This window comes from Juglans regia, unplaced genomic scaffold (genome assembly GCF_001411555.2).
Source record: "Juglans regia cultivar Chandler unplaced genomic scaffold, Walnut 2.0 Scaffold_650, whole genome shotgun sequence".
NCBI lineage: Eukaryota > Viridiplantae > Streptophyta > Magnoliopsida > Fagales > Juglandaceae > Juglans > Juglans regia.
This window is the reverse complement of record NW_023361359.1, coordinates 280,575-333,000: the sequence shown is the minus strand read 5'-3', so window position 1 is coordinate 333,000 and position 52,426 is coordinate 280,575. Positions and strand designations below refer to the sequence as shown.

Genomic DNA, 52,426 nt, shown 5'->3' with positions numbered 1-52,426 from the left:
ATCATGCCACCTAAGCAAAGCTGTGTTTCATCTGTTCAACCAAATTGTGCCAAACCAAAGAGGGTTTCAATCCTAGCAAAACCCTAAATGGTTGGAATCCAATTGAAACCCCAAAAGCTTGGTTGAAACCAAAACCCTAAATGGTTTTCCCAAACCCTAAAGTTGGCCTCCAAACTCTTTTTAATCCGATTTCTAGCATTGTGTTTAATCACTTGATTAAATCACCTCCACATGCTATTAATTAATCAAATCCTTGTTATGACATCATTATTCAACCTTTTAAACCTTGGGAGTTTGATTGGGCCAAGAAAAATTGATTTTTGCGCTTGATAGCATCTCAAACCCTAACCAAACCTCATTTAAACCCTAAATTGAAGCCCACTTGGTGGGGCCCACCAAAGCCCACGAAATTGGCCACCTTGGCAAAGCTTCTTGGAGAAGTTTCCTCCCTCACATGACAGACCATCCACTTCCATTGGCTGCACCCAATAGTGCCTTTATGTGAATGAGAAATCCACTCCATCAACCTCCATCTTTCACAACTGCTGCAGGCAGTCTCTGCCCCTCACTATTCTCCACTTTATGTCACATAGCCACCTCCAATCAAGGGTCATTACAGCCCAAAACTTCCCCCTCCAGGAGTATATAGTCGTGCAAGGCACTTTTCATTCCATTTTATCACTTCTTTTCCCCCATTCTTAGAGAGAAATCCAAAAGAGCTCTCTAGGGCAGATTTCTGGGTCTTTTTGCGTGGCTATTTGTGATCCTTTGTAGGTATTATCTCACGATGACTCCTTCATATAAGTTGTTCATATTTGAGTCTAGTTTCCGTGGATATCTTATTAGTCTCATTCCATGCTCATTTGATTGGTCAAAAGTATTTTTAACCATGGAAAGGTCATTCGGGGCGTGAAACTGGAGAGTATGTTATGTTTTGGAAGTTTTGACCAAGCTAATGGACATATCTTGGTCCGAAACTTTTATGGAGTGTTGTTAACATGTGTTTATTAATGTTCATTGAGGTTGTGTTACTTGAATAAAGCTGTTGATGATAGATTTTCTTAGAGTTAGAAACTTGAAAACTGGAAGTGGAAAAACAGTTTCTGTTTTGTGAAAGTTTGAATTCGTGGTTTAATCTTATTCCAAAGGCTTTGATATTTTTATATGATGATCCTAAGCCTCTTATATACATGTTAGGATGTTATTTCAAAGATATTTAGTATTAGTTTTAAAGATATGATTTTCTATGCAAGAGGATTTCGGTTAGGCCTAAACTTTGATGTTTTTGAGTTAGATCCATGTTTTATTAAATTTTAGCCATGTGATTTTAAGTTTGATGGTTGAATCTTCTTTAGGACACATTTTTAAACCATGTGATGTGTTAGTTTGAAGATCACATATTTTTAAGCCATGGATCAAGACATTGATCATAGTTAGTTGGGAAAAACAGTTTCTGTTTTGGACTAAGTTTAAAACCAAAAACTCCAAGTGTTGTTTTGTGATTTTTGGTGAGTTTTGTTTGATGATTTAAAGCATGTTTGATCTTAGGATAATGTTATGAATATGTTAGAAGTAAGATCTGATTTTTTTTGGAATTCTTGGAATGTTTTTATTAAGGTCAAAACTTGTGATTTAAGGTTTACTTTTTGTTAAAAAGTTTGGGTCTTTTTACAAAAAGTTTGGTGTTGATAATTAGATTTTCTTAATGGATATTTTTAAGGGTGTTTTTAAACTTAGGATATGAAGATCTTTGTTACAAGATTTTGGTTTATTCATGAGTTTTGGAACTTGAAAGAATTGCAACCAAAATAAGACAAATGGCCTATGTAGGTTTCGACCATAGTGAGTTTTTCATAGTTGTGATTGGTCTTAAATTTTTCTGAGTTGATATTTGAGTTTGGGACAAAATTTGCATGAGGAATGTAAATTTTGGTAAATTTTGGAATTAGGATATCAAATCCTTAAGTTAGGGGTAAAATGATCATTTGCCCACATGTAGAGGGTAAAATGGTAATTTACTCTAAGTTGTCTCTTTTCACATTTCTAATTGTTAGTAATTAATTTCTAACTTTTAGAATACCATCTTACAGTTTATCTTGTTTCGCGCTTTATTCTAGTAGCACGCGACGATCGAGGTAAGTTAGCTTTTAACTTACTATCAGTTTAATGTGTATGAGTGATAAGTAAGGGAACTAAAGTGTATGTATGCATGTTATCATATGTGCCATGCCAGGTCATTAAATATTTATCTGTTACATAATTTATTCTGTCATGAATTATTTATCTATTACACAAGATATTCTGTCACGTATTTCTATACATTGCTATGCATTGCAAGTATATCATGTTAAGTTAAGTATGCTATCTGTTACATGTATTTCACGTCACGTAGTATTCACTGTCACATGTTATGCCATGTTACGGAATGTTGTCTGTTATATATATGTCATGTTATGAAATGTTGTCTGTTACATTTATGTCTCAACTATGTCATGTCTGTCATCTTACGTTCACGTCACGTTACGCTACGTCAGGACTTCTGTCTTTTCGTATCCATGTCATCCCGTCTCGAATACATTTTGTGTATCTCGAGAACAATCTTGTTAAGTTATTCATGTCAATCACGACCCTAAACGCTAGGATGGGGTAATATTCTAGTGAAACTCCTTTGTTCACGCTGGAGTGTCTAAATAGGTGTGAAATTTCCTGGGTTGACGAAGTACAGTCAACAAGTTGCGAATGGGGCCTAACTAGCTGGTCACCGGAGTTCGCCAGACACTAACGCCAATGGAGCCAAACTTTATTTTACGTGTGTCTACAGCAAGTGTGGCACAAACAATTCATGGGGCCACAACAACTGTGGAGCATACACTACGTGAGACACAGCAATTGTGACACGTAGGATACATGGGGCCACAACAACTGTGGAGTACGTATTAACGCACTCACAGCTGGTATAGTCACCTGTGTTGTGATGCGGTAATCGGCAGGGACACACGGCTCAAGGGGACCTGTGTAGCACCCATATGGTCACTTTTAATTAAGTATACTGAGAAAGATTCCAAGTTCATGTATTTCACGTTCAAGTCATGTTTCACGTTATGTTATGTTCAAGTTTACGTTTATGTCAAGTTTCAAGTTTATGTCACGTCAAGCTAAGTTTCAGTTCCAGTTCAAGTTATGTCAGCTCATGCCATGTTATGTCAAGTCACGTTATGCTTATTATTCCATGCCATGTTATGTCAAGGCATGTTATGCTTATTATTTCATGCCATGTTATGTCAGGTTATGTATTGTTTACTATTGACTTTGATTGTGCATTCATGCATTTATTGTCATGCATGCATCATTAACCTGTGTGAAGTTTTTTGTTAACTTGCTGAGATTTGTAATCAAATCTCACTGTGGTAGTCCCAACTACCATTCCCTCCAAATGGTAGATCTTGTTTCAAGATCTGAAGGAGAATCGGGAAATGACCAACTGGAAATGGTCGACTAAGCGAGGGTGTGACTTAGATGTAGTTGCCTTAGGTCACTACTTGTATTTTGTGGAGTTCAATCTCCAGCACTCTTTTGTTCACAACCATTTTGGACTAGTGTTGTGATCTCAGTTGATTAGTATGTCTTTATGTATGAAGTATGTTGTAAGTATTTGGGATATTATAAGTTTGGTGCATAGTATTGCTTTAAAAAAAAACAATTATCCGCTACGAATATTGCATAATGCTAGATGCATGTTAGGAACATTGCATCTTATATGTCATGAACGGGGGCAGGTAACCATGTGTTGCATGTCCCGACACTTTAGATGTCCGTTCGATCCCAAGCGGAATCTAGGGGCGTCACAGTCAAAACCCTACAAATCCTTAGAGTCTCATGCGTCTAACTTGTAGTGTCCCTATGCCTCGTAGAAACTCTAAACATGACATGTGGCAAAAGATTGGATGTGGTGGTCGAAACCCTAGGGTTACAATGGTAAATTTTGTGTGATACTTCTTCTAAAACCTTTCCTTCTACAATGCATGAATGACAATTGGCACAAAATCTAAAAATTCCCTAGAGTGGGCGTGTGGCGTAGGGATCCAAAAGCCTCTTAGTGTACCCCATGAAATACTTAGGAAAGAAATCATCCCTTTAGTCTTCCCATGCGCCACTTCCCTATGCAAGATCTCTTGAAACTATCTAAAATTGACAAGTGGCAAGTGCTGGGGTTCTTGGTGAGTGCGGGGCGTGTTGGCTGAGTGGCTCTTGGTCTCTCCTAGGTGAAGCTCATGATTTTCCTTCTAGAAGCCTTCATGCATGAGTGACATTGGACAAGTCCAATGGCTTGTAACTAGGGTAGGCATGCAAGCCCTTTGGTTCTCAAAACCCTAAGCTTCTCTCCCCCTTAGTTCACTATCACGTCTAGATTCATAGACTACACATGCATGACAAGTGGCACAAGCCACAAGGTGTGGGGCGTGACCTATGGTCCTTTGGGGCTTTTCACCTAATTGGCTTAAATCCAAGGGCTTAAATGGCCCTTCTCTTGGGCTTTGGTTGCCTAGTCGTGAGGCCCAATGTCTTAATCATTCTCTGCCTAATTCATGACCCATAATAAATTAAAAATTTAGGCAACAAAAATATAGATAAAAGTCTAGCTGAGTCTGGGTTATCACATCCTCCCACCCTTAGAAAAAGACTTTGTCCTTGAAATCGACACCGTAAAATGTTAACCAAAGTATTTGCAATAGGTAATATCGGGGTATTACCTCTCTTACTTGCAGACGTAGATTCTCTAGATGATGATGGTGAGGACAGTACTTCATCTGCTTCTTCCGTTACCAAATCTTGCGAAAGATAAAATATCTCATCCAAATCATAGTCGTAGTACATATTTACTCTCATCTCATTCAGCTTATGTTGTATCTCCAACTAAGTGTCCTCAATGGGTTGCCCTTCCTCGCAGAATCGAATACAAGGTGTCTGATGTCTCAAACGGGGAATACCTACTCGCACGGGCTTCCGTAGTGCGGCTCGTTTTAGCTTCTTGATTTAGTCCAAGCAGATGCATCCTTTCAACATCCTTCCATACTATCGGGTCTCGTGGGGGTTGTATTTTTTCATGCGGTAATGCTCTCAGCAACAAAATATTCTCCTAAGAATCCGCATCCATTATGTGGGTGCGATGGTGCTCAAACTTCTTTAGTTGCTGCCAGTGTGCAGCCATCATTCGGTTTCTTCTCTCGCGTCGATTTCTGTGACTACGTTCCCGTCTTTCTCTAATTGGGGTCTTCCTAGGTTGGACCATTCCCTGTTCCAAGGGTATGGTAGGTGCATACAATGCTACTACACTTAGGCTAACAACAGTGAACAGACAAGAATTCATACCAACAAATCAAACATATATTCAAACAAACACATGTATTTTTCAAATGTTTTGATCTAAGATACAAACAAGTAAGGGTATTTATTCCTCATTGAATCCTCTCGTTTCCAAGTTGCTTCTTGAAAATTTGGGTTATTCCAAAGTACTTTCACTAAAGGTGTCTTCCGATTCCTTAGCTTTTTTGCTCCTTACGATCTACGATCTGCACTGGCCATTCTTCATATGAAAATTTTGGTTGAAGTCGGATATTGCCGGGTTCCATTACCACTGGTCGTCTTTCTCCAAAGCTCTTCTTCAAAATTGACACATGAATACATCATGTATTCCCTGTATCTCTACTGGTAAGTCCAACCGATAGGCCACAAAACCAGATCTTTCAACTACCTCATAGGGTCCAACATATCAAGGACTCAATTTTTTCCCTTTTAACCAAATCACATGACGCATTTCATGGCTGGTACCTTGATGTATACCTAATCTCTTATTGCAAACTCCAGTCTCATTCGTCGGTTGTCGACATAACTCTTCTATCAATTAGTTTCATGGGCCGCTTTCATCCTCTCTTGGATCAAGGCTACTTGTTTTCGGACCTCTTGTAAGTATTTGGATCTTAGCATCTTTTTTTCTCCAACTTTAACCTAATACAACGGGGATCTACACTTCCTCCCATTCAATGCCTCATAAGATGCCATCTGTATCATGGTCTGAAAGCTATTATTGTAAGCAAATTTCACTTAGTTCCAGCATGCATATGCGTAGCATGTGCTCCAAAGTTTGGATCGTATGCTTAATATGTCCATCAGTTTGGTCCGAAACTATGGTTTTTGGTACTCCATGCAATCGTACTATCTCTTTAACATAAATTCAAGAGAGCTTATCCATAGAGTCTGTATTAGCTATGGACAGAAAATGTGCACTCTTTGTCAGTCTGTCGACTGTGACCCATATAGAAAGATGTTTTTCCTGATGACATCCTTGGCAGACCTATCATGAAATCCATTGACACATCCACCCATTTCCATTCTGGAATTGGCAATGGTTGTAATTCTTTCGTTGGCCTATGGTGTTAAGCCTTCACCGTTATGCTGAAAATATCTGCTAGTGCACATAATCGTAACAAGTAGTAAAGTGTTTTTAAAGAAAACAGATGTCAAACCCACATGGAATAATTATGCTATTGAGTATTGAAACTTACTAAATTAATTACTATTTGGAAAACTGAAATTTGAAGAATAGATTTTCTAAATAAGAATAGATCTAGAGCGTTTGATTTCATCTAGCAAATTTCACACAATTTATTTTTTCTTGTTATAGAATTCCAATTCTCCCAAGTTGATAATAAAAATGCCTTAACTATTCAATATTTTCTCTCGAACAATACCAAAAATATCGCCAATTAATTACTCCATATCTCTATGTGAATTTAACTAATTGGAGACTCATTAAGCTATTTGAATTTTTCTTGAAAATCACACTAATCGCAGTAAAGTATCTCTACTTTCGCTCAACTAATGGTGCTTAATCCTAGAGCTCTAATCACAAATCACCTCTCGGTTTCATTGCAATTCAATAGATCGAACAATAATTAACTAGAAAATTGTAAGAATTAAGAACAAGGAATAAACACTCAATCATGGAAATATTGAAATATTGAAATACGGTAACTTAGCATATAAATTGTGTTCAATGCTAGACTACATCAAAACTCTAGAAAATAAAATTAGTTCATAATGAAATTGAAAAGAACAAGAATAAAACTAGTGTTCTTCGTTGGAGTCAGTTGATGAAGCATGCAGCTCTCGCCTCTGCCCTTTAGATCCGCCTCCTTGAAAGAAACTTAAATGATAAACTCTAGAATATTGAATCTAAAACTCAGACTCTTCTCCTCTCTATTCTTCCCATAAGATGAGATTAAATAGATGTCAAAATTCAAATAAAGAAAAAAGATAAATGTGGCTACAATTTAGCCTAAAGATTTAGAAAATAGTTTCTAAAGATAAATGTTAACATAAAAAAAATTATCCCAAGAATAACAGAATTATCTAAAATGGAAGATTCAGTAATAAGCGGTTTGATTTACGGAGTTCAGGAGGGTTTGGTGGTCATCAGATTGATTGCGGAACTTGGAAGGGTCCCACCGGGTAGATGCCATGTGCGTTGAATATAACTGGTCTCCTTGCCCAATGGCCAAGATGTAAGGTTCCTAACCAAGATGAAAGACTCGTCTCGCCAACCTACTGAGCAGTAAAGCTGCTCGTCTTTACTAGTTGTTGTCCACGATATAGTTTAGGTTAGTCTTTTAAGTTAGTTGTTTAGACTGGTTGCCCAATGTAGTCGCCTGGAGCCTTGCACCAAGTCTTCTCGCCCAGAAGGTAAAATATCTCGCTTATCGCCTAACTCTTGTCGCCAATTCTGGTCACAAATTCTGGTCACTAGTTTCCTAGCCTAAATCTTCTCGGCTCTCTTAAGATCTCGCTGCCTCTCATTAGTCTGGATCCATAGTCTATTCTTTTGTATCAAAATGCTTTCTTTTCGCACTGAATCTTCTCATTCCTTCAAATCTAAGAAAATAATGAAAAATATATAAAAATAAAATAAAATCAATAGTATTGAAGGAAAAATGACACTTTTCATAAATAAAAGAGTAATAAAAATCACATAAAAATCACACTTATCAAATACCCTCAAACTTAAGCTTTGCTCGCCCTCGAGCAAAGAAGAAAGAAAGACAATTAAAACAAGTATTGGTTTGATTCATAAAATTTATTGCCTCAAAGTTTGTCTAAAGTTTACAATTCAAATGAATCATTCAAGATCAATCGAGTCCAAAAGTTAATTCAAAACTCAATTACACCGCATTATCCATCCCCACATTCATACATACCCATCATTCTCACTTCATCATTAGCTCTCCGGATAGTTTTATGCAAACAAGTAAATAAATAATGAATCTCTAAACACTTCATAGGCTTACTTTTCAAATCACTCTCCACTAATGTAAAATAGAAACTATCACCAGGGATCAATAGGTCTTTATTAAGCTTGTAATGTAAGGCTAGGGTGAGGGCTACAAAGAAAATGTAGGATTCAAACAAAGCATGAGAACTTAAGTTTGAACACCAACAGAGAAAATAGGGCATTCTCACTTCTAACACAAACATATCTTCTCAATCCTTGTGAATCTCTTAACATACCTCTTTATTGTACTTTCAAGTATATCTCTCTTTAACTATCCATTCGGCAGGTCAGACATTTTCTTTTCTTTTCTCTTTTCTTTTTTTCTCATCATGGAAATATTCCATACCTTTTCGACTACCTTTGTGGATGACTTCGTCAGCCACACAGTAGACAAGTTGACTTTTCACACCCCCAAACTTAGGATTTTGATAATATGACTATAATTAACTTTACTCTTAGACCTTCTACTTCTCTTGCCTTTCATGCTCTTGTGAGTTTGTAACTTTTTGTAAACTTAGTTCTCTTGAAAGGTAAGGAAATAAGTGTTTAAACTCAAATAGGGTAGGGAATATGAGGTTTACAAGAAAGAAAAATATAAGACCAAAATCTAATTCAATAAAGCTCAAAGGGGTGGCTAGGGATAAATATAATAAATGGGTAAGCTTGAAAGGCTCAATCGGTCCAAAACAATGCCTTAATCATTTCTCCAGTAATATTATGTCTAGGATTTCTCCTCGAGTGTAATCAAACAAGTTCTAGAGTAAGTTGAGACCATAAAAATTAACAAAATTCACATAAAATTTCTCTAGGTACGCAAAATGATTAGTGATCATAAGAAGCATTCATTGAACATAGAAAATATCAAATTAAGTAAGATCAAGTAAAATTAACAACTAGACTTAAGCAATGAGAATTTTTCCTAAACATTATAATCAATTTCAATCATATTCTTATCATAGGCTTTTGATTCATCAAACCATACTATTATTATTATTATTATTATTTAAAAATAAATAAAATAATATCCTTTCCCCCCAAAGTTAAATATCACATTGTCCCCAATGGGAGAAAGGAAGAAAAACTAAAGCACAAAATGAGAGAAGGTAAGAGATGCTCCCCTTGAAGGTGCAGCCGTGTACCCTTGAAGATCTCCCCAGCCACTTCATTCCTGCAAGATGAAAACAAAAGACTAATATTATGCAAAAACAAAACTAAAAAATTAATAAAAAAACTTGGGTTGCCTCCCAAAACCGCTTTATTTAAAGTCTATAACTAGACGGTATCCTTTCATAATTTATCACTGGCGAGATCGATGGAACACTTTTTTGAGTTAAAGTCTCCATCCAAATAGGATTTTAATCTCTGTCCATTTACTTTAAAAGTCCCTTTTGTCTCGTGATGGACTTCAACTACCCCATAGGGAAAGACACGGGTCACCACAAACGACCCCGACCACCGAGAGCACATCTTTCCTAGGAAGAGTCAAAGTCTTGAGTTAAATAATAGAACTTTCTTCCTGACTTCAAGTTCCCTTCTCAGAATATGCTTATCGTGCCTTCTTTTAGTCTTATATTTGTAAATTCGAGCATTCTCATAAGCATCATTGTGAAACTCATCCATCTCGTTGATTTGCAGTATTCTCTTCTCACCAACCGCTTGTAAATGAAAGTTAAGTGTTCTCGTCACCCAATAGGCTCTGTGTTCTAGCTCCATGGGTAGATGATAGGCTTTTCCATAAACGAGCTGATAAGGCGACATCCCGATTGGTGTTTTGAATGCTGTCCGATAGGCCCATAGTGCGTCATCTAACCTTCACTCCTAGTCTGTCTGTGAGATACTGTGATATCCTGCACCTTCCTTCTTACGTACGCTTCTTCTTTCTGACATACATTCCTTCTTTATGACGTAAGCAAATCCCGAGGGAAGAGATTATGTGATCATCTGCCCTTCTCACTAGCGATTGCGAGCCACATTATGCGTGTCGAATCATGATGGCGTGTTTCGAAAGATATCGTGTGACTTCTAGGGCATGCCCAGTGTTTTAAATATGCTGGAAATATTTAATTAAGTTAATATTTATGCATTTTAAATCAGTGTTTGAGATCCATCATTAGAACGTTACATGGATCCCTAGACGAAGGGACTGGGTTAAATACCCAGACCCTCCCTTTCTCCCTCACTTTTCCTCAACTCTCTCTCTCCTCCCTTTCCCTCAAGCGTATGTAGTATGCGGCCTCTTCCCCTTCTCGACGAACTACTCCATGCCTCAGCCCGGCGCCACAGTACATCGGCAGACCTCACCGCCGGCACCACCAGCTCCACCTCACGCCGGTGAGTCTTCCCATGCCAGTCTCTCTCTCCCACGCTCCCTCTCTCTCTCTCCGCTGGACGTGCACAGCCCAAATGGGCCTAGTGCTTACTGCGCCGCTGTGTGCCGTCCTCCGGTGCCACCACCTCCACAACAGCTTCTCCTTCCGCCATCCATCATCCTCTAGCAAGCTCAGCCTCCCTCTCCCCCTCCATCACACACACACACCATAACCATGAAAATGGGTTCACACGGCTTCAAGGCCACCGATGCTCCTAGCGCAGCCGTGCGCGGCCACCTTGGCCATCGGACACCACCATAGGCACCTCCTAGTCTCCCCCTTCCTCCTCCCTTGAACCCATGGCCAGTAGCACCCTCCTCCATCTCACGGTTTCTCCCTCCCTCACGCACGGGTTTTGCTCCCTCCACCGCCATACTGCCACCGACGGTAATTGACCGTCACCTTCAGCCTCCTCAAGCCACCACCAAGCCATCCCAGCCATCCACGACCCCGATCTGCCACCCATGCATGCACACTCTCTCTCACTCTCCCACGGCTTCCCCCCCTCCTGCACGACCATTCCCTCCTTCCTCCACCATGAGCCACCTTGGCGTCACCCCAGTGCCACCAGGAGCTCCACCAACAACCCCTCAGTCCAACCCTAGGTCCAAACCACCACTTTGAGTGGTGGGTAGTCACTACACGTGATGGACAGCCACTATGCGTGGCTGATCGCCACTATACACAGCTAGATCCGCCATGTTACGCTCGTTGCCACCATCACAAGGCCTTCACAAGCCCTTCCAAGACCACACCTAGCTATCCAAACGCCTAAACAGTTAACGTATGTGGGTTAGCCACCACGTACGACACTTCCGACATCATCGGCTGTGACGATCAACGAGCAACACACGGGTTATCTCGTCGATGGTATAACCCTCTATCCCTCGTTAATTATGTTAGATATTGATTAGTTGACTAGGTTGTGGACTGTGTTGTTGGTATTTGTGGAGTTGTGGTATTGTGATGTGGTGCTGTGTGATGAAGTGTTGGGCATATCTATGTAGTGTGGTGAAGTGATGTGATATGATGCGTATGTGAGGTTTGGGCATATATGTGTAGGGTGGAGATGTACTGTGCCGTGTAGTGTGTGGTGAAGTGTTGGGCGTAATTGGGAAGTGCGCGGTGTAGTGTTGTGGTAGGTAGAATGGGAACAGTACACGTTGAGTGTACTCTGTGTGTGGCGTAGTGTGAGACAATGAGAGTATATGTAAAATATACCCTGATGGCATATTGTGGAACGGGATGAGTACAAGTGGAGTGTACTTTGTGGCGTAGTGCGTGTAAAGGGAGTACACGTGGAGTGTACTCCATGTGGTGGATTGATGCACCATATGGCGGGTATGCCATACTGGTAATGTGGCGTAGTGTGAGACAATGAGAGTATATGTAAAATATACCCTCTTGGTGTATTGTGAAATGGGATGAGTACACGTGGACTGTACTCCATGTGGTATAGTGATGCACCATATGGCGGGTATGCCATATTGGTGATGTGGCATATGTGAAGAGAATATATGTGGAGTGTACTCCACATGACAGCGACACTCCGTGTGGCGTGTCATAGAGATAAGGATGATTATGTGATTGATGGGTGTGGAACGTGATAGGTAGTGTCGGGAACTGTGGAACAATGTCCTGAAATAGTTATGGCGTAGCCTGTAGTCTGAGGTGGCAAGTGTCACCGTGATGGACTTATGGCTAGAAGTATGCGTGAAGTAGTAGAGCAAGTGTAAGAGTGCATAGCGGAAGGATGACTGGGGAATGTCACGAAGTGACATGACTATTGACAGTCGTGCTTGTGATGGGCGAAGTAGCGGAACAAGTGTAAGAGTACGCAGCGAAAGCATGACTGGGCAACGTCACGAAGTGACGTGGTTATTGGCAGTCATGCTTATGATGGGTGAAGTGTTAGAGTGTAGGAATGGCGTAATGGGAACGTGATGAAATGTCACGATGTGATAGGAGTACGTGAGGAACTGTACTCGTGATGAGTTAAGGGCTGATATAAGAATGACGTAGTGGGATGTTGGGTAACGCGACATGGTCATGGTGTAGCTTGGGTGTCGTCTCGAGCTATATGACGTGACCTAAGGTGTAGTTGTGAATGGGTCTTGTCGTGTTAAGTGTTGGGATGAACTGTCAAAAGGGACGGGTAGCGTAAAGAGTCATGCTAGCCGGGTTAAGAGAAGGTTGATATCAGAGTATGGTGCTTGTTTACACAAGCAGGTGATCAACGTGTCATATGTTGATCTTAGGTGATAAAGGGGTAAGGTACATGTGTAATCTAGTTAGACAAATGTGCCAGACAGATTCACCATATGTAATGGGTAATCTGTCCTTAGCACAGTTACATGGTGCTTAAGCCTCAGAGTTGGCTTAGAGCCGTGTGACTTGTATGGATGGGAATGAGGATTTAGTGTGGGCTAAGATGCATGAAGGTAGTGACGGGCGTATTGTTAGGATTGGGATGCGTGAGTACATCGGTTGGAATCATGCGTCGGAATGTGGTCAATAAAAAGAGTAAGACGAATATCTTAGTATCTTAATCCTAAGGTGAATCATGGGTTCACTTTAGTGGATGAGCACTCGATGCAAGACTTTGAGTTGGAAGATGTGGTGACCGTAAGTGGTCCCCGAAGGGTTTAGCATAGTAAAAGGCATGTAAGTGCATGGGATAGCAGGAGAGTGTTCCAAGTGAAGCATAGTTCTATTTCTAGTTTAAGTTGCTTATGCATTAGATAGAAAATGATGCTAAGGTATGTGTATGCATGTAGGTTGCCATCTGACAAGCACATAAATGGACTGCATGATATGCAAGTAGCATAGAGTCCAGGTAAGTGTTACGTTCATACTCTTCTAGAGTTTTCCAAGATACAAGAAACACTTTTCCTTTAAGATGCTTACGAAAATAAACAAAAGACGTTTTACGAAAGAAATTGCTAAGTGTTCAAAGGTATAAGTATGTACGGCCCCTCCTTGGCAACCCCTTTTTATGCACCCTAAGTATTAATTGTACACATGTGAATGGATGACTATACGCTGTATCTATTGTATGTATTTTCTAAGAAAATCCATAAACTGATGAAAATGCATGAAAGGCATGAAAACAGATGCTTTTATGGATCCTACGAACCGACGCTTTCATGTGCACCACGAGGTGATGCTTGTGGACGCCATGGGAGACGACGTTCAAGGTGATGCTTATGGATGCCACGAAAGTTGATGTTTAAGCCCATGTATGTTCTTAAATGACGTTTTTCACGAACGAACTGTTAAATGAAGGATAGGACTGAAATGAACTGAAAAAGGAAAGACAATTTTCGGGCTTACGCCCCAAATGATGCTTTCTCATGAAAATGAATGTTTTCTCATGAAAGGACTGTTAAATGAAAGAATGAACTGAATGAAAGCTACAGTTCTTTCGAGCTAACATGAACGAATGAATGAAAAGCAAGAAAGACGTGAAAGCATGAAATGTATGAAGATACGTAACGACCACATGAATGAATGAAAAGGGTACCAATGAATGGGCATATTGCAATGTCGGGTAAGTAGTACTGGTAGTGCACCCATTGCTGCCCCTGACTGAAAAGGGATTCCCAACCCGTGGCCACGGGCAGAGTCCGGATCCAAAGGAAGACCGCTTGTAACAACCCGCTAGAAATTCATTGGTGGAATTTCTATTGACTTTAGGAATCTCGTAAAAACCCCATAAGTTTTTATGAATCGACCAATCGCATAGGTTTTAGTCTATCAACATAGTCAGTGTTATCACTCACTATGGTGCTAGAAATATGAGTTTTATTTATTTGAGGTGGTTAGAAGTGTCAGAATGCATTATGGTCCACGCCATTAGACTCAGTGGATTATTTAGAATTTTATGGCACAATATCCTATTTTCAAAATTCCGGACGAAACGTCTGTTGAAAATTGTGAAATTATTTTTAGGGGTACTTCGAGGTTGAATTTCGGTAAACGATTTTCACTGTAGGTTAATATGAATATTTAGGAATTTTTTAGTGTTAAGTTTATGATTCACTTTTTTGGAGTGAATAGTAACCTCGATAAGCGCACCAATTGCAGTGTTTCAAAATCACAGTGTGGAATGTCCAAATTAGATTAGAGAAATTTTATTTGGATACTTGACAAGATTTTAGCCACACTTAGTGAATAAAATTAGACACTTGGCACCTTGAGGAACGTTTGTTGGATTTGAAGGAGTCAAGGTGTGAGATCATGCCACCTAAGCAAACTTTGTTTCGTCTGATCAATCAAATTGTGCCAGACCAAAGAGGATTTCCATCCTAGTAAAATCCTAAATAGTGGAAATCCAATTGAAAGCCCAAAAGCTTTGTTGAAATTGAAACCCTAAACGGTTTCTCCAAAAGCCTAAAGTTGGCCTCTAAACCCTTTCTAATCCGATTTCTAGCATTGTGTTTAATCACTTGATTAAATCACTTCCACATGCTATTAATCCTTCATATTTGTGTTAGAACATCATTATCCAACCTTGTTAACCTTGAAAAATTGATTGGGCCAAGTGATATTGGATTTGGGCTTGATAGCAACCCAAACCCTCTTTATACCCCAAAATTTAGGCCCATTCGGTTTAGGCCCATTAAGGCCCACGAAATTGGTCACCATTAGCATTGCTTCATGGCTAAGTTTTGTACCCCCACTTGGCTGGCCAGATCTGTACAAGAAGGGCCTAGAAGGTTCTTGAAAGACAAAGCCAAAGGGCCACCTCACTCTTTCACTCTCACACTCCACCTTGAGAAAAGATCTTGGTCTGATTTTTATGAGAAGAAAAGGCCAACACTCAACCATTCCTTCAGTACTATCACTTCCCATAACTTGTGTAAGAGGCTCTTCAGTCCACTTCCCACGAAAAGCAGCTCTCCTTTACACTTTTCCTTCATAAAACACAAAAGACACTCTCGGACAGTTTTTCGTACCTCTTTTGAAGGCCTGTTTCGAAGATTTTGTGAGTGTTTTCTCGCAAAGCTTCCTTCATGAAAGTTCTTTCTTTTGGCGTCTAGTTTACGTGGATACCTTATTCGTTCCATTTGGAGATCATTTGGTTGGTCAAAAGTTTTTGAGACCCCAAAAAGGTCATTCTGGGCGATAAACTGGAGAGTGTGTTATATTTTGGAGTTTTTGACCAAGCTAATGAATAGATCTTGGTCCGAAATTTTTATGGAGTACTGTTAACATGTGTATATGATTATTGGTTGAGGATTTGTTGCATGATTAAAAGTTTTAGTGAAATATTTTCTTAGGTCTAGAAACTTAGAAACTGGAAGAGGAAAAACAGTTTCTGTTTTGAGAAAGTTTAAATCTTTTATGGTTTAATCTTATTCCAATGGCTTTGATATTTTTATTGGAAGATCCTAAGCATCTTATATACATGTTAGAATGTTATTTTGAAGATATTTGAAGTTAGTTTCGAACATATGAAATTTTATGCAAGGAGATATTCGGTTAGGCCAAAGTGATGATGTTCTTGGCTAAATTTATGTTTTGGTTGATGTTTACCCATGTGATCTTGAGTTTGAAGCTTGGATCTGTTTTAGGATACCTTTTTGAACCATGTGATGTTTTGGTTTGAAGATCACTTCTTTATAAGTCATGGATCAAGAGGTTGATCAAAACAAGTTAGAAACAAAATTCTGTTTTGAACTTTGAAGAGAAACCAAAAAGTTCAAGTATGGTTTTAGTGATTTTGATTACTTTTGTTCATGATTCAAAACATGATTATTCTTAAGAATATGTTATGAGTGTAGTAGAAGAACAATTTTGGTTTAATCATGAGTTTTGAGATTTGAAAGAATTACAACAAAAAGCAAAGGAAATAGCCTTGTAAGTTTCGGCCATATAGAGTTTTGATGGTTGTGTTTAGTTTTAAATTTTTCTGAATTGATATTTGAGCTTAGGACAAAATTTACATAAGGTATGTAAATTTTGGTGATTTTTGGAGTTAGGATGCAAAATCCTTATGTTAGGGGTAAAATGGTCATTTTCCCACATGTAGAGGGTAAAATGGTAATTTTACTCTAAGTTGATATTTTTCCATATTCCTAATTGTTAGTAATTAAGTTCTAATTTTTAGAAATCACTACTTTCAGTTTCCCGTGATCGCACTTGAGTTTTGTCTCGAAGCGCGAAGATCGAGGTAAGTTAGCTTTTAACTTACTATCAATTTAATGTGTATGTGTGATAAGTAAGGGAACTAAATTGTATGTATGCATGTTATCATATGTGCCATGCCAAGTTATTACATATTTATCTGTTACACAGAATTTATTCTGTCATGAATTATTCATCTGTTACACAAGATATTCTGTCACGTATTGCTATACATGCTATACATTGCAAGTATGTCATGTTAAGTTAAGTATGCCATCTGTTACATGTATTTCTTGTCATGTAATATTCATTGTCACATGTTACGCCATGTTAAGAAATGTTGTCTGTTATATGGTATGCCATGTTACGAAATGTTGCATGTTACATGTATGATGTGTTATGAAATGTTCTCTGTTACATTTATGTCTCGAAGTATGTCATGTCTGTCGTCCTACGCTCATGTCACGTTATGTTACGTCAAGATTTCTGTCTTTTATATCAAGTTCATGTTACGTCACGTTACGAAATGTCATGTCTGCCAGTTAAGTCATTCATGTCAATCACGACCCTAAGCGCTAGGATGGGGTAATATCCTAGTGGAACTCCTTTGTTCACGCTGGAGTGTCTAAATAGGTGTGAAATTCCCTGGGTTGACGAAGTACAGTCAACAGGTTGCGAATGGGGCCTAATTAGCTGGTCACCGGAGCGCGCCAGGCACTAACGCCGATGGTGCCACACATTATGTTACGTGTGTCCACAGCAAGTGTGGCACAAACAGATAAGTCATGGGGCCACAACAACTGTGGAGCATGAAGTATGGGGCCACAACAACTGTGGAGCATACACTACGTGAGACACAGCAATTGTGACACGTAGAATACGTGGGGCCACAACAACTGTGGAGTACGTATTAACGCACTCACAGCTGGTATAGAAACCTGTGATGTGATGCGGTAATCGGCAGGGACACACGGCTCAAGGGGACCTGTGTAGCACCCATATGGTCACTTTAATGATTAAGTCTATTGAATAAGATTCCAAGTTCAAGTCATGTTTCACGTTATGTTATGTTCAAGTTTACGTTCATGCAATCATGGTAATCCCATGAGACAAGAATATGTTCCAAGTTTATGTTACGTTATGTTCCAAGTTCACATTTATGTTATGTCATGCTTAAGTTCATGTTCAAATTATGCATGTTCATGTTCATGTTATGTTTCAAGTCCATGTTATGTTTCAAGTCACGTTCATGCTAAGCTTCAGTTTCAGTTTAAGTTATGCCAGTTATGTTATGTTGTATGTCAAGTTATGCTATGATTACTTATGATTTGATTATGCATTCATGCTTTTACTGCCATGCATGCATCATTAACCTGTGTGGAAGTTTCCTGTTAACTTGCTGAGATTTGTAATCAAATCTCACTGTGGTAGTCCCAACTACCATTCCCCCCGAATGGTAGATTTTGTTACAGGATCTGAAGGAGAATCGGGAATAGACCAACTGGAAACGGTCAACTAAGCGACGATGTGATGTAGGTGTTAGTACAGTAGTTACCTCAGATTACTACTTGTATTTGTAGAGTTCAATCTCCATCACTCTTTTGATCACAACCATTTTGGACTAATGTTGTGATATCAGTTTTTGAGTATGTCATTATGTATGAAGTATGTTTTAAGTATTTGGCATATTTCAGTTTGGTGCATAGTATTGCTGAAGAAAAAATTATCCGCTGCGAATATTGCAAAATACTAGATGCATGTTAGGAATATTGCATCTTATATGTCATGAACGGGGGCAGGTAACCTTGTGTTGCATGTCTCGACGCTTCAAATGTCAGTCCGATCCCAAGCAGAATTTGGGGGCGTCACACCGCTAACCCCAACACACGGGGCGCAACAGTTTGTACTGGCTTATGAAAGTGATAAGAATGAATGGATGTATGCATGCATGTACGAACGCACGAATGCACAAACCTTTAAGAAATGAAGGCAATGAAGGGGGACAAGTTTTAAAGAAAGGAAAAGCCTTTTGAAAGAAAAACCCCGTCCAGTGACATTTTCAAAAGAACGCACGTATGCACGTAAGCATGCACGAATTCTCGAAGAAATGAAGGCACTGACGGGAGAAACTGTAACAACCCGAGTCCAAAAGTGTGATTTTTATTATTATTGTTATTGTTATTATTTTAATAGATATGTTTTGAGGTAGTAGTTTGTTTTGAATAGGATTTCTCTACTATACGCCTCTTTTATCTTTCTGTTTGGTCTGGGAGTTTTCTGAATTGAAATTATCTCTAATTCAAACACTTCAAAACTCTAATATCCTCTCAAGTGTTCCTTTCCTTGTGGGAGTAGTTTTCCAAAGTTTAGTCAAACTTAAACCCCTCCAGGTCACTCACGATAGCTTCCTTCCCCTCATATATAAAACCCACGAGACTCTTAGCAAAAACCATGAAACTCTCACACACTAGCCACCATAGTAGCTTCGGGAGACAGAGAAAACCACTTCCCAACAGCCACCCTAGCACTACTCTTCATACCAAATCAACCACCTCACCAAAAACTACCACAGAACACGCCGACGCCCTCCGTTGGCCACTAGAAGAGTCGGATCACCTCACGACAGCCACAGAACTCGCCAACCAGGCACCTCCCTCTGCCTCGCACTCCCTTCCAAGGTCCCAGTCGCGTCGCCGGTTGATTACAGCCACTCGAGAGCCGTCGTCACCTTAGCCTTCTTCCCTCGATAACGCGCTACAAGTTGGAAATCAGGAAGTAACGCTAAGAAGTAAATAGTATGATTATATAAATGTATGCGTATTGTGAATATTATAGTCATGTATGAAAATATGATGTGCTTATGATGGTTATCTACGCTACGCTAAGAGACAAGCCAAGGTTAGATTCCTTTCATGATCTTGAGGGAATATGAGATTATGCTTGAATGAATGAATTTGTTTGATTAATTGAATGTTACTAAAAATTGTATGAAAGCAATGAGATATCCATGTAGTAATTCAAGTCAAGTATGCCATGTAATAGAATAGCCATATTATGCAAGCCATGTTCATGTAGTACTTAGATTATGTATGCCATGAAATGTCATAAAATATTCAAATCATATTATGTTATGCCATGTATAAGAAAGTACCATGTTATGTTATGCCATGTATAAGTAAGTGTCATGTTATGCTATGTCATGCTATACCATGTACAAGAATATGACATACTATGCTATGATATGTACAAGAATATGACATATTATGCCATGTTATGCTATGCCATGTACAAGAATATGCCATGTTAGAAATATTCATGAAAACGTAATAAATTTTCATGCATTAAGAAAGTTAAGAAATATTACGGTGCCACGGACTCAAGCGTGGTTAACCATAAGTTAAGTGAAACACGGACCCAAGCGTGTTTCACATCATGTTATGCAAGTTAAGTGAAACACGGACTCAAGCGTGTTTCACATCATGTTTTGCAAGTTAAGTGAAACACGGACCCAAGCGTGTTTCACTCCATGTTATGCAAGTTAAGTGAAACACGGACCCAAGCGTGTTTCACTCCATGTTATGCAAGTTAAGTGAAACACGGATCCAAGCGTGTTTCACATCATGTTATCCAAGTTAAGTGAAACACGGACCCAAGCATGTTTCACTCCATGTTATGCAAGTTAAGTGAAACACGGATCCAAGCGTGTTTCACATCATGTTATCCAAGTTAAGTGAAACACGGACCCTAGCGTGTTTCACATCATGTTATGCAAGTTAAGTGAAACACGGACCCAAGCGTGTTTCACATCATGTTATCCAAGTTAAGTGAAACACGGACCCAAGTGTGTTTCACTCCATGTTATGCAAGTTAAGTGAAACACGGACCCAAGTGTGTTTCACTCTATGTTATGCAAGTTAAGTGAAACAATGATCCAAGCGTGCTTCACATCATGTTATCCAAGTTAAGTGAAACACGGATCCAAGCGTGTTTCACATCATGTTATGCAAGTTAAGTGAAACACAGACCCAAGCGTGTTTCACTCCATGTTATGCAAGTTAAGTGAAACACGGATCCAAGCGTGTTTCACATCATGTTATCTAAGTTAAGTGAAACACGGACCCAAGCGTGTTTCACATCATGTTATCCAAGTTAAGTGAAACATGGACCCAAGCGTGTTTCACATCATGTTATCCAAGTTAAGTGAAACACGGACCCAAGCGTGTTTCACTCCATGTTATGCAAGTTAAGTGAAACATAACAAGTTAAGTGAAACACGGACCCAAGCGTGTTTCACTCCATGTTATGCAAGTTAAGTGAAACACGAACCCAAGCGTGTTTCACTCCATGATAAGACAAGATAAATAAGATATTATGCATTCACGATTACATGTTTGCCACGATTATGTATGCTTCCGCTTTTGGTTAATGATTAAAACATTTGCTATGTGAGTCTGTGACGATATACGTATGTAAAATCCTTCAGAAAGTCATGTTACGTGTTTGATTGTAATCTATGAAGTTGTAGGTTTGTTTTGAAGAGTCTCATAGAAATTAATTGCATATTAGGCAAAAATTATATTTTACGGTATGATATGCTACTTACTGAGTATTCGACTCATTTTGTTTGTTTTTCTTCTTGTTTTCTTCCATGTCTAATTCTCGCAGATGATGTCTGTGATGATGTAGAGCTGGATTCCCAGGAATAGATCTAGTACAAAGACTTAGGAATGAATAAGTGATATTCACACAAGAATTAGATTCATTTTTATTTCATTCATAAGATTAGTTTATGTTCTTTTATTTTACGTTCAGTTGTTAAAACAATCATGTTCAATTCAGTTTTAACGTTTTGATGAATTTCAATAAATAAGGTATTTCAGGATATGAATCTCTTTACCGGGCACTATGTTATAAATGTTAATAACATCTCTATCCTACGGAAACGGGGTGTTACAGAAACGTTTTGTCAAAAGAAAGCCCATGTTTAGAAGAGAAAAACCCCATCCAGTGATGTTTTCAAATGAACGCACGTATGACACGTATGACACGTATGCATGCACGTAATAATATGTATGAATGATGACTGCATGAATGAAAACCTATGTTACTATATTTTAACTGTATGAAGTAATGCTTACGAGTCTTCGACTCATTTTAGTTTTTATGCATGTCCCTCCCCCCACAGGAACTGCATGATCAGGACGGACATGGTCCATGGGGAAGAGCACAGAAGTCTAGGCAGGAGTTGTAAACGTACAAGTGGCCTTTTATTGTAAAAATTAATGTTTTCTGCTGTAAACCTCCTTTATCCTAAAACACATTTCATTTTATAAAAGTAGAGGCTCGCGCCCTGGGTATGCAAGTGAAAAGTTTTAAATCGGACGGTAATCCCCGTCTCCCTTTCTAAAAATATTTTGTAAAAAGTCCTACCACAAGGACAGGCTTTACAGATACTCACGGTCTTCTCCAGTATGCGCTTCAGCTCCCAATTAGATACCTCGACCTAGCCACTCGTTTGAGGATGGTATGGTGTTGCCACATGATGGGTAACTCCATACTTAGTTAGTAGCACTTCAAATTGGCGATTGCGAAGATGCTTGCCACCATCACTGATTATGGCCCTCAGAGTGCCGAATTGGGAGAAAATGTTCTTCCGCAGGACATTCACTACGACCCTCGCATCAGTGGTTGACAAGGCGACCGCTTCCACCCATTTGGAGACATAATCTACAGCAACCAAAATAAATTTATTAGAATATGAGGATGGAAAAGGACCCATGAAATCTATACCTCAAACATCAAATATCTCAATCACTAAAATATTGTTTAAAGGCATCTCATTTTCCTTAGAAATGTTGCCAACCATTTGTGTAACACCCCGTATTTTAGTGTATTTTTATTGAATGAATTATTTTTATGGATTCAAAATTTATTCTCTTATTTTAAAATTATTGGATTTTTAATTGGGTTATTTTTAGGATTTTTAATTTGGTGAAAATTATTTTTATGTGCTTTCTTAATATTTATTTATTGTTATGCATTTAAATTACTTTTAATATTTATTTCATTACTGTGAGATTTAATTATTTCAATTTGACTTTACCATTACGTTTAAATTATTTTATTTAATTTGTGGTTTTAAAATCGTTTCCGTTGGATTGGACCTCATTTCTTTTCCCCTCTTTTTCTTTCCTCTCCTTTTCTTTTCCTTCCTTTTTCTCTTTTTCCCTTATTTTCCTTCGGCTTATTTCTTCTCCCGCGCACGGACTCTCTCTCTCTCTCTCTCCCCGTGCGACTTCAGCCTCCACCCCAGCCCGCCGCCGTCCGTCGGCGGTGGTCGGCACCGCCCGGTCCCTTGCATTCCTCAGCTGCCGGCCGTCCTACCCCACCAATATCACCGCCGTTCGTGCCACCGTTAGCCCCCACGAAGCCCACGAAGCCGCGACACTCTTTCCGCCGTTGCGCCGCCGTTGCACCGCCATTGGCCACCATCTTCCTACCACTTCATCCCCGACCTCTTGGCAACCCTTTGGACCCAACCCCGGCTCCGATCCGTCACCGGTGAAGCCCCACCAAGTCCATCTCCGATTTCGGCATTTTTGGCCTTGAACCACCATTTGCGCCGTCATCCACGGCAAACCACCACCACCATTGGCTTCACCGACCTCTCTAGGCCCTACCCTATCATTTTGGGGTCTTCGTTTGTCTCCGTTGAAAAGTGGGTATTTGTGACCCACGGCCACAGTGTATTTTACACTGTGGTGTTGCTCAGACGTCGCCTTTTTCAGCTTCGTGATCCTCCGGAAATTATCATATAGCGCTGTAAGTATTTCTCCAAAGTATTCTCATGAATTTTATGTATTTTTGCACTAACGCATTTCACTGTATTTTTTGGCATGCCGGACTGAGTCCGAGGAGTACGGGGGTCGGATGGATTTGTGATTGGAGTTGTTGGTTTGATTGGATTGGATTGGATTGGTTATTGGTTATTGGTTATTGATGGATTTTGGATTGGTTGGTTCGTGTGCATTTCATGCATGTTCATGTTTGTAAAGGAAAACTGGGTTTTCGTGTATTGCATTCATGTTCACGTGTTTATGAAAACTGGGTTTTCATGTGAGAATGGAATTTGGGTGCGTGCGTATCACGACCCCAAGCCGAGATGGGGCATTATCTCGGTGGAGCTCCTCTGGTTACTCGGGAGCGGAATAAACTGAGTAACGTCCCCTGGATTGTCGCTGGGCGACAATGGGATCGGACGAGAGATTCGTGCCGACTCCGTGGTCCTTCTGCTGGCGGGGACTAGAGGATGTCTGGCCATGTACGCGCTGGGCGCGGAACTGGGCATCGCTCGTTGCGTAGTGGGTGCTCGGCCATGTACGCGCTGGGCGCGGAACTGGGCATCGCTACGAAGCCAGGACGTGCGGATGGTCCCTAGGGGAGGCCATGGTGCATAGGGTATTGACGGATTAAATGGACTATTTTCTGGGAAAATAGTGTGAGTTGGATTTTGTGTAAATCATTTTCTGGGAAAATGTTTTACGGATTATTTTTGGGCCAAATGGGATTTTTGGCGTGTGTTGGAAAATTAATCATTTTCGGGGAAAATGATATTTTGAGGAAAATGCATATTTCTTCATATGCATGCATGTTGGTGGCATTAATGCATTTTTATTTCTTGAGGATTATTTTGGGTTATACTTACCTGCGGTACCATTCTGTGGTAACGCAGATTTTGATGCAGATGAGGAGGAGGAGGGTGAGCCTGAGGAGACGGCTCCGCCCGAGGAGTGATCTGGGATCACTAGCTTGTTATTTATTTTACTCTTTTTTGTATATTTTGGGACATGTGTTAACTTTATTTTGGATGACTGTATAATTGTTTTTAAAACTTTACTGATGTTTACTTGTATTTAAATTCTGGTACTTAGTTGACTAATCCGCTGCGTTGTTTTTGTACACCGTTGCATGTACACACACTGGCACTTCGTTGGGATGTGTGACCGTTTGTCATCATCCCGGCGTCTCGATTCCCGTGTTTTCCTTACATGGGGGTCGGGGGCGCCACAGGTGGTATCAGAGCAGTTCGGCTCTGGGTAAAACCACATGTCCCATAGGTGCAGTACCAGAAAGTTTTAAAAGTTGTGATTTGAAATTATTTAATTTAAAATATGTGGTTTTTATTGGTTTTATTTAGTTATTGTATACTACTTGTTTATTTATCTATTTCATTGTTTTATTTTATGGTATGATATTTTATTTGTTTTAATTATTTTATTGTGAACTACTTTATTGGGTTTATTCATTTCATCGTATGTTATTTTATTTATGGAATTTCATTTTATTTTGTTTTGTTCGAAATTGAAAGGCGGGTTAAAGGTTGCGCTACGACAGGAAGATAGTACGACTGAGAAGGCCATTGTTAGGCTTGGACATTTGGTGTAGTAGGCCTGAACTCTTGGTGATTGGTTTGTTTTAATATCGAGGTTCGAACATCATGGTCAGGGTGAACTTTTTGGAGTAGGAATTCGAATTGCTGCTAAGGAGGGGAATAATTTTAAATTGCTTAGGATAATTAGGGTCTTAGGTTCCGTAGAATTTATGTAATGAGTTTTTGGGGTAGGAGGTTGTAAGTTCAACAAATTTCAAGGTTAGATTTATGATAAGTTCATCTGAGGTTTGAGGCTTCATAGTTTTTAGGAAATAAGTTATGAGAATTTTTTTTTTTTAGGATAATTTCTTTGGAGACTGAAGGGAATTATCTAGTTCGTGTATTTTCTGAGGATTGAGAATGTTGATCTAATTCGAAAGATTATTGCTTTTAGCTCGATGTTTCAGTGATAGGTTGAGGATTTAATCCGTATCAATTTTAAGGATAATAGATGGTGCAGATTTAGGAAATGATTCTTGTTCATTTCGAGGATATAGGTCTAGTGATGGAAATGGTAATGATGATCATCTGCACGTTTGGAGGATTATTGGTTTTGGCTAAGGGTGCGTGACATTGATGTATAGTAGTGGTGAGTGGTTATGGATTTCGGAGAGTATAAGTCCTAGTCTCATTTTGGTTTGGAGGAAGAGACTTTGGTAGGTGTTGAAGAGGAGTCGACACAATAGTGGTAATTTAAGAGACCTTGGCTTGGAGTTTTTGGTGAGTTGATCGAAGTGTGCAGTTGAAGTGGGTTACTCAATGAAGCATGGTTGGGAATAGTTATTGTGATTATCTACAGGAATTAATTGTGACTTGAGGTCACCTAGGAATTTAAATTTTTGAGGTTATACTTTCTTTTGGAAATTGAGCATCCAGTTGGTTGAATTAAGGACATTGTTATTTAACTGGAAGAGAGATTGTTGGGACATCATGTATGGTGTATGATAAGATCTTTGAAGTTGAACCTTGGGTATCAACAGTGGATAAGATGATCAAGTATGCGGTTAATAAAGCATTAGGATCCTTGGGTGCTTTGCAATGACTTTTGGTGGATTGAAGATTTGAACAGTATGGCTTGCTTTGAGGTTTATTAGTGATGTACTATTGAAGGAACTAGTTGTGTTAATGCTAGCTTATTAGAGTAGAAATAGGTGGGCGAGTTACCAAGAAGGTTTTGATAATGTTTTGGTGTAGTGAATGGTGGTTCGTAGTGAGTTTAGTCACTGCTAGATTAGATGTTGTTCAGAATGTAGGTGTTGAGCTTTTGGGTTTAGGTTGTCAGGTAGAAGTCTCTAGGCGCTCTTATTGATTCGCCAAGTTGGAATCGAGCCTAGGTGAGATGGATGTATTTTGGGTTGAGGTTGCTTATTTTCAATTTGGGATGTTGAGGTTGGTCGATATTGGTTTTCTGTCAATGATCATGGATGTATTTTATGGAATTTGATTTTGATCAAGGCAGCAAGAGTTAATTGAGGAATTTGAGTTATAATTCGTGGTTTTGGAAGAGATAGTATTTTTCTACAAAATTGTGATAAGAGTTTGTGGTTAGTAGGAATGGAGCCACCTTGTACTCGAGGGTGTTAGTTTCATGAGGACATAAGTTTTATGCATGTGGCGAATATCAGAGTGCGCAGCAGAAGCGTGGTATTTTTTGTTGTAGTCAGGAGTTCAGATTGTGCTGATTGAGGAATTAGTAGTGATTCGAATTTTGAGAAAATACTTGTAATTGGAGATTAATCATTTGATTGTGCAATTTGTTGTTGATGGTTAATTTTGGAAGTGGTTATTAGGTTACCAAAAGTAGAATTCAATGGAGGTTTAGAAGTTGTAGCATAGGTGTTGATTGAGGTTGGCATATAGTATTGTAAGGGCTATTGATCATTGGAATTTTCTGGATGTTGTATTAAGGTTCTTGTGGAAAATAAGATTTTGGATGGCATAGTCACCCTAGGAATACTGAGCGTGATGTGCCACTGGGGGACTAATACGAGTATGTTGGATATTGCCATACTTAATGAGAAATGTGACACGTGCTGTCGAGTAAAGGCTGAGCATCAAAGACCTGCTGGTAGACTTCAACCTCTCCCTATTCCTGAGTGGAAGTGGGATGATATTTCTATGGATTTTGTTGTGGGTTTGCCGAGGACTCCTAGTGGGAAGAACTCAATTTGGGTGATTGTTGATCGGCTGACCAAGAGTGCCCATTTCTTGCCTGTTAATAATACTGACTCTTTGGGTAAGTTGACTCAGTTATATGTCAAGGAGATAGTGCGTTTGCATGGAGTACCCAAGAGTATCGTGTCAGATCGGGACCCGCGGTTCACGTCCCATTTTTGGAAGAGCTTGCAGGCGGCTTTAGGCACTAAGTTGAAGTTTAGTACTGCATATCACCCTCAAACAGACGGTCAATCAGAGCGTACTATTCAGACTCTGGAGGATATGTTGCGGTCTTGTGTCATGGAATTTCAAGGAAGTTGGGAGAATCATTTGCCGCTTATTGAGTTCTCTTATAATAACAGTTTTCATTCCTCCATTCAGATGGCCCCGTATGAAGCTTTGTATGGAAGGAAGTGTAGATCGCCCTTGTGTTGGGATGAAATCGGCATGAGTAAAGTAATTGGGCCTGAGATAATTCAAGAAATGAAGGATCAAGTTCAGTTTATAAGGACTAAAATGGTGGAAGAGCAAAGTCGCCAGAAGAGTTACACAGATATAAGCAGAAGAGACTTATCCTTTGAAGTAAGTGATTGGGTTTATCTTAAAGTCTCTCTTATGAAAGGCTTTAAGCGCTTTGGTAAGAAAGGAAAGTTTAGTCCAAGATATGTTGGCCATTTTCAGATCGTAGAGAAGGTTGGGCTTGTTGCTTATAGAGTGGCCTTGCTGGACTATTTTGGGCGGTATGTTCTTAAGTCTGCTCTTAGTTGAATCTTATTCTTGTCTTAGTCTTAATGTTGACCTTGCCAATTTCGAGGACGAAATTTTATTTAAGGGGGGGAGGATGTAACACCCCGTATTTTAGTGTATTTTTACTGAATGAATTATTTTTATGGATTCAAAATTTATTCTCTTATTTTAAAATTATTGGATTTTTAATTGGGTTATTTTTAGGATTTTTAATTTGGTGAAAATTATTTTTATGTGCTTTCTTAATATTTATTTATTGTTATGCATTTAAATTACTTTTAATATTTATTTAATTACTGTGAGATTTAATTATTTCAATTTGACTTTACCATTACGTTTAAATTATTTTATTTAATTTGTGGTTTTAAAATCGTTTCCGTTGGATCATTTTCGTGACCCAAGTTATGAGGATTGGACCTCATTTCTTTTCCCCTCTTTTTCTTTCCTCTCCTTTTCTTTTCCTTCCTTTTTCTCTTTTTCCCTTATTTTCCTTCGGCTTATTTCTTCTCCCGCGCACGGACTCTCTCTCTCTCTCCCCGTGCGACTTCGGCCTCCACCCCAGCCCGCCGCCGTCCGTCGGCGGTGGTCGACACCGCCCGGTCCCTTGCATTCCTCAGCTGCCGGCCGTCCTACCCCACCAATATCACCGTCGTTCGTGCCACCGTTAGCCCCCACGAAGCCCACGAAGCCGCGGCACTCTTTCCGCCGTTGCGCCGCCGTCGCACCGCCATTGGCCACCATCTTCCTACCACTTCATCCCCGACCTCTTGGCAACCCTTTGGACCCAACCCCGCTCCGATCCGTCACCGGTGGAGCCCCACCAAGTCCATCTCCGATTTCGGCATTTTTGGCCTTGAACCACCATTTGCGCCATCATCCACGGCAAACCACCACCACCATTGGCTTCACCGACCTCTCTAGGCCATACCCTATCATTTTGGGGTCTTCGTTTGTCTCCGTTGAAAAGTGAGTATTTGTGACCCACGGCCACAGTGTATTTTACACTGTGGTGTTGCTCAGGCGTCGCCTTTTTCAGCTTCGTGATCCTCCGGAAATTATCATATAGCGCTGTAAGTATTTCTCCAAAGTATTCTCATGAATTTTATGTATTTTTGCACTAACGCATTTCACTGTATTTTTTGGCATGCCGGACTGAGTCCGAGGAGTACGGGGGTCGGATGGATTTGTGATTGGAGTTGTTGGTTTGATTGGATTGGATTGGATTATTATTGGTTATTGGTTATTGATGGATTTTGGATTGGTTGGTTCATGTGCATTTCATGCATGTTCATGTTTGTAAAGGAAAACTGGGTTTTCGTGTATTGCATTCATGTTCATGTGTTTATGAAAACTGGGTTTTCATGTGAGAATGGAATTTGGGTGCGTGCGTATCACGACCCCAAGCCGAGATGGGGCATTATCTCGGTGGAGCTCCTCTGGTTACTCGGGAGCGGAATAAACTGAGTAACGTCCCCTGGATTGTCGCTGGGCGACAATGGGATCGGACGAGAGATTCGTGCCGACTCCGTGGTCCTTCTGCTGGCGGGGACTAGAGGATGTCTGGCCATGTACGCGCTGGGCGCGGAACTGGGCATCGCTCGTTGCGTAGTGGGTGCTCGGCCATGTACGCGCTGGGCGCGGAACTGGGCATCGCTACGAAGCCAGGACGTGCGGATGGTCCCTAGGGGAGGCCATGGTGCATAGGGTATTGACGGATTAAATGGACTATTTTCTGGGAAAATAGTGTGAGTTGGATTTTGTGTAAATCATTTTCTGGGAAAATGTTTTACGGATTATTTTTGGGCCAAATGGGATTTTTGGCGTGTGTTGGAAAATTAATCATTTTCGGGGAAAATGATATTTTGAGGAAAATGCATATTTCTTCATATGCATGCATGTTGGTGGCATTAATGCATTTTTATTTCTTGAGGATTATTTTGGGTTATACTTACCTGTGGTACCATTCTGTGGTAACGCAGATTTTGATGTAGATGAGGAGGAGGAGGGTGAGCCTGAGGAGACGGCTCCGCCCGAGGAGTGATCTGGGATCACTAGCTTGTTATTTATTTTACTCTTTTTTGTATATTTTGGGACATGTGTTAACTTTATTTTGGATGACTGTATAATTGTTTTTAAAACTTTACTGATGTTTACTTGTATTTAAATTCTAGTACTTAGTTGACTAATCCGCTGCGTTGTTTTTGTACACCGTTGCATGTACACACACTGGCACTTCGTTGGGATGTGTGACCGTTTGTCATCATCCCGGAGTCTTGATTCCCGTGTTTTCCTTACATGGGGGTCGGGGGCGCCACAATTTGACAATGGTCACATAAATTAACAAAATTAGAAGAGTCTTTAAAAATAGTCGGCCAATAAAAGTCGTATTGTAAAACTTTCGCTACTGTTTTTGCTCCACCAAAGTGGCCACCCTATTCCAATGAGTGGCAATGTCTGAGTATGCTCTCCATCTCCTCCTAGGGCACACATCTCCTAACTATCAAGTCTGCGCAATGCCGGTTTACAAAAGGTTCCTCCCAAAAATAATATTTCAAGTCGGAGAAGAACTTCTTCTTTTGTTGATATGTCATCTCGGTCGATAGAATTCTAGATAGCAAATAATTTACTATGTCGGCATACCATGGAACGACTTGTATAGCCATTAATTGCTCGTCCGGGAAGGTCTCCATAATTGGGAATTTCTCCTCACCCGCCACCTCTTTAAGCTCAAGACGAGATAAGTGGTCAACCACTACATTCTTGGTACCTTTCTTATCATTTATTTCCAAATTGAACTCTTGTAATAGCAAAACCCACAGTCTTGGTTTGACATCCTTCTTCGACAACAAGTATTTAAGAGCTGAGTGATCAGTGTAGACGACCACCTTTGAACCTATCAAATAAGAACGAAATTTGTCAAAGGCAAACATAACTGCTAACAATTCTTTTTTAGTAGTAGCATAATTAAGTTGAGCTTCTATTAAGTTCTGACTTGCATAATAAATAACATGAAATTTTTTTATATTTTCTCTGCCCCAAAGCAGCCCCTATAACATAATTGCTAGCATCACACATTAATTCAAAAGGTAAATTCCAATCCGATGATACAATGATAGGTGCTGAAATTAATTTCCTTTTAAATTTTTAAAAGCATGCAAGCATTCATAAAAAAACTCAAACCGAGTATCTTTAATCAACATATTGCAAAGAGGTTTAGTAATTTGAGGAAAACCTTTAAATAAACCAATGATAGAACCCGGCGTGACCCAAGAAACTTCTCACGCCTTTCACATTGGTTGATGGTGGGAGTTTGTCAATAATTTCTATCTTTGCTTGGTCGACCTCAATTCCATTGAAGGAAATGCGGTAGCCAAGTACTATTCCCTCCTCGACCATGAAGTGGAATTTTTTCCAATTTAAAACAAGAATTTTCTTCTTACATCTCTAAAAAACCAAATATAAATTAGATAAACAATTATTAAAAGAGTGACCAAAAATCGAGAAATCATCCATAAAGACTTCTAAAAAATTTTTCACCATGTCCGAAAAGTTGGACATTCTTTGGAAAGTGGTTGGCGCATTGCAAAAACCAAAATGCATGCGCATATATGCAAAAGTGCCATAAGGACAGGTGAAAGTGGTCTTCTCTTGATTCTTGGGTGCAATGGCTATTTGATTGTAACCGGAATATCCATAAAGAAAACAGTAGTAAGCGTGGCCGGCAAGTCTTTCTAACATTTGATCAATAAAAGGTAAGGGAAAATTATATTTCCGAGTTGCATCATTTAGTCTTCAATAGTCTATGCATACTCGTCATCCCGTGACCGTTCTCGTTGGTATGATTTCATTGTTGTCATTCTTGATCATGGTTATCCCTCCTTTCTTTGGGACGACTTGCACTAGACTTACCCATGCACTATTTGAGATTGGATAAATGATCCCAGCATCTGAAAGCTTCAATACCTCTTTATGCATCACTTCTTGCATCGATGGATTCAATCTCCTCTGGGGTTGGACGATCGGTTTAAACTTATCCTCCATTAAAATCTTGTGCATGCAAATTGAAGGACTAATTCCTTTGATGTCCGAGATGGTCTAACCCAAGGCCATCTTGTGTTCCCGCAAGACTCTTAGCAACTTCTATTCTTCTACACTACTCAAGGAACTGTTAATAATAACTAGAAAAGTAGAGTTCTGGCCTAAGAAAGCGTACCTTAAATTTGATGGAAGCAGTTTGAGTTCAAGCTTGGGTGGTTCCTTACTTGGATATGTCGGTTGAGATTAGTTTAGCTCTTCCACTTTTGGTTTTATTGAAGGAGAAAGGGATGGTGTTGCTTCCAAATATCTCTCACACTCCCTAACCTCTTTATCTTCAGATTCAATGGATGTAGAGTGAGTAAGACATACCTCAAGTGGTAGATTTAGAAATTTAGCTCCATTAGTCTCGTCGGCCATGAACATGTCTTGGTCGCTTATTTGAAAATGGTCTGATGCTCCTCCAACTTCCGCTTGTTTTACAATATGTCCTTCAAAAATTTTGCATATTTAGGCATTTGTTCTGAAGCTTCAATGAGAGAAATATTAATATGCAGTTGCTTAAATATACTCAGAAATTTAGAGAATTGATTATCAATCTTATTTTTTCTTAATCTCTACGGAAAAGGAATTGGTGGATCATAAATTGAAGGAGAATAAGTTTTAGATATAAACTCCCTAGATTTCTTGAGTTTTGCAGCCCTTTTATTCTCCTTAGTCATTTTAGTTTGTTGGTCGGTCACATCCCATTCCGCTTCTTTCACCTCGTACTCCATTTCCTTCTTCTCGGACCCCACATTTTTTGCAGCTTGTGCATCTCGCTCAGTATTTACTGTCTGTGGCTGGTTTTATGTCCGCCCATTTCTCAATGTCCTGGCTTTGACATGTTCCTTCGGATTGGTCACAGTGTTGCTTGGTAAAGTCCCTACTATCCTCTTGGTAAGCATGTTTGAGAGCTGATTGATTTGTGACTCAAGATTGCGGATTCGAGTTGTTTTGAATCACCATACCAGTCTTTTGCATGTACTGCATAATCATATCTTCGAGTGTTGGCTTCTTCTATTGCTGTGGAAACTGTTGAGGTAGTCTAACTGGCACTTGGTTATTACTCCATGAAAAGTTAGCATGATTTATTCATCCGAGATTGAATGTGTTTGAATAAGGATTGTTTTTATGTTGGAAATTGGACACGTAATGGGCTTGTTCATAACTAGGTTGGGCAAAAGGACTCCCCACTTGGAAATCTACACTTGAATGACTTCCTACGCAATGATCACAAACAACATTAGATTGAATAACATTAACATTCATTTTACCTAGTTGTTGTAATAGATTTGTCATTTGTGCTACCAATGCGGTAATAGAATCAAGTTCAAAAACTCCAGCCATCTTTCTTGGCATTGCTTTCTCCACAAACCATTGATAGTTGTTGGATGCCAATTCTTCCAGAAGTTCATATGCAGCTTCATGGGTCTTACTCATTAATACTCCTCCTATGGCCACATTAACCATAGATCTATTTGTGGGTCTCAAACCATTGTAAAATGTCTGTAACTGAAGCCAGACTGTGAGGTCGTGATGTGGACACTTGTGCAATAAGTCCTTGTATCTCTCCCATGCCTCATACAATGATTCACCCTCAAATTGGGCGAAGGTAGTGATATCATTGCTTAACTTCACTATCTTGGCCGGAGGGAAATATTTTACTAAGAATTTTTGTTCCAACTCCTCCTAGGTGGTGATGATGTTGGGCAGCAAAGAGTTCAACCAAGCTTTTGCTTTTTCCCCAAGTGAGAAAGGAAAAAGTCTCAATTGAATCGCATCATCTGTCACTCCGTTGTGTTTGAAAGTATCATAAATTTCTAGAAAATTTGTAATATGGACATTAGGATCCTCTTTTGACAGCCCTCCAAACTGGACGGTTTGTTGAATCATTTGAATGATGGCCAGCTTGATCTCGAAGTTATTGGCTTGTATAGCTGGCCGCCTTATACTAGATGTCGCCCCATTGACAGATGGCATAGCATAGTCTCTTAAGGCCTTGTGCTCTTGGTCGGCTGTGACGCCCCCAAATTCCGCTTGGGATCGGACGGACATTTAAAGTGTCGAGACATGCAACACAAGGTTACCTGCCCCCGTTCATGACATATAAGATGCAATATTCCCAGGGTGGTATCAGAGCAATACGTCTCTGGGATTAAATCCACATGTCCTTAGGAAATGCACCAAATATTAGGCTTGAAATTGTAGTCTTCATTAGGCTTGAATTTCTTGAAGTATAAGAGATAGTATGTGGTTGTAACACGTGTACTCATGTGATTTAGGAAGTGAAATGACTCGAGGTAGGATACGTCAAAACCCTAAGGGAGTCACAAATTAGGATAATCAGAATCCCCTGATGGATGGAGGATTAGCTGAAGCTGTACGTTTGTTGACTGACATGCTTAGACAACAGCAACATCAGCAAGCACATGTACCTAGACCCAAAGTCAGGGATTGTTTGTGTGAGAAGTTCTTGATCCATCGTTATCCAAACATTTCTGGTAATGAAGAGCCACTAAAAGCCGAGAAATGGATTATGGATCTCGAAAGGACATACGAGATCTGTGGATTTACTGAGGACCATAAGGTTCTATATGTTGTATACCTATTCTAAGGAGAAGCTGGACTATGGTGGGGTACACAAAGGCAGCTTCTAGTTAGGGAACTAGGAAGTTTGGATGCATTGTCTTGGGAGAGATTTAAGGAAGAGTTGACAACAAATTCTTCCCAGATTCTATCAAACAGCTAAAGGCGCAGGAGTTTGCAACTTTAACTCAAGGCAATTTGACCGTAGAGCAGTACGCCGCTAAGTTTATGGTGTTTGGAAGGTTTGCACCACACTTGATTTCTACTCAAAGGATGCAAGCACAAAAGTTTCAAGTTGGACTTCAGCCGTGGATCCGTAGCCAAGTAGTTTGCCTAAGAATAAAGAATTATCAAGAGTTAGTAAACGTGGCCGCGATAGCAGAGGCTGAGCAGAGAGGTCTAGCGATCCAGATCAATACCGAATGAAAGAGAACTTCATTGTATGCTACTGAAGAAAATCTAGAAATGAAGAAGATGTCTACTGGACCAGATAAGGGAGAAAGCATCGAGATTGGAAGCTCAATACTTACCACGTACCCAATATGTGGGATGTCAGGAAAGAACCATGGAGGCAAGTGCAAACTTACCTTAAGACTCTGTTTCAGATGTGGCCAACCTGACCACTTGATCAGAAATTGTCCCAAAAGAGGCCAGAGAAATGGAACTGTTCCCATTGGAGATTCCAAACCAAAGCCACGACCTCCAGTACTAGCTTAAGTGTATGCAGGTACTTCTAGAGACGCAGATGCTGACGCCCTAGGAACTAAAGGAGTTGGCATCGTCACTGGTATTTTTCTAAGAGCTCTATATTGTTAAGCTTATTTAAGGTTGATTAGATTGCAATTGATGGTACTATTGCATTATTGATACTTTGGGTAAGTTAAATCATTGAGGTTTATAACTTGTACGCAGTTTGATTCAAGCGAGGCCCTACTTTTAGTGATTGTGGTATTGCACGAGAGTTCAGTTCGTACTTTGAATTGTTGCCAGGTGGTAAGAGTAACATTTCTCATTGGGAGTAATTTTATTCATACCAGGGTAGATATGTAATACCTTTTAGTAGTACGAGGAAGGATATTCAAGGATGATGAATTAGTATCCCACGTATTTAGAGTTTGTTTTGATTATGAGGTTACAATGAAATTTATGTTCGGAAGAGTAAAGTGTGTGGAAGAAACTTTGGCCTTAGTAGGATTCACTTATGATAATAGTTTTATCCAATCGCGAATAATATAATTTCTGGCAAAGCACCGTGTTTATGGAAACCAGGATTGCCCTTATATTGGAGACATTTATATGGGAAGTAAAATCTTGTCTTAAGGATTTACGTGAACAGTAGGATCAAATTCTTTGGATTAGAGTCAGAAAAAGAGGTAGCTCATGATGGATAGAAGAGCTATGTTAATCATAAGAGAGGAACTCTTGAGTTGAGGTTAATAGCTGATCGTTTATCAAGGTACCACCTAGGAGGAGGAACGATTCGTGGTGATCATAAAGGAGTAAGCTAGTCCTAGGCAGATATAATTCCATGAGAAAATAGAGAATGTGAATTCAGTTGTGTATGGATTAAATTCTTCCAAATTGAACTGCATGAATACTTGAAATTTTAGATTTAGAGAGTATGCTGGTACGACTTGACCTACCTTGTAGAAGGATTCCAGTACAAATTGTTATGATTTGAGAGAGAGAGAGTTAAGAATGGTAGATATATATACACGTTGTGGATAATTCTTTGAATAGTGAAGAGAATAGTGATTTCTTTTAAGCAAGGATTCAGTATCCTAGAAGGTCAGTCTAGAAGTCATTAAGTTTAGGCAGTAATCTTTGGGATTGTTATACCCTAATGTTATAGTAATAGTTACTTTGTATAACCATGTGATGGTTATAGATAAGAATAGTGTTGACTACGAGAAGAAGGCGTTACCACAAGAAGAACGAGACCAGCCCCTTGGGCGCGATGAGGCATCCAGTGAGGGGCAATAAGTTGGTAAGCAACTTCTTCTTTTGAGCGTATTTTATGTTTGTACTTACGTCGATTTCGAGGACGAAATCTTTTTTTTAGGAGGGGAGGATGTAACAGCCCGCTAGAAATTCATTGGTGGAATTTCTATTGACTTTAGGAATCTCGTGAAAACCCCATAAGTTTTTACGAATCGACCAATCGCATAGGTTTTAGTCTGTCAACATAGTCAATGTTATCACTCACTATGGTGCTAGTAATATGAGTTTAATTATTTGAGGTAGTTAGAAGTGTCAGAATGCGTTATGGTCTACGCCATTAGACTCAGAGGATTATTTAGGATTTTATGGCGCAATAACTTATTTTCATAATTCCGGACGAAACGTCTGTTGAAAATTGTGAAATTATTTTTAGGGGCACTTCAGGGTTGAATTTCGTTAAACGATTTTCACTATAAGTTAATATGAATATTTAGAAATTTTTAGTACTAAGTTTATTATGTATTTTTTTGGAGTGAATAGTAACATCGATAAGCGCACCCATTGCAATGTTTTCAAAATCATAGTGTGGAATGTCCAAATTAGGTTAGAGAAGTTTTATTTGGACACTTGGCAAGATTTTAGCCACACTTAGTGAATGGTATTAGACACTTGACGCAAAGAAGAACCATTAGATAGATTTGTGAAGGAATCAAGGTGTGAGATCATGCCACCTAAGCAAAGTTGTGTTTCATCTGTTCAACCAAATTGTGCCAGACCAAAGAGGGTTTCAACCCTAGCAAAACCCTAAATGATTGGAATCCAATTGAAACCCCAAAAGCTTGGTTGAAACCAAAACCCTAAATGGTTTTCCCAAACCCTAAAGTTGGCCTCCAAACCCTTTTTAATCCGATTTCTAGCATTGTGTTTAATCACTTGATTAAATCACTTCCACATGCTATTAATTAATCAAATCCTTGTTATAACATCATTATTCAACCTTTTAAACCTTGGGAATTTGATTGGGCCAAGAAAATTTGATTTTGGGATTGATAGCATCTCAAACCCTAACCAAACCCCCTTTAAACCCCAAATTGAAGCCCACTTGGTGGGGCCCACCAAGGCCCACGAAATTGGCCACCTTGGCAAAGCTTCTTGGAGAAGTTTCCTCCCCCACATGGCAGACCATCCACTGCCATTGGCTGCACCCAATAGTGCCTTGATGTGAAGGAGAAATCCACTCCATCAACCTCCATCTTTCACAGCTGCTGCAAGCAGTCTCTGCCCCTCTCTATTCTCCACTTTATGTCACATATCCACCTCCAATCAAGGGTCATTCAAGCCCATAACTTCTCCCTCCAGAAGTCTAAATTCGTGCAAGACATACTTCTCTCCATTTTATCACTTCTTTCTCCCGTTCTTAGAGAGAAACCCAAAAGAGCTCTCTCGGGCAGATTTCTGAGACTTTTTGCGTGGCCATTTACGACCCTTTGTAGGTATTTTCGCACGATGATTCCTTCACATAAGTTGTTCTTCTTTGAGTCTAGTTTCCGTGGATATATTATTAGTCTCATTCCATTCTCATTTGGTCGGTCAAAAGTATTTTTAACCATGGAAAGGTCATTCTGGGCGTGAAACTGGAGAGTATGTTATGTTTTGGAAGTTTTGATCAAGCTAATGGACTTATCTTGGTCCGAAAATTTTATGGAGTGTTGTTAACATGTGTTTATGAATTTTCATTGAGGTTTTGTTGCATGAATAAAGCTTTTGATGATAGATTTGCTTAGAGTTAGAAACTTGAAAACTGGAAGTGGAAAAACAGTTTCTGTTTGGTGAAAGTTTGAATATTTCGTGGTTTAATTTTATTCCAAAGGCTTTGATATTTTTATATGATGATACTAAGACTCTTATATACATGTTAGGATGTTATTTCGAAGATATTTAATATTATTTTTAAAGATATGATTTTCTATGCAAGAGGATTTCGGTTAGGCCTAAACTTTGATGTTTCTGAGTTAGATCCATGTTTTATTAAATTTTAGCCATGTGATTTTTAAGTTTGATGGTTGGATATTCTTTAGGAAACATTTTTAAACCATGCGATGTGTTAGTTTGAAGATCACATGTCTTTAAGCCATGGATCAAGAGATTGATCATAGTTAGTTGGGAAATCAGTTTCTGTTTTGGACTAAGTTTAAAACCAAAAACTCCAAGTGTTGTTTTGTGTTTTTTGGTGAGTTTTGTTTGATGTTTTAAAGCATGTTTGATCTTAGGATAATGTTATGAATATGTTAGAAGTAAGATTTGATTTTTTTGGAATTCTTGGAGATGTTTTTATTAAGGTCAAAACTTGTGATTTAAGGTTTACTTTTTGTTAAAAAGTTTGGGTCTTTTTACAAAAAGTTTGGTATTGATAATTAGCTTTTTCTTAATGGATAGTTTTAAGGGTGCTTTTAAACTTAGGATAGGAAGATCTTTGTTATAAGATTTTGGTTTATTCATGAGTTTTGGAACTTGAAAGAATTGCAACCAAAATAAGACAAATGGCCTATGTAGGTTTCGGCCATAGTGAGTTTTTCATAGTTGTGATTGATTTTAAATTTTTCTGAGTTGAGATTTGAGTTTGGGACAAAATTTACATGAGGAATGTAAATTTTGGTAATTTTTTTGGAATTAGGATATTAAATCCTTAAGTTAGGGGGTAAAATAGTCATTTGCCCACATGTAGAGGGTAAAATGGTAATTTTACTCTAAGTTGTGTCTTTTCACATTTCTAATTGTTAGTAATTAATTTCTAACTTTTAGAATAACCTTTTACAGTTCCTCGTGTTTCGCGCTTTATTCTAGTAGAACGCGACGATCGAGGTAAGTTAGCTTTTAACTTACTATCAGTTTAATGTGTATGAGTGATAAGTAAGGGAACTAAATTGTATGTATGCATGTTATCATATGTGCCATGCCAAGTCATTACATATTTATCTGTTACACAGAATTTATTCTGTCATGAATTATTCATCTGTTACAAAAGATATTCTGTCACGTATTCCTATACATTGCAAGCATGTCATGTTAAGTTAAGTATGTCATCTGTTACATGTATTTCATGTCATATAAGATTCACTGTCACATGTTACACCATGTTATGAAATGTTGTCTGTTATATGGTATGCCATGTTACGAAATGTTGCATGTTACATGTATGCCATGTTATGAAATGTATTCTGTTACATTTATGTCTTGAAGTATGTCATGTTATGCTACGTCAGGACTTTTGTCTTTTATGTCACGATCATGTTACGTCACGTTACGAAATGTCATGTATGCCAGTTAAGTTATTCATGTCAATCACGACCCTAAGCGCTAGGATGGGGTAATATCCTAGTGGAACTCCTTTGTTCACGCTGGAGTGTCTAAATAGGTGTGAAATTCCCTGGGTTGACAAAGTACAGTCAACAGGTTGCGAATGGGGCCTAATTAGCTGGTCACCGGAGCGCGCCAGGCACTAACGCCGATGGTGCCACACATTATGTTACGTGTGTCCACAGCAAGTGTGGCACAAACAAATAAGTCATGGGGCCACAACAACTGTGGAGCATGAAGTATGGGGCCACAACAACTGTGGAGCATACACTACGTGAGACACAGCAATTGTGACACGTAGAATACGTGGGGCCACAACAACTGTGGAGTACGTATTAACGCACTCACAGCTGGTATAGAAACCTGTGATGTGATGCGGTAATCGGCAGGGACACACGGCTCAAGGGGACCTGTGTAGCACCCATATGGTCACTTTAATGATTAAGTCTATTGAATAAGATTTCAAGTTCATGTATTTCACGTTCAAGTCATGTTTCAAGTTCACGTTATGTTACGTTCAAGTTTACGTTCACGCAATCATGGTAATCCCATGAGACAAGAATATGTTTCAAGTTCATGTTATGTTATGTTCACATTTACGTTATGTTCCAAGTTCACATTTATGTTATGTCATGTTCAAGTTCATGTTCAAATTATGCATGTTCACGTTCATGTTATGTTTTAAGTCCATGTTATATTTCAAGTTCACGTTCATGCTATGTTTCAAGTCACGTTCATGCTAAGCTTCAGTTTCAGTTTAAGTTATGCCAGTTATGTTATGTTGTATGTCAAGTTATGCTATGATTACTTATGATTTGATTATGCATTCATGCTTTTACTGCCATGCATGCATCATTAACCTGTGTGGAAGTTTTCCGTTAACTTGCTGAGATTTGTAATCAAATCTCACTATGGTAGTCCCAACTACCATTCCCCCCGAATGGTAGATTTTGTTATAGGATCTGAAGGAGAACCGGGAATCGACCAACTGGAAACGGCCGACTAAGCGACAGTGCGACGTAGATGGTATTTCAATAGTTACCTCAGATTACTACTTGTATTGGTGGAGTTCAATCTCCAGCACTCTTTTGATTACAACCTTATGGACTATTATTGTGATCTTAGTTGTTTAGTATGTCGTTAAGTATGGAGTATGTTTTAAGTATTTGGGATATTTTAGTATGGTGCATAGTATTGCTAAAGAAAAAAATTATCCGCTGCGAATATTGCATAATGCTAGATGCATGTTAGGAATATTGCATCTTATATGTCATGAACGGGGGCAGGTAACCTTGTGTTGCATGTCTCGACACTTCAAATGTCCGTCCGATCCCAAGCGGAATTTGGGGGCGTCACATCGGCCATATTAAATTTAGATGTGGCAACCTCTTTCTTTTTCTCTTTATTAATTCGACATAAGGTTCTTTCAATCTCAGGATCGAAAAGTGTATACTCTAATGATTTAGATCGGGGCATGCACTTCTAATTCCTGAAAAAGAAAAACCAAACTGAGATCTAATTTAAACCAAGTTTTTAAAATAAAATAAAATCCAAAGTAGTAAAAATCTAGCTAGTATCAGTATCAATAACAAATAACTAATTCCTGACAAAAGAGCCAAAAACTTCTTGTGCTAAAAATATCTGCAAGTGCACAAAATCGTAACAAGTAATAAAGTGTTTTTAAAGAAAACGGATGTTGAACCCATCGGAAATAATTATGCTATTTAGTATTGAAATTTATTAAATTAATTACTATTTGGAAAAATGAAATTTGAAGAATAGATTAGCTAAATTAAATTGAAGAAAATGGCATTAAAATTAAGATTTTAAAGATAATAAGAATAGATTTAGAGCGTTTAATTTCACCTAGCAAATTCCACAAAATTTATTTTTCTTTGTTATAGAATTCTAATTATCCCAAGTTGATGATAAAAATTCCTTAACTATTCAATATTTTCTCTCGAACAATACTAAAAATATCTCCAATTAATAACTTTATATCTCTATGTGAATTTAACTAATTGGAGACTGATTAAGTATTTTGGATTTTTCTTGAAAATCACACAAGTCGCAGTAAAGTATCTCTACTTTCACTCAACTAATGGTGCTTAATCTTAGAGCTCTAATCACAAATCACCTCTCGTTCTCATTGCAATTCAATAGATTGAACAATAATTAGCTAGAAAATTGCAAGTATTAAGAACAGTGAATAAATACTCAATCATGGAAATATTGAAAATATGATAACTAAGAATATAAATTGTGTGTTCAATGCTAGACTACATCGAAGTTCTAGAAAATAAAATTAGTTCATAATGAAATTGAAAAGAACAAGAATAAAACTAGTGTTCTTCGTTGGAGTCGGTTGATGAAACATGCGGCTCTCGGATCTGGAGGCGTCTCTGTCCTCCAGATCCGCCTCCTTGAAAGAAACTTAAATGATAAACTTTGGACTATTGAAATCTAAAACTCAGACTCTCCTCCTCTCTATTCATCCCACAAGACAAGATTAAATAAATGTCAAAACTCAAATCCGGAAACAAGATAAATGCTGCTACAATCTAGCCTAAAGATATGGGAAATAGTTTCTAAAGATAAATGTTAACATAAAAGAAATTATCCCAAGAATAACGAAATTATCTAAAATGGAAGATTCAGTAATAAGCAGCTTGATTTACTGAGTTAGGGTGGATTTGGTGGTCAGCAGATTAATTGTGGAACTCGGAAGGGTCTCACCAGGTAGATGTCATGTGCACTGAATATAACTGGTCTCCTCGCCCAATGGCCAAGATGTAAGGTTCTTGATCGAGATGAAAGACTCCCCTTGCCAACCTACCAAACGGTAAAGCTGCTCACCTTTACTAGTTGTTGCCCACGATGTCGTTTAAGTTGGTCTTTTAAGTTGGTTGTTTAGACTGGTCACCCAATTTAGTCGCCCGGAGCCTTGCGCCAAGTCTTCTTACCCAGAAAGTAAAATATCTCGCTTATCGCCTAACTTTTGTCGCCAATTCTGGTCGTGCTTTTTGGTCGTGAGTTTTCTCGCCTAAATCTCTTATGCTCTCTTCAGATCTTGTTGCCTCTCATCGGTTTAGATCTGTAGTCTCTTCTTTTGTGCCAAAATGCTTTCCTTTTGCACTAAATCTTCTCATTCCTTCAAATCCAAGAAAATATATAAAAATATATAAAAATAAAATAAAATCAATAGTATTGAAGGAAAAATGACCCTTTTCATATATAAAAGAGGAATAAAAATCACACTTATGTTTCACGAACCGGCAAATAGAGCATTTTGCTACGAACTCTGCCACATCTTTCTTGATTCCTTTTCGCCAAAACTGATTCTTCAAGTCCCGATACATTTTAGTGCTGCAGGGATGAGCTGTGTAAAGGGTACAATGAGCTTCCCTTAGAATCTTTTCCTTCAGCTCAGTGATAATAGGAATCACTTTTCTCTTCTTATAGTACAACATCTCATTTCTACCAATGGTCAAATGTTGCGGTTCTTTAGACTTCAAAATCTTCTGTCGGAGCTTTTCTAGCTTGTTGTCCTTTCATTGACCTTCTAAGATTTCTTCTTCAGTTATGGGTACAATCTCCTGTATCATTGCTACATACGCTTTGGAGAATTCAACTTGATATAGAAATGGCTATAGTCACGAGAAGTTAACAGACGAAACCTAAGTCCAACAAAGGCCACTCGGGCAAATCACTTTTGTAACAACTCAGACCAATATTTCTATGGTTGGAATATAGATAATCTTATTGGGACTAAATTAGGTTTAATGGGCCAATGTTTTCGAATGTTGGTGTGTATTATTTATTTAGGTTTGTGTCATGTTGAGCCTAAATTAGACAATATAATATTTATTTATTGTCATTTTAAAATAATATAAAAAATATTTTATTTTAACATATATTACTATTATGAATTTTATCAAATTCTATTAGTAACATGTGTAATTTTTAATTCAGGTTATTATTATTATTAGTTCTACTATTATTTTATTATCCATTAATAGAATGAACGTAGTGGAATAAACTCGCATCACATTCTTCCTTTTCATGGATATGCACGTTTATCAGTTTGTAACCGATTGCATTGAACGTGTTGAAGCTCTCTTTATATTTCTTCTAACGAACCACGTCGAATAAAACCAAGCCCCCACATTGAAGTCAAGCTGCATCACACTTACTAATAGTGCCATCGACCTCGTTAGACCAAAATGAAAACCACCACGGCGACTCCACTGCCCAGAGCACGCCGATGCCACCGTCGACTACCTCATGGGAAGACAAACCCACTCCTCGGACAACACAGTAAACCTCACCAAGTGCCACCCTCTTCACAGACTCAGGTTATTATTATTATTAGTTCTACTATTATTTTATTATCCATTAATAGAATGAACGTAGTGGAATAAACTCGCATCACATTCTTCCTTTTCATGGATATGCACGTTTATCAGTTTGTAACCGATTGCATTGAACGTGTTGAAGCTCTCTTTATATTTCTTCTAACGAACCACGTCGAATAAAACCAAGCCCCCACATTGAAGTCAAGCTGCATCACACTTACTAATAGTGCCATCGACCTCGTTAGACCAAAATGAAAACCACCACGGCGACTCCACTGCCCAGAGCACGCCGATGCCACCGTCGACTACCTCATGGGAAGACAAACCCACTCCTCGGACAACACAGTAAACCTCACCAAGTGCCACCCTCTTCACAGACTCATCATGGTGAGCCTCTATTTTCCACTTCCGAAACAGAGCAGTCATGTCTTGTGACGCCCCCAAATTCCGCTTGGGATCGGACGGACATTTGAAGCGTCGAGACATGCAACACAAGGTTACCTGCCCCCGTTCATGACATATAAGATGCAATATTCCTAACATGCATCTAGCATTATGCAATATTCGCAGCGGATAATTTTTTTTTTCTTCAGCAATACTATGCACCAAACTGAAATATCCCAAATACTTAAAACATTCTTCATACATAATGACATACTCAAAAACTGATATCACAACACTAGTCCGAAAAGGTTGTGATCAAAAGAGTGATGGAGATTGAACTCCACAAATACAAGTAGTAATCTGAGGTAACTACTGTACGAACACCTACATCGCATCGTCGCTTAGGTGACCGTTTCCAGTTGGTCGATTCCTGATTCTCCTTCAGATCCTGTAAAAGATCTACCATTCGGGGGAATGGTAGTTGGGACTACCACAGTGAGATTTGATTACAAATCTCAGCAAGTTAACAGGAAACTTCCACACAGGTTAATGATGCATGCATGGCAGTAAAAGCATGAATGCATAATCAAATCATAAGTAATCATAGCATAACTTGACATACAACATAACATAACTGGCATAACTTAAACTGAAACTGAAGCTTAGCATGAACGTGACTTGAAACATAACATGAATGTGAGCTTGGAACATAACATGGACTTGAAACATAGCATGAACGTGAACATGCATAATTTGAACTTGAACTTGAGCATGACATAACATAAATATGAACTTGGAACATAACGTAAACGTGAACATAACATAACATGAACTTGAAATATATTCTTGTCTCATGGGATTACCATGATTGCGTGAACGTAAACTTGAACGTAACATAACGTGAAACATGACTTGAACTTGGAATCTTATTCAATAGTCTTAATCATTAACATGACCATATGGGTGCTACACAGGTCCCCTTGAGCCGTGTGTCCCTGCCGATTACCGCATCACATCACAGGTTTCTATACCAGCTGTGAGTGCGTTAATACGTACTCCACAGTTGTTGTGGCCCCACGTATTCTACGTGTCACAATTGCTGTGTCTCACGTAGTGTATGCTCCACAGTTGTTGTGGCCCCATACTTCATGCTCCACAGTTGTTGTGGCCCCATGACTTATCTGTTTGTGCCACACTTGCTGTGGACACACATAACATAATGTGTGGCACCATCGGCGTTAGTGCCTGGCGCGCTCCGGTGACCAGCTAATTAGGCCCCATTCGCAACCTGTTGACTGTACTTCGTCAACCCAGGGAATTTCACACCTATTTAGACACTCCAGCGTGAACAAAGGAGTTCCACTAGGATATTACCCCATCCTAGCGCTTAGGGTCGTGATTGACATGAATGACTTAACTGGCAGACATGACATTTCGTAACGTGACGTAACATGAACGTGACATAAAAGATAGAAATCTTGACGTAACATAACGTGACATGAACGTAGGACGACAGACATGACATACTTCGAGACATAAATGTAACAGAGAACATTTCATAACATGTCATACATGTAACATGCAACATTTCGTAACATGGCATACCATATAACAGACAACATTTCTTAACATGGCGTAACATGTGACAATGAATATTACATGACAAGAAATACATGTAACAGATGGCATACTTAACTTAACATGACATACTTGCAATGTATAGCATGTATAGCAATACGTGACAGAATATCTTGTGTAACAGATGAATAATTCATGACAGAATAAATTCTGTGTAACAGATAAATATGTAATGACTTGGCATGGCACATATGATAACATGCATACATACAATTTAGTTCCCTTACTTATCACACATACACATTAAATTGATAGTAAGTTAAAAGCTAACTTACCTCGATCTTCGCGCTTCGAGGCAAAACTCAAGTGCGATCACGGGAAACTGAAAGTAGTGATTTCTAAAAATTAGAACTTAATCACTGACAATTAGGAATATGGAAAAAATATCAACTTAGAGTAAAATTACCATTTTACCCTCTACATGTGGGAAAATGACCATTTTACCCCTAACATAAGGATTTTGCATCCTAACTCCATAAATCACCAAAATTTACATACCTTATGTAAATTTTGTCCTAAGCTCAAAAATCAATTCAGAAAAATTTAAAACTAAACACAATCATCAAAACTCTATATGGCCGAAGCTTACAAGGCTATTTCCTTTGCTTTTTGTTGTAATTCTTTCAAATCTCGAAACTCATGATTAAACCAAAATTTTTCTTCTACCACACTCATAACATATTCTTAAGAACAATCATGTTTTGACTCATGAACAAAAGTCATCAAAATCACTAAAACCATACTTGAAACTTTTTGGTTTCTCTTCAAAGTTCAAAACAGAATTTTGTTTCTAACTTGTTTTGATCAACCTCTTGATCCATGACTTATAAAGAAGTGATCTTCAAACCAAAACATCACATGGTTCAAAAAGGTGTCCTAAAACAGATCCAAGCTTCAAACTCAAGATCACATGGGTAAACATCAACCAAAACATAAATTTAGCCAAGAACATCATCACTTTGGCCTAACCGAATATCTCCTTACATAAAATTTCATATGTTCGAAACTAACTTCAAATATCTTCAAAATAATATTCTAACATGTATATAAGATGCTTAGGATCCTCCAATAAAAATATCAAAGCCATTGGAATAAGATTAAACCATAAAAGATTTAAACTTTCTCAAAACAGAAACTGTTTTTCCTCTTCCAGTTTCTAAGTTTCTAGACCTAAGAAAATATTTCACCAAAACTTTTAATCATGCGACAAATCCTCAACCAATAATCATATACACATGTTAACAGTACTCCATAAAAATTTCGGACCAAGATCTATTCATTAGCTTGGTCAAAAACTCCAAAATATAACACACTCTCCAGTTTATCGCCCAGAATGACCTTTCCGGGGTCTAAACAACTTTTGACCAATCAAATGTTCTCCAAATGGAAAGAATAAGTTATCCACGTAAACTAGACTCCAAAATAAAGAACTTTCATGAAGGAATCTTGGCGAGAAAACACTTACAAAATCTTCGAAATAGGCGTTCAAAAGAGGTATGAAAAACTGTCCGAGAGTGTCTTTTGTGTTCTATGAAGGAAAAGTGTAAAGGAGAGCTGCTTTTCGTGGGAAGTGGACTGAAGAGCTTCTTACACAAGCTATGTAAAGTGATAGGACTGAATGAATGGTTGAGTGTTGGCCTTTTCTTCTCATAAAAATCAGACCAAGATCTTTTCTCAAGGTGGAGTGTGAGAGTGAAAGAGTGAGGTGGCCCTTTTGCTTTGTCTTTCTAGAACCTTCTAGGACCTTCTTGTACAGATCTGGCCAGCCAAGTGGGGGTACAAAACTTAGCCATGAAGCAATCCTATGGTGACCAAATTCGTGGGCCTTAAAGGGCCTAAACCGAATGGGCCTAAAATTTGGGGTTTAAAGAGGGTTTGGGTTGCTATCAAGCCCAAATCCAATATCACTTGGTCCAATCAATTTTTCAAGGTTAACAAGGTTGGATAATGATGTTCTAACACAAATTTGAAGGATTAATAGCATGTGGAAGTGATTTAATCAAGTGATTAAACACAATACTAGAAATCGGATTAGAAAGGGTTTAGAGGCCAACTTTAGGGTTTTGGGGAAACCGTTTAGGGTTTTGATTTCAACAAAGCTTTTAGGCTTTCAATTGGATTCCCACCATTTAGGGTTTCACTAGGATTGAAAACCTCTTTGGTCTGGCACAATTTGGTTGAGCAGATGAAACAACGTTTTGCTTAAGTGGCATAATCTCACACCTTGATTCCTTCAAATCCAACAAACATCCCTCATGGTGCCAAGTGTCTAATATTATTCACTAAGTGTGGCTAAGATCTTGCCAAGTGTCCAAATAAAACTTCTCTAATCCAATTTGGACATTCCACACTGTGATTTCGAAACACTGCAATTGGTGCGCTTACCGAGGTTACTATTCACTTCGAAAAAGTGAATCATAAACTTAACACTAAAAATTCCTAAATATTCATATTAACCTACAGTGAAAATATTATACCGAAATTCAACCTCGAAGTGCCCCTAAAAATAATTTCACAATTCTCAACAGACGTTTCGTCCGGAATTATGAAAATAGGATATTGTGCCATAAAATCCTAAATAATCCACTGAGTGTAATGGCGTAGACCATAATGCATTCTGACACTTCTAACCACCTCAAATAAATAAAACTCATATTTCTAGCAGCATAGTGAGTGATAACACTGACTATGTTGACAGACTAAAACCTATGCAATAGGTCGATTCGTAAAAACTTATGGGGTTTTCACGAGAGTCCTAAAGTCAAAAGAAATTCCGCCAATGAATTTCTAGCGGGCTGTTACATCCTCCCCTCCTAAAAAAAAGATTTCGTCCTCGAAATCGACGTAAGTACAAACATAAAATACGCTTAGAAGGAAAAGTTGCTTACCAACGTATTGCCCATCACTGGATGCCTCAACACGCCCAAGGAGCAGGTCTCGTTCTTCTTTAGGTATCGCCTTCTTCTCGTAGTCAACACTATTCTAATCTATAACCATCACATGGTTATACAAAATAACTATCACTATAACATTAGGGTATAACAATCCCAAATGTTACTGCCTAAACTTAATGACTTCTAGGCTGACCTTTTAGGATACTGAATCCTTGCTTAAAAGAAATCTCTATTCAAAGAATTATCCACAACGTGTATATATATCTTCCATTCTTAACTCTCTTTCTCTCAAATCATATCAATTTGTACTGGAGTTCTTCCACAAGGTAGGTCAAGTCGTACCAGCATACTCTCTAAATCTAAAACTTCAAGTATTCATGCAGTTCATTTTGGAAGAATTTAATCCGTACACAACTGAAATCACATTCTCTATTTCCTCAAGGAATTCCATCTGTCTTGGACTAGCTTACTTCTTCATAATCAAAATGAAATGTTCCTCCTCCTAGATGGTACCTCGATAAACGATCAGCTATTAACCTTAACTCAAGACTTTCTCTCTTATGATTGACATAGCTCTTCTATCCATCATGAGCTGCCTCTTATTCTGACTCTAATCCAAAGAATTTGATCATACTGTTCACGTAAATCCTTAAGACAAGATTTTACTCCCCATATAAATATCTCCAATATAAGGGCAGTCTAGGTTTCCACAAACACGATGTTTCGCCAAAAACCATTTATTCGCGATTGGATAAAACTATTATCATAAGTGAATCCTACTAAAGCCAAAGCTTATCTCACACATTGTACTCTTCCGAACACAATTTTCATTGTAACCTTCGAATCACAACAAACTCCAAATACTTGGGATACTAATTCATCAACCTTGAATATACTTCCTCGTACTACTAAAAGGTATTCCATATCTGCACTGGTATGAATGGAAATACTCTTAATAAGAAATGTTACTCTTATCACCTAGTAACAATTCAGAGTACGAACTAAACTCTCGTGCAATACCACAATCACTAAAAATAGGGCCTCGCTTGAATCAAACTGTGTACAAGTTATAAACCTCAATGATTTAACTTACCCAAAGTAACAATAATGCAATAGTACCATCAATTGCAATCTAATCAACCTTAAATAAGCTTAACAATACAGAGGTCTTAGAAAAATACCAGTAACGGCGCCAACTCCTTTAGTTCCTGGGGCGTCAGCATCTGCGTCTCTAGAAGTACCTGCATACACTTAAGCTAGTACTGGAGGTCGTGGCTTTGGTTTGGAATCTCCAATGGGAACAGTTCCATTTCTCTGGCCTCTTTTAGGACAATTTCTGATCAAGTGCTCAAGTTGGCCACATCTGAAACAGAGTCCTTGGGTAAGTTTGCACTTGCCTCCATGATTCTTTCCGGACATCCCACATATTAGGTACGTGGTCAGTATTGAGCTACCAGTTTCGATGCCTTCTCCCTTATCTGGTCTAGTAGACATCTTCTTCATTTCTAGATTTTCTTCAGTAGCATACAATGAAATTCTCTTTCATTCGGTATTGATCTGGATGGCTAGACCTCTTTGCTCAGTCTCTGCTATCGTGGCCACGTTTACTAACTCTTGGTAATTCTTTATTCTTAGGCAAGCTACTTGGCTACGGATCCATGGCTAAAGTCCAGCTTGAAACTTTCTTGCCTGCATCCTTTGAGTAGAAATCAAGTGTGGTGCAAACCTTCCTAACACCATAAACTTAGCGACGTACTATTCTAAGTGTGGTCCTTTGAGTAGAAATCAAGTGTGGTCCAACTGCCTTGAGTTAAAGTCGCGAACTCCTGCGCCTTTAGCTGTTTGATAGAATCTGGGTAGAATCCGTTGTCAACTCTTCCTTAAATCTCTTCCAAGATAATGCATCCAAACTTCCTAGTTCCCTAACTAGAAGCTGCCTTTGTGTATCCCACCATATTCCAACTTTAGAATAGGTATACAGCATATAGAACCTTCTGGTCCTCAGTACATCCACAGATCTCGTAAGTCCTTTCGAGATCCATAATCCATTTCTCAGCTTTTAGTGGCTCTTCATCACCAGAAAAAGTTTGGATAACGATGGATCAAGAACTTCTCACACAGACAATCCCTAACTTCGGGTCTGGGTACATGTGCTTACTGATGTTGCTGTTGTCTAAGCATGTTAGTCAGCAAACGTACGGTTTCAGCTAATCCTCCATCCATTGGGAAATTCTGATTATCCTAATTTGTGACTCCCTCAGGGTTTTGAGGTATCCTACCTCGAGTCATGTCACTTCCTAAATCACACGAGTACACATGTTACAATCACATACTATCTCTTATACTTCAAGAAATTCAAGCCTAATGAAGACTAAAATTCCAAGCCTAATATTTGGTGCATTTCCTAAGGACATGTGGATTTAAACCCAGAGACGTATTGCTCTGATACCACCCTGTGACGCCCCCAAATTCCGCTTGGGATCGGACGGACATTTGAAGCGTCGAGACATGCAACACAAGGTTACCTGCCCCCGTTCATGACATATAAGATGCAATATTCCTAACATGCATCTAGCATTATGCAATATTCGCAGCGGATAATTTTTTTTTTTCTTCAGCAATACTATGCACCAAACTGAAATATCCCAAATACTTAAAACATTCTTCATACATAATGACATACTCAAAAACTGATATCACAACACTAGTCCGAAAAGGTTGTGATCAAAAGAGTGATGGAGATTGAACTCCACAAATACAAGTAGTAATCTGAGGTAACTACTGTACGAACACCTACATCGCATCGTCGCTTAGGTGACCATTTCCAGTTGGTCGATTCCCGATTCTCCTTCAGATCCTGTAACAAAATCTACCATTCGGGGGGAATGGTAGTTGGGACTACCACAGTGAGATTTGATTACAAATCTCAGCAAGTTAACAGAAAACTTCCACACAGGTTAATGATGCATGCATGGCAGTAAAAACATGAATGCATAATCAAATCATAAGTAATCATAGCATAACTTGACATACAA

The 52,426-nt window shown here is 38.8% G+C and overlaps 1 non-coding gene across 1 annotated transcript; it reads left to right on the top strand.

The window, feature by feature from the left end:
- The first annotated feature begins 33,764 nt into the window (after window positions 1-33,764).
- On the top strand, window positions 33,765-33,871 carry LOC118346068. Its single transcript, XR_004799465.1, has one exon. It is a non-coding gene; the product is annotated as a small nucleolar RNA R71 (small nucleolar RNA).
- Window positions 33,872-52,426: the final 18,555 nt, after the last annotated feature.